The sequence below is a fragment of the Malaclemys terrapin genome, chromosome 12 (genome assembly GCF_027887155.1).
Source record: "Malaclemys terrapin pileata isolate rMalTer1 chromosome 12, rMalTer1.hap1, whole genome shotgun sequence".
NCBI classification, from domain to species: Eukaryota; Metazoa; Chordata; order Testudines; family Emydidae; genus Malaclemys; species Malaclemys terrapin.
The window spans coordinates 6364847-6425794 of NC_071516.1; the positions used below are offsets into that span (position 1 = coordinate 6364847).

The 60948-nt window shown below is 44.1% G+C and overlaps 1 protein-coding gene across 2 annotated transcripts; it reads left to right on the forward strand.

Moving 5' to 3' along the window:
* The first annotated feature begins 22010 nt into the window (after positions 1-22010).
* CHRNA4 (cholinergic receptor nicotinic alpha 4 subunit) lies at positions 22011-59267 on the forward strand. Of its 2 annotated transcripts, XM_054046489.1 has the most exons (6): positions 22011-22517; positions 23966-24117; positions 30970-31014; positions 31112-31221; positions 47736-49116; positions 58684-59267. In XM_054046489.1, exons 1-6 carry the CDS (start codon positions 22457-22459, stop codon positions 58807-58809), a joined length of 1875 nt encoding a protein of 624 aa, XP_053902464.1. In that variant the 5' UTR covers positions 22011-22456; the 3' UTR covers positions 58810-59267. The 2 variants fall into 2 exon arrangements, with proteins under 2 accessions (XP_053902464.1, XP_053902465.1); XM_054046490.1 differs by lacking the exons at positions 22011-22517; positions 23966-24117 and adding an exon at positions 26095-26138.
* Positions 59268-60948: the final 1681 nt, after the last annotated feature.

The following is a 60948-nucleotide window of genomic DNA, read 5'->3' on the forward strand; positions in this document are numbered from 1 at the left end:
GGGGAAGGGTGGGGAAACCTGAGGTTCCACTGTCTTTTAGAAGGAAGAGAGGGAGAGCAAACAAGGGAATGCTTGACTGATTACTAATCCATTATTCAGCTTCCTCCTCCCGCTCAGTTCAGAGAGAGCGAGAGCGAGAGATGGACGTTTTGCATTTCTTAGCTGGAGGGTTGACATGCATGACATCTGACTTACTGGAGAGATGCTAGAGAGAGAAGGCAGGAGAGGTAATATCTTTCATTAGACCAACTTGTTTTCCCAGGCTGTGTGCTTGTTTATTAAGCAATGTAGGCATCCCTAGCTTCTTCTTTTGTCTCCAGGGGAAAAATCTCAGTCAATTTTCTTGTTAAAGTAGAAAATGGGCTACCCTGCTTTTGGAAAAGAAGTGATCTATTCCCTGCTCTTGGAAAAGAAGTGATCTATTCCCTGCTCTGCTGCTAACTCACTGCGTGACCTTGATTAATTATGATTATGACGTATAAATGTCAACATGCAGAAAGGGGTGGATCACTTATTTGACCAGCATCAGATTATTAATGGTCAGGATGAGGTCTATGAGGGGACCGATTATCTCAAATCTGTCAGTTGCAGGGTTCTTCTTCTGCATCCCAGTCTACAAGGACCTCAGCTCTGATCAAGTCTGGCAGTTCTCCTGTCCCTGTGACCACTCACCTCCTAGCTGAGCCAGGAATGATGTGTGAGGGTGGTGGTTGCTCTTAGCTGTTGAATTTCCCTCTCCTCACTACTGAGTTAGTCCTTCAAGACAGCTTTTGAAGTCAATGGCTCTCGTTTCAAAGGCGTTTCAGAGTTCTACAGAGAACACCTGGACTGCGCTGCTCCTCAAGGAGACTTCCTTTGCGAGCAATGTTTTTGAGAACGAAATAAGCCATTTAGGCTGATCTACACAGCAGGTTGCACCAGGTTAACTTCAGGTGTGTTGTTAAAACCAATTTACTGTAAAACACTCTCTGGGCCCACTCATATCAGTTTAAACCTGGTTTATGTTGATTTAAATTGCATGAGTAAATTTCCAAGCACAAACCAAACCAATATAACCTATCTTATGGAGAGATACCTATCTCAGAACTGGAAGGGACCCCAAAAGGTCATTGAGTCCAGCCCCCTGCCTTCACTAGCAGGACTAAGTACTGATTTTGCCCCAGAACCCTAGTTGGCCCCCTCAAGGATTGAACTCACACAATCCTGGGTTTAGCAGGCCAATGCTCAAACCACTGAGCTACCCCTCCCTCCACTTAGTGATACAAGTGTTTCTGCACCATGATTTGTACCAGTTTAACTAAACTGTTTTTTAAACTGATTTTAGTTCAACTGGTGCTACTTCTGTGTGTAGATAGGGCCTTAGATTACTTGGTTAAATTGTCAGAAAATCTACGATGCCTCAGGGTAACGTTCAAAGACAATGGTGTTACAGAAATGTTCATGAGGACTTCCTTAAGGTTGCAGTGCCCGGTTGATGCATGAGAAGGAAAAACCTCTATTTAGCTCTCAGATCCTCCCTGGTGTACATGCATAAACTGTGAACCCCTTTGATCTAGAATGGATGAGACATACTAACTGTATATCTTCATAGTGCTTTTTTTTTCTTTTCTTTACGAGCACCTGCTTTAACCAGTAAGTGGTTTCTCATAGTCGCCAGCTAGATTCCTAGGGTAAAGATGGTTGGATTAGCACAGAAATGTCAAGGTGTTTATATAGACTGAACTGAACACTGGAATGTTTTGGGATTTGCTCATCACTAGTTGTTGCTATGGTTCCAGGATAGATTTTCTTGTTTCCTAGCAATGATTGTCTTTGAGTTGAACCGTGGTTGGGCTCCTGATGGAAATATTCAGTCTGTCAGCCCTTTGCCTGCTCAAATGGTGTCTGTTTCACCAAATGAACTCTCCCCTCCTCCACCCCATAGCTGATAGCTTGCCTCAGGGAACATCATTTCATGCAGCCCATCAATTTACACCTTGGTGAAATGATTGGGATATTAGAATAACATCACTTCTGCATGGGACCTGATTTGATTTTTAATAAACTGCAGCAGTGGTATGGTAGGTATTTGTGAGTCATTGGTTGTAACAGAGCTGAGTAGCTACCTGCCTCCGAACAAGGTTTGCAATGAACCTTCATTCGAATAAAAGATTGAATTCACTGTGGCCATGTTTACACCCCTTTCATGTTTGTGTTCCACGAATAGTGGTAAGTGTTTTGACACACATGCTCACAGAACAACTCATTTAAGGAAAGATTAATGAAATATTATTGAATGTATACTGATACTTTTAAAACCAGGGGAAAAGAATAACTGCTTGAAAAAACACCAGAAAAGTTTTGTGCTTTTGAAAAATTTTGACTAGCTCTAGCAAATAATGTTCTTCTAAATATAGCAATCCAGGCTGGAATGTGGTACATTTTGGGGATTTGCAAACATTTTTACAAATGAGACTGTGACCTTCTGAATACTCATGAATAACAAATACAGCCTCATGAATAACAGCAGAGCAAACACATTCTGTTGATTCATGAATCATTTTTTATTCAGCCAGCATTAGCAGGGGGTCCTGCACTCACTTTGAGTGAAAGATGAACCCAGTGTTGCCAACTCTTATGATTATGTTCTGAGTCGTGCAATATTTGGTGCTATTCTTAAAGTCCCAGCTGCTCAAGTCAAGTGAGTATGTGAAAAGTTCTGTTTAATTTGTTTTTTAAAGTAAGTTTCTAGGTCTCATAGTTGCAGAGAAAAGCTTGAAACAATGAAGAAAATGTATCCTAAAGGCTCAGAAGATGAATAAAAAGAACCTCAAATAAATATTTTTTTTAAAATCCCATGATTTGAGGGGGGTGACCCATGCTGTTTAAAGGCTTAGTGTTGGTAGTACTGTAAACCTTTGACCAAACAAGTTATGCTTTTCCATATACTATACATTCAGTCTGATAGATATAAATCCATTGTACGCCCACATCTTGAATACTGCGTACAGATGTGGTCTCCTCATCTCAAAAAAGATATATTCACATTAGAAAAGGTTTAGAGAAGGGCAACTAAAATGAATAGGGGTTTGGAATGGGTCCCATATGAGGAGAGATTAAAGAGGCTAGGACTTTCCAGCTTAGAAAAGAGGAGATTAAGGGGGGATATGGTAGAGGTATATAAAATCATGAGTGGTGTGGAGAAAGTGAATAAGGAAAAGATATTTACTTGTTCCCATAATATAAGAATTAGGGGCTGTGACATAGTTTCTCCTCTACCTTGCTGGGTCCTGCGCTTATTGGCGGATTTGCTCGCTTCACAGATTCACCCTGTGGGTCAGGAAACACTCCAGAGACCTTCCCCTCTGGTAGAAGCTATAGTCCAGGTCAATTCCTCCTGTGTTTGATCAGGAGTTGGGAGGTATGGGGGGGAACCTGGGCATGCCCTCTACACCGGGTTCCAGCCCAGGGCCTGTGGACTGCAGCTGTTTAGAGTGCCTCCTGGTACAGTTACACGACACCTACAACTCCCTGGGCTACTTCCCCATGGCCTCCTCCCAACACCTTCTTTGTCCTCATCACCAGACCTTCCTCCTGATGTCTGATAATGCTTGTACTTCTCAGTCCTCCAGCAGTACACCTACTCACTCTCAGCTTCTTGCACACCTCTTGCTCCCAGTTCCTCACACACACTTCCTCTCCTCTGGCTCCCCGGCTACCCCTGGCTTGACTGGAGTGAGCCCTTTTATAGCATCAGAGGGGCCTTAATTAGAGTCGGGTGCTTAACTGCCTCACCTGACTCTTAGCAGGTTAATTGGAGTCAGGTGGTCTATTAGCCTGGAGCAGGCCCTGCTCTGGTCACTCAGGGAACAGAAAACTACTTATCCAGTGGCCAGTATATCTCCCTTCTGCTACTCTGCTGTTCCCAACTGGTCTGGGTCTATCATAGAGCCACCAAATGAAATTAATGGACAGCAGGTTTAAAACAAATAAAAGGAAGTTCTTCACACAGTGCACAGTCAACCTTTGGAACTCCTTGCCTGAGGAGGTTGTGAAGGCTAGGACTATAATAGTATTTAAAAGAGAACTAGATAAATTAATGGAGGTTAAGTCCATTAATGGCTATTAGCCAGGATGGGTAAGGAATGGTGTCCCTAGCATCTGTTTGTCAGAGGGTGGAGATGGATGGCAGGAGAGAGATCACTTGATCATTACCTGTTAGGTTCACTCCCTCTGGGGCACCTGGCATTGGCCACTGTCGGTAGACAGGATACTGGGCTGGATGGACCTTTGGTCTGACTCAGTGTGGCCATTCTTATGTTCTTAATTATTTGATTCTGTATTAGGGACAACACAAGAAGAATTAAATAAAAACCCTCTGCCTTAGAGAGAGCATGGGGTGTGTGTGTGTCTCATTTGTAAGAAGCCACAGTAATGCTGAGAGCAAAATGGCATCTATTTCTTTGTGCAGCCAGCATTCATAGCTATTTAAAGAAAAAAAAAAAAGACATCACAGCGTCATATCTAAATGAAACACAGCAGTTACAAATAAAAATAATTAGTAACATTTTTTAAAAGGTTGACTTGGTTTTTCTCTGTCTGCTAGGAAACCCACATGCCAGACACAAATCTGGACAGCAAAAAGATAATAAACGTATAAATCAGTTTGTATATTTTCCAGTCTGATTTTGGCTCAGAGTTGACCCTGAATAAAAATGTGATGATTGCTCTTTTCTAGTGTTGCATGTTTTCAATTCAGTGATCCCTCTGGTGGATATGCTTGTGAAAAGCAATCCGTTCCTAGAGCTGGGTGGGAATCCTGTGAAACTGTTTGAGATTTCAAAATGTTTCCTGTTCCACATTGGGACAAAAACAAAGACCTTTTAAAATAAATAAATAAATTTAAAAAATTTTTTTTTTTTAAAAAAAGACCTTTTGAAATTTTTCACAAAAAAAATGACAGATTCAGACCAGGGACTGAGACCTGGGTCCCTCATGTCTTAGCCAGTGGTTCTGTGCAGGGAAACAGGGAATCCATTTTAAAGTAGCAGGCATTTTTCTGACAGGTGCGCTCCCCTCTCTTGCCATAACACTGTTTCAGGCCACTGGTTTGCTGTGCCACCATTAAATTAACACTTCATTTATGTCTAAATATTTAATCACATGAAAAAAATATCTGAGGGTGATAAAACATCAGTGCTACTGGAGGCCTTGAGCCTCCATGGCCCTGGCATGAAATGTCAGAGGCAAATGTGGCAGGAGGAAAATACCAGGAGAGCTCAGTTCTGTCTCTCTCACATGTAGACAAGTGGCTGCTTCACAACAAATTAGGCCAAAGTTCTGAAATGAGACCAAGAGGCTGTGTGTGTCCAGTAAAATCAGCCTTTTGCTATAGGATGGCTCCCTTAGGAGATGTTTAAGTGCGGCTATGTAGCTTAACAAAGAGCAGGTGAAGGGGTGACTTGATTAGAGGCTAAATATCTATACAAGGAACACATATTTAAGAATAGGTTCTTCAATCTAGCACAGAAAGATCTAACACGATCCAATGGGTGGAAGTTGAAACTGGACAAATTCAGACTGGAAAGAAGGAAGGTGTACATTTGTAACGGTGGGAGTAATGAACCATTGGAGCAATGTACAAAGAGTCACGGTAGATTCTCCATCACTGACAATGTTTAAATCGAGATTGGATGTTTTCTAAAAGCTCTGCCCTAGGAATTATTTTGGGGCAGTTCTATGAGCTGTGCTATACAGGAGGTCAGACTAGATGACCACAAGGGTCCCTTCTGGCATTAGAATCTATGAACACCCGGCTGGTGCAATAGATTGTAAAAATCATTCCCCACCCCCACTGGCTGTGTTGCAGATGGGTTTGATTTGAGGTAGGCTGGAAAGTTAAACAAAGTGTCTTTTGGGGTGGTGCTGGAGAGTTGTATGGGTTGAAGAGCTTCTAGGTGCTGCTGTGTGTCAGCTCTGGCTGCCTCCTGCCTTCAGTTAACCCTCATGTGGCCATACATTGTTGTAACTGTTTATGGGTATGTCTACACTACGGGTAGCGATCGATCTATCGGGGATCGATTTCTCTCGTGTAGTGTAGACGCGATAAATCGATCCCCGATCGCTCTCCCGTCGACTGCTGAACTCCAGCAGTGTGAGAGGTGGAAGCAAAGTTGACGGGGGAGCCGCGGCCGTCGATCCAGCGCTGTGAGGACGCGAAGTAAGTAATTTTAATTCGATCTAAGATACGTCGACTTCAGTTACACTCTTCTCGTAGCTAAAGTTGCGTATCTTAGATCGATCCCCTCCCCCCCCCAGTGTAGACCAGGCCTATTTGTGGTAGCACCCATCATGGGCCGGGTGCTTTCTGAATACTCAGGAAGGAGGATCCTTGCTACACAATCATAGGAAAAATAGACACACAATTAAGCAGATTTTGTGGGGAATGGAACAGGAACACTAGGCTTACCTAGCTTACCCCGGCGAGCCGCGTGCCAAAGGTTGCCAATCATAGATTCATAGATTCTAGGACTGGAAGGGACCTCGAGAGGTCATCGAGTCCAGTCCCCTGCCCACATGGCAGGACCAATCCCTGGTATAGAAGTATGAGCCAAGCATTCTATCTATGCCATGCAGCACAAGTTAGCTTCAAATGTTCAGCTAACCTCCACTGCTGCATCTACAAAATGTGTGGTGGGTTAAGTTTTGCACCCCTGCACCTATTCGACAATGCAAAATGTTCTGTGCGTGAACATTGGATTGTTAGATGAACAATTACCTGACTCTCATGTGCATATGTCCGTTGGTCTGTATAAAAATGTGGTTGTGTATACAAACAGGTGTGCTCAGATATTGCAGGGCCTGTTTGACATACTGATTTAGCAATGCACGTAGACACATGCTGCGGTCCAACCCTAAGCCCAGATCCTGTGAAGACTTATTCATGTGCCAAGTATCAGAGGGGAGCCATATTAGTCTGCATCTGTAAAAAGCGACAAAGAGTCCTGTGGCACCTTACAGACAAACAGATGTATTGGAGCATAAGCTTTCATGGGTGAATACCCACTTCGTCAGACGCTGTGTATGCTCCAATACGTCTGTTAGTCTATAAGGTGCCACAGGACTCTGTCGCTTTATTCATGTGCTTTACTTTACACACTGTGGGTCCATTGAACCAATGGGAGTTTTGCCATTGATTTCAATGGCACCGGGCTGTGACCATTTGAGTAGCTCCATTGAGGTCAGTAGCGTTACTCACAGTGTGTAAAGTTAAGCACGTGCGTTAGTCTTTGCACAATCATGGCTCTATTCGGCAAATCATTTAATCTCTTGTTTCACTTTAATCATGTGCTGAGATCTCCGTGACTTCACAGTCAGTGCTTGAATGTGTTGCTGAATGGGGACTGGAACACAGCCCGCCTTGTTGCTAAGCTCTGTTGTGACTTTTATTGTTGCCTTTTTATCCTGCACAAAATTATAATCGATGTCTCTGCTTTCAGGCAACTCTGTTAATCAACTTTTTATTATATGATGATAGCTTCCGTGTTTTCATTATACGATCATTTATTTATTGAATGACTGCCTTAGCTTGCTACCCCTCCACAGAACTTGCATCCGCATATATGAATTGCGGGAACGGATATAGCTACATCTTCTCTAGCTGGCTGATTCATTATTTTCTTTCCTCCAGTAATACAACCTTGACGAAGAAGATTTTTGACTTGCAAATTCTCGATTGTGAGCAGTTTCCCAATAGACAGCAGGGACTATTGATCTTGCTCAACATAAACTGTACTGTTTGCTGCAGTGCATAAATTAATCAGCTCCCCTACAACTGCGCTGAACTGCTTCCGCTAGGCCTCCATGAAAAATAATTAAAGGTAGCGTAAGCCCTGCTGCTAACAATGGTCTTTTTGTCCAGCTCACTTATCTGCTTGTAATTCTTTGTGGAGACAGCTCGGGGAGTCGCTTTTCCTTTCTCTCCTGATGCATGACACCTGCACTCTGCAGGACGTGAGGAGTTCAGTTGCTGATGCTCATGGTGGTTTTAAAAAAAGAAATAGAGGAGGTATAGGGTACTGTATAGTGCATTTATTGGCCTCCAGCCTTTGGGGACAGTATACGAAATAGAGCATCCAAATGGCATTATGTTCTAAGGGCTTGTCTACACTTGAAACTCTACAGCTGTAGTGCTTCAATGTAGACACTACCTATGCCAATGGGAGGGGTTCATGGTTGTTACTAAAACATGCTGAAAGTTGGGGAATCAGCCAGCTATTAGCTCCCCAGAGACAACAGCAAGGAAAGTAACCAATGCCCAGGTGGTGTGTCAAACAACCCATCAACAGCTATTGTCCAGCAGGGGAGTTACAATTCAATGACTCACCTGCATAAGGCCACACCAGGGGAATTGTTCAACCTTGCCTGGGGACTCAGCAATGCCCCCCAGACATGCCTGGATTTGTGTATAAATGGACTAAGGGTATTAAACAGGATACAGCAAGCACAAAGGACACTGAGAAGACTTAAGACTCCAACAGAGGAGATTGGCCCAGGTTTCAAGGGTGAAATCTGTGCACTATGAACAGAAATATCCAGTGGGGTGAGAAAAACTGCTTAATCTAGATGTTGCCCAGCCTAATAGGGTTGAGAGTTTAGACTGTATGCTTATATTTTCTTTTCTTTTGGCAACTAACTCTGACATTTTGCCTATCATTTATAATCACTTAAAATCTGTCTTTTGTAGTCAATACATTTGTGTAATTGTTTATCTTTACCAGTGAGTTTGCCTGAAGTGTTTGGTAAGGTGCCACCTTCATTTCTTCACCAGCTCTAGGGGCACTGGGTGGCCCGGCCCGTGTCAGGGCCCAAATAGAGCTGTTCTAACTTGCACCTCTGTTGCAATGTCCATCCCCTATGGACCATTTCAACAGTGCAGAATTACAGGGGCACAGAACTACCTGAGCCATTTCTCCTCTCTTTATAGTGGCTTGTGCATGCCCGCGCACACACACACGCACACACACACACGCCTTTGGTTCTGAACTAATGATAACTGAGTGGTACAATTTAGAAGCCAGGTTCTGATGATGCCGACTCACATTGAATAGTACCTTAATCTGTGAGAAACCTCCCTGAAAACAATGCAAGTATACGTACCCGAATCTGGTCCTGAGTCTGGACCTATGTATTCAGAATGTGGAGAAATTTTCCTCTGAAGGCATGAGGAAGGTTGGGATTTTTGGGAGATTTTCAAAGCAGAGAGGGCAGTTTCAGAAGCCAATGGGAATTAGGTACTTAATCATTTGTATTTTTGAAATTCTCCCCTTAATCAATCAAAGACCTTGAGATTCAGAAGGCTGTGGGAGGAACAGATGGGAGATGGTTCCTCCCACGGGGCACTGAAATAACAGAAGCATATGTATGAATCAACAGGAAGCTGATTTAAGACCAAAGGTGTCAATAACACAAGTTATGGATACAGACAAATACACAAAGGGGAACCAGCTGCCAGCCTTCTTTTCTGTCAATAGATTTTCTTCTCCACTGCTTGAAAATTGAGAGTGAGGGGAAATTATCAATAGTGCATTGGAATCAAATAAGAAGGTGATCTTGAGATTTCTGCATTGGGTCTTGTGAAGCAAAGATCATAGCATCTACTAGCTATAAAACCAAGGCAGTAACTGTTTGGTACTGGCAAATGAAAGCCGCAGTTGTCTGCAGAAAAACTCTTGCCCCATTGTGGGCAAGATTTCTGAGGATTCAGACGGTAAGAAGAATTTCTACCTTCCATATATAAACTTGTCAAGTCTATAGAAAAATGAAGCTTTCTATTTATTTTTAGTTCCATTATTAGCAATGGGCACATCAATTCACAATACGAACTGAGCCAAACCCTCACTCAAAACTTTAACCCATGCCTGAAGGGCCAAAATCCATGTGCTGTTTATGTAACAACCTGATAGACTATGTCAGCTCTTTTTACAGGCCCAAAGTCCAGAGTTTGGTCAAGAGGCCAGAGGCCCAGTAAACAGTGACCAATATTAGCTAAGAGAAGCAAAAAGCCAGGTGGAGAGCCATAATTGGTGTCTTTATCTAAAGCTGCAAATGAACCAAAGGAATGAAAGAGGCCTATTATGCCTGTATCCATTCTTTCTGTAGAAAGAGATGTTCTCCCCACACATCAACCTTGAGTTTATGGAAGCATGTCAGTATGAGATATGATATCGTCCCTCCTGCTTCCCACAGATACCAGTGCCTGCCTTAGAAACACAAATGAGCAACTGAAAAACAACCTTTATTGCCATGTACTTTTCATTTGTCTTTTTGTTTCAACCCCTAGGTATGTACCCGTTGGACAATCAGAAGGGCTACTTCATTCCTATGGACCCCAAAACAGAATTCAACATAGATATTTTATACTAATATACATTTTATACATTGTTTGAATGTATTGTATGTTACTTGTATGTTACTTGTTAACCTAAAACCATGTAATCTCTGTAGATTTATGTAATCTTGACTATTGGCTACTGTGCTTATCTTGTCTTGCTGCTAGACCTATCCAGGGGTTTGGGACTACCTACCCAGTCACTTTCTCCTGCCCATGGAAAATCCATATAATCTACTGCAGTGTTTCTCAAACTGGGGTCGCCACTTGTGTAGGGAAAGCCCCTGGCAGGCCAGGCCAGTTTGTTTACCAGCCCTGTTCACAGGTCCAGCCGATCACGGCTTCCACTGGCCGTGGTTCGCTGCTCCGGGCCAATGGGAGCTGCTGGAAGTGGCGCGGGCCGATGGACATACTGGCCGCCGCTTCCAGCAGCTCCCATTGGCTGGCAGCAGCAAACTGCGGCCAGTGGGAGCCGCGATCGGCCAGACCTGCGGATGGGGCAGGTAAACAAACTGACCCAGCCCGCCAGGGGCTTTCCCTACACAAGTGGCGATCTTAGTTTGAGAAACACTGATCTACTGTAATCAATTGATTGGCAGTGTCTGAGCCTAATAAGCAAGGCAACACTTTGCCAGCACTGTGCGTAATAAACCCACGTGCTCGATTCTACACGGTGTCCATTTTGTGTTCCTTCAACACCTAAGTTTGTTTCTGGCTTGAGGCAGTTCAGATAAGTTGATCACATCTTTTTCATGCATGTGAGCCCTTCTAAACTGCTGCCTGGAGCAGGGACCAACATTCTGAAATCCTGTGAGAAAGTCTCTTCCAGTATTTCCTGCTCAGTAGAAGCAAGACTTGTCAGCCATCACCAGGTTGTAGAACTTGTTCTCCTGCCATTTCTGACCCACATTTGTGTCTTGAGAGCTGCAGAAAAGCTTTGAGAAAATCAGACTTTCAGGTGTTTATTTGGACCAAGCCTCTGAATCTGCTCAGACAGAATCCTACATTTTGGAATTGACTCTCGGGGGCAAATGGGCTGCTAAAACGTATCATTGTTTGTTGCACAAGTAATATAGAAGCCCAGTGTCAAAGACTGCAAGCCGGTTGCCACCCTACTGCAGGAAAGGTTTGACAATCAGAAGTTCCTGGCTGTTTAGCCAAGCACATTTTGAGCCATGGCCTCTAATTTTTTTAGTTGATGTTTGCACAGAGTGCACTGATCGCATCCCTCTAAAGTTGATGTGAAACGGAGGTGTTTAGGGTACGTCTACACAGCCTGCAGCAGCAAGTCTCCCAGCTCTGGTCACCAGACTCAGGCTGCAGGGCTCACACTAGTGCTCTCAGAAAAGCTGTGTAGACACTGCTTTGACATTGCAGCTCGAGCTCTGAAGCTTAGGGAGGAGAGTCAAGCCGGGCTGGGACGTTTGCTACCATGGACAGTGTAGACGTACCCTAAGACAGGCCCCAGCCCATTCTGTGAGAGTAGGAAATGAAACCTATTTTTACTAATTCCTATCTTCATCCTCCACGCACGAAACAATTCTCCCCCTCCCCATTAAACAAACCCGTTTAAAGGAGATGCAAAGGAAATAGGGAACCTTGAGCCATAGCATCTGAGAAAGTGGGAGTGCTGGTGTTACCTGGCCAAACAGCCACACCCAGCTCAGGTTTGTATCCGAACACGGGGTCTACACTATATACTTACTTTGGTATAAGTGTGTGACTCCGGGGTGTGAAGTATCCCCACCTTAAACCCCCATGTGGAAAGCACTATGGTGGCAGGAGAGCTTCTCCCATGGACATAGCTACTGCCTCTTGTGGAGGTGGAGTTATTAAGCCAATGGAAGAGCTCTCTCCCGTCAGCTTAGAACATCTTCACCAGATGTGCTACAGTCGTGCAGCTGTACCAATGTACATTTGTAGTGTAGGCCTGCCCAGAGAGGAAAAAGGCCCAAGTGGGGAGGTTTCATCCCAGTTTGTCCCTCTATTGTTATAGTGTAATGCTACTAAATTCAGGGCCGCCTGTGAAGGAGCAAAAGAGGTAGTTTGCCCCCAGCCCCCGTTTGAGAGGGCTCCCAAACTGAGCGGCATTGTCACCTGGTGCACAGGTCCACTCAGGTTTGGCCCGGCCACCCCTCCATCATGGTGAGGAGGTGGCTGGGCTAAACTGGAGTGATGTTGCAACCCTCAGTGCCAGGTCACAACACGTGGAGTGGAGAGCTGGGCTCAGCCTCTTGGGACAGGAGTTACTGCTAAGGGTGAGTGGGGTGAAGAGCTCGCTCTCCAAACCCCCATGCCCCAGCCCTCCCCTCCGTGGTAATTTTTTGGACGGGTTCAAATTTTGCCTTTTGCCCCAGAAACCTTTGCGCAGCCCCCACTAAATTACCTGGAGCACTCGTAACTGCTCTTGGCACTTTTAGACCGGGTTTGATAAGGCAGTAAAACCACATCAGAGAGCTGGTTTGCATCATAATTGTCCCCTAACCTGGTTATAAAGGCCCACATTGTAGCACAAATCACAACTTAACCATGTTTATGGGAGACAGTGAAGTCTAGTAGTTAGGGCATTTGAAATGGGAGTCAGGGGGTCCTAGGTTCTACTCCTGGCTCAGCCATTGATCTGCGATGTGCCCATGGGTAGGCCACTCTTCCTCCAGAGCAGGGACTCTCTCTCACTGTGTGTAAATAGTAGAGCTGGGCAGCGAACTCTCAATGCGTTCCATGGAAGATTTGGAAATTTGGTTTTGTTCTGATTTGGAATGAAAACGACCATGGTGATGGACGGCAAAATGGCCGTGGGAGCTGGGAACCCTGGGAGCTCCAGCTGCTGAGGTGCTGCAGGCTCGGCCACTCTCCCTGCTTTGTTTCCAGTGGAATGTCATTGAAATTGACGTGTCTCTGTGGACCCTTGCAATTTCAACTAAGTGGCAGATTTCAACAATAACAAAATGTTCAGACCCGCTCTAGAAAGTATAGAACCGAGCGTGACCAGACATCCGATATTAGGGGTTTTATCTTCTATGGGACCCTATTATCCCTTATCCCCATCCTGATTTTTCACCCTTGCTATCTTGTCACCCTAATAGCACCCAGCACAATGGCGGTTGGGCCCTTTGGGCTAATGGAATACAAAGAATGTTTCATAAATGTGCTTAAGACTCGGGCTTTAACTTACGCAATATCGTTAAAGAACTGCCTACACTACAATTTGTGGTCAGGCTCCCTGACAAGGTTGTATTTTTAGGGAAGGCGGGGCCTGTAGCTAAGTGATTACCAGGGAGTGAAGAAGATGGACTGTGTCAATCAATCAACTCCAGATTTCATCAGTGAATAAATTGGGCAGCATTTGCCCTTGGGTTGTGAAGGACACGAGCCTAATTTAGATCTACAAAGCCAAGCAATGAAACCAAAGATATCCTTGGAGAACAAACTTGTCTAGAGAGCCATGCTTCTGTTCTCTAATTTAAAATCCGTCGGCTTAGATCCCAAGGGAAGCTAAAGCTGCCTCCCTTGTTCTTCCCCTCCCCCCCTTTTATAATAATATCTGGCATTTACAAATAAGACTTTGAGGTTTGTCTCATTTGTTATATTAAGCTTCTCATAGCCTTAAAGATGGTTTGTGCCATGTTGCGTAAAGTGGCTGTAGTGCAGGGAGGCATTCCATCTCCTCCCCCTTCCCGGTGGCACTTGACCCCTGGAGAGCTGTAAATACAATGTGCCAATCTCAGAACTTTATTACAGGGCCTAATCCTGCAAGGTGCTGTAAGGCAGCACAATAGGCGAATGCACTAGGGCCCCCACACTTAGATTCGAATCCTAATCAGCTCGTGGACAGACGGGACAGTCAGTGATCTTACCCTAGAGTGGCCTGTATATTTATTCTCTCCACACATCTGTCACATATTTCATAATCGTTCACATGCTCCCAGGACTGGAACTGCGGGGGCTGCTGTAGGTCAGGATTGTGGCGGATTGGCAGAGCTGCCTGGAAGAAGCCGTCGAGGACACCATCTTGCATGGCTGAGAACCTTCACTAAGAGGCTGTCAGTTTCACAAGCACTGTTAATAACACGTTCATTGGGATGCAAACTGTACTGATAAGCAATAAAGAGAGGGGCAAATAATTTGGTCTGGTTACAGGCTTGTCACAAGCACTCACACAAACACGAGCACAGAGATTAACCCCTCTACATTTTAAGACCCATGTCAATCCTTAACTATTAGCCATTCCCTTTCTTTCTGCAACATGTGTCAATCTCTTGCTTGACGGCTGAGTGCTGTCCCACTACCCCGGTCACTTAGCTGCAAACATCCTCCCTGATGTTTGTCCCTAAAAAGAGGGCAAGGTACAAAATATTTCAATCGTACTTTAACAAGCAGGAAAGGACAGTGAAAACCAGACCTTTATCTGGAGTGTAAATGATTTTTATCTTGACTCTGTTGCTGCTGCATCAGCTGGAAATTCTCTCGGCATCTTTCAGAGCTGGAACGAACGCAGCTTTGGAAGAAATTCAGTTCACACTCTTTGTGATCTCGAAGGGTACTGGCAGCTTCTTCTGGAAGCCAAGAATGAGATGGGCATAATTACAGCAATTATTAAAGGGAAATAATACGCTGGAGCTCTATGGGCATGATGAGAATATGATGATGACATATATAAAAAGCTTTAGTGCATGTACAGTGGCATCCTATAAATGATATCAGATGGAATTGGTGCCAGGCAGTCATATTGCTGGGTAACTGGCTATTATTCACCAATGAAAACTTGGTTTCTCAAAGCGGACACTGAAATCTGTTGTTTTACAGCTGCGTTGCTGTCTTTGTCCTTAGACACTGATCATTGTGATTAAAATGTTTCAGTATATAATAAGGTATAAAAATGAAATGGACGCAATTCCAGCCACCCAGAAAAAGAAATCACCATTCCTTAAAAAAGACAACACTTGTGAATATTATGGATTCTGATTGGCTTAATCACATGTCATGTGAGTTTTCTAAGCCAGTGGTTTTCAAACTTTTTTCATTTGCAGACCCCTAGCAAGTTTGAATGGAGGTGCAGACCCCTTGGAAATCTTAGACGCAGTCTGTGAACCCCCAGAGGTTTGTGGACCAAAGGCTGAAAACCAATGTTCTAAGCCAGTTATACTACAACAGATTACTGATATAAGGCTACAGGATAAGGAGATCCTTGCTCAAGCCCACATCATCCTCCCCCAATTATTACTATTTGCTTAGGACACAGCCATAATCTCCTCACCCCTCCCACATGAGGCCAGTTCCCATTGGGGGTTAGGTACATCTGCCCCTTTCCTGGGAACCTGTGGACCAACTCTTTTCAGGGTTGTGCTACATGGGTAGTCATGGGTCTCAGGCTGAGTCAGGTCAGGGTAGGCTGGGGGTGGAGCTGGAAGGACCCACATATTCCCTTTCTTCCCCACCCACCCCTGCACATGAACGTGCTCCATGACCTTTGCTGCAGGAAAACACCCCCATCTACGGACAGGCACGGTCAGGGGAGGCACTGATAGCGTGACTCCATTGGCACTGTACTCTCAGGGAGCCCTAGGGTTCCTACCTCCTGGGATTCACAGGGTTTGGGGCTGACCCCCAGCTCATTGGTGGACGCGGGGGCAGCCCTACTCCCCCACCCCTTCCAGAATGATGTGGGGGGTTGTTCCACAAGGGAATCCTCCCAGAGGTCTTCTGCTCCTCCCAGATCCCCTCCCCTGGGTATTTCCACAGGCTAAGGTGACCTGGCTCTTTGATTGTTCTCAGTTCTGGGTCAGGGAGCCCTCTCTGAAGTCAATGGCAGTTCCTCTGGGTAAGGGCTGAGTGAAAATTGAGTAAAACAAATAGGCTCTGGGCTCCACCGTCCACTGGGGACAAATACCCAGTTGTTCTGGGGTAATAGAAATAACGCCGAGTCATTTCAGCACAGCTATTGTTATTTCTATACAAAAGCCTCTTCTGCCTGGGACAATGTTTGATTCTCTTGGGAATATCCTTCAAGATCCCCTCATGCCTTGTGGCCACACTGAGAGAAATCCTGGGCCAGAAACTCCACTGGTGTAAATCAACGACGCTGTAGTGAGGGCAACACTACTCTTCTGATTGACACCAGATGAGGAGTGGCACCCATTCTGCTTAGAAACCTTTCTGTACCCACAGCCCGCTGCAGTTCGCTCCCCTCATCGCTTATGTCTCAGCACATTTGCATTGAACAAGGATCTCCTTCCCTTAAGTGTTGGCTTTGTTTCCCGCTGCTTAGTCCTCACCTGAAGTCAGAATCCTTTGCTGGTGACAAAGCAATCGACTGCTGCGGAAGATAAATCTTCTTTGTCAGGAAAGAATGAACGGAGGAAAAGAAAGAAAACCGGCTCTTTACGGAACAAGGCTTTGAACTCCAGGAGAATGTTTTCCAAACTTCCCTTGTGTGAAGCCCAAGTAAACAGACTTTGCATGGAGGGAATATTATTACTTATGTAACATGAAAGATATGCACAATGCTTTACTAAACAGATACAGATGGAGGCCTTGCCCTGGAGAGCTCACAATGCAGGCTGAGATGAGAGTGGGAAATGACAGCAAAGCAGGGAGCGCAAAAGCAAAGACAATCAGATTGTGCAGTCCCTTGAGGGGAGCGTGCATGTGTCTTGAGGGTTACATTGGGAGCCTGCGTGCATGTGTTTTGTTGCTACATGAGATTACTGGGGTGGGGATAAGCACCTGACTCTCCTAGACTTTCAGTGGGAAGCCTCTGTCCTTGGTGACTTTGAAAATCCACCCCATAGTTATACCTATCTCATAGAGTTGGAAGGGACCTTGAAAAGTCATCCAGTCCAGTCCAGTCCCCTGCCTTCACTAGCAGGACCAATGTTTTTGCCCCAGATCCCTAAATGGCCCCCTCAAGGATTGAACTCACAACACTGGGTTTAGTGGGCCAATGCTCAAACCACTGAACTATCCCTCCCCCCGGTTAAGAAACTGCCTTTAAGAAGGAGGTTTTGAGAAGGGTTTAGAAGAAGGAACCTGAACAGGAGTATTCTGGGTTCTAAGCGCTGGTGGCTCTGGGGCACATGCCTCTGAGAGAAATGGGGAGCAGCTAGCAGCTTGGCCTGAGCAAATTCCCCCCGTCAACTCTATGAAACAGAACTGCAGCTCTTCCTTTTCGTTTGGTGTCTTCTGCCCCTCCAGGCCTGTAGGATCTCTCCCTAAGTAACCGCTACGGTGCTCATTGTTCTCGTAGGTGTTCTTTGTAGAGTGCTCACATGGTGCTTCCCAAGAGGAAAGCTGTGCTAAAGGAGAACAACAATGATTGCAGGGCAACACAATGCAGAAATGGAGTGACAAGTGGTCTTCATAACTAGACTTCATCTTTGTCATAGAACAGGGTGGGCTGAATGGGGCTTTCTGAAGGAGATGCGTGGCGGAGCCTTGCCTATGTTAACATTGCTCCAGGTATGAAGGGCATGGAGCGTGGCACAAAGGCAGGAGAGAGCAAGGGAGACACAGGGACTCTCTCAGTGAGAGGGTGTTTAGTGGAGATGGACGGAAAAGGTCCATAGATCCCAAGGCCAGGTCAATTATAATCCTCTAGTCTGACCTCCCATATAACACAGGCCATAGAACTGCCCCAAAATAATTCCAAGAGCAGAGCTTTTAGAAAAAATATCCAATCTTCATTTAAAAATTGTCAGTGATGGAGATTCCACCAAGTTGTTCCAATGGTTAATTACTCTCACCATTAAAATTGATACCTTATTTCCATCTAGAATTTCAACTGCCAGCCATTGCATCATGTTATTCCTTTCTCTGCTTGGTTGAAGAGTAAATATTTGTTCTCCATATAGATACATACAGACTGTACAGATGTCAGTGCGGGCTGAAGACATGAATGGAGACCAGGTCAAAAATTGACATCAAAACTTAAAAAAAAAAATAATAATGGTATTTTTGACCCAAATGAAAATTTCCATAAACATTTTCTATTTTGATTGATGTTTTCTATGTTTCAATGAAAAGCCAGAAAACAAAACCCAGAAATTTAGGGGGAAATTTTTTCATTTTCTGTAGGAAAAAAAAATTCAGATGAAATTTTCATTTTCCAGTTTCAGTTTCAGTAAATTTCTGAGGCTTTCTAGTTTCTGAAAATGGAACATTTTTTACAGACAACAGTTTTTAAAATCAGAAAGCATTTTAGAGAAACTGGACATTTTTTACTTTTCATTTCTGTTATTTGATGACAACCTGATATTATATTTTTATGGGGAATTTCAAGAAAAATACCTTTTTTTTTTCCAAAATTTCGCTTGAAAAGTAATTGACCTTTTCCTACCAGCTCTGTTCAAATGTGTAATATTGATTTAGAAGATAAATAGTTCAGGAAAGGGGATCCTGGTCGTACTGATGGGAGAAGAAAATTACATTGGCAGTTGCATTTTGGGTGGAGTGAAGAACAGGAGGGCAGGAAGGGTGAGTTTTCAGTAGAAGAGGTAGGAGATAACTAGGGTAATAGTTAGTATTGTGACAGCTGGCTGCTGAAGAAGGGGCACATTTCAGAAACATTGTATAGTGGAAACAGGGCAAGATGAGACCCTGGACATGGAAAGAGAAGGGGAGAGAGGGAGGGAGAAGTTGAAGATGAATGAGCAATCACTCACAGCCAGGAATCCAGCGGCAGTAGGTAATTACCCACATGCCTGAGCCTCAGTGTCAATGTCACAAGGCCAAATGTCAATGTTCTTCAATCTCCCTGAGAAATGTGGGTAGCCAGGATGCTTGTACTTGCTAAGATTTCTCCCCCGCCCCATCATAGATACTTTTTTGAAGGCCAAGCGATGAGAGTAAATCCAATCTCATGCTTCAGAGTGTAAAATGATCAGCTGCAAGGAGCAGGAAATATGTTTTTCTCCCCATGTAGCATTGTACAATTTGCTAAGTGCTAATGTTTGGCCACTATTGAGTAGGGCAGGGTACAAGACTAATTTCGACCAGATCAGTGGTCTAATGAAGTATGGCAAATCCCATGTTCTTATAATAGGATCTGCCCAGGCAAAGAACAGGCATGTTCAGAGTAGATACATTCCGTTTTTTAAATTATTGAGTCCTAAAGATTAAATACATCCTTGTTATTCAATACATTCCAGTAAATCAACAGAAGACATTATGGTTTGGCTACTTGTATATCACTTGTGCCATCCAGCTCACAGCTCAAGTCTGAGACTATTAAAATCTAGGGGGCAAAATGCTGTTTCAATTACATTTGGCAAGGCTCTTAACCCCAAATAGCTTCGGTGTCAGTCCAGCTGGCCATACATTTGTAATGCCCAGATGATCTGTATGATGGTCTAAATTCTTTTCAAACAAAGAAAGATATTAATAATGTCAGTCTCAGTCTCTCATCCTTGGATTAGACTAGAATCAGGCTTTAGGTGGGATCTTTACCATTTTTCAATTGAAATTCATTTAAAACCATTATTTTAAAGGTGCATAGTTTGTCCCAAGCATGCTGAGTTTCTTATACATGTTCCAGCAGAAAACTTTGTCTTCCAAATACATACAGGAGCATATAGAAATTTTGTTATGGCCCAACGATGCAGAAAGGAAGTGGCGGTGAGATTGAACAAGGTCACTTTAAGGTGCAGAAATATTTGTAAAATGTACTCCCTCCCCCGCATCATATAAAAACAGGACGGGAGGGAAGGGGAATAAACCCTTCACTTATAAGGAACAATGAGGTGTGATTGATCTCTGCACGAAGGAAATCCATTTTTAATCAAAATTATTTATAGGGTTAACCCAAAGGCCGTACTTGCTAGCCTGCTCCATAGCTAAGCAGCGTGGACTGTGACATGTGTTGGAGATGGATGGAGTATTTCTACAGTAGTCTGAATCCAGGTAAAATAAAGGAGTTTTGAATTTCTCCAAAGGGATAAATGACTGTGTCTGATTGTCTGGATGAATTTACAAGGAAACAGTGGAGTAATCGGAATCATGAGTACCTGCAGGTGTCACTATTATAGACACTTGTTGACTTTTTCTTATGCAGGCAACTTAGTCCAGAAGGAGACAGTGGGAAATTACAGCTGCTTCATAGACTAATGACTGTATTTCTACTAAGAAGGGCACCAGCTGGCTAAAGGCGCATGTGTCAGAGAGTTCTTGGCCCTATCAGGGCCTGATCCTGATCCACTGCTGCCAATGGGGAAGCCTGATGCTTAGTGCTTCGAAGCACTGGACATTCAGGAGGTATCATGAGTAGCAAGCCAGAACCTTTGGCCAGGTTCTTTGAATATTAACCTGATCCTGGCGCAGTAATAATGTACGATGCAGTGCTGGAACATTCTGTTCTGTAATTTTCTCTCACTTCTTCCTTTGCATATATTATTGCCAGAGGAGACCCATGGAATTAGCCCCCTTCTGAAGAAGCACATACTGTTTGGATGCCACACTGATGGGCAGGGTTGCCCGTGGGGAGGGGGGGGCAAGTGGGGCAATTTTCCCCAGGCTCCGGGCCCCACAGGGGCCCCCACGAGAATATAGTGTTATGGAAGGGGCCCCTGAAATTGCTTTGCCCCAGGCTCCCTCAATCCTCTGGGCAGCCCTGCTGATGGGTGTAGTATGAAAGAGAAAGAGAAGAGAAGATTGGCACTGCACATTGATTTTACTCATGCTTTTAGAATAGATTTAATGTCTTGGGTTGCTTTAAACCTACCTGTTGTCAGTGACATAATCCAATGCTATAAAAGACCTAGGTATTATTTTTGTTATGTATTTCATTAAAAGGCACCTGATATGCTTTGGGAGAAAGGAAACTATATATATATATATATAAAACTATGGATTTATTATTAGAACAGACTTTGATTAACTTTACAGTGTGGAAGTAATTAGCTACATCTGCAAACACAATCCATTTCCTAGCCTTGTGGAAGTAATCATAACATCATAGCAGGGGCAAGCTTTAAAGTGAAACAGAAAGGGCTCAGTTCTGTATTCTGGTGTTCGCCACTGAAATCATTAGAAGTAGTGAGTTGGTGTAGGGCCAGATTGCAACTCCTTTACTCACAGCAAATAATCCATTCCTCCATAAGTAGCACCATCGCCTTCAGCAGGACAGTTTGCAGCATAAAGTTGTATTCAAGCCCCTTAATCACAGTCTTGATTAGGATGTTGTCTGGGATAGGGACTGTCTTTTTTAACTAAATGTTTGTACAGCATCTAGCACTATGGGTCTCTTGCACAATAATAATAATAATAATATAAATAATATGCAAGGAATTAAAGTCCAGGCCTTTCCCTATTGCTTTCAAAATAAATATAGTGTAAAGAACCGCAGATGAAAAGTTGATTTTATGGGGTAATAAATAATAATTAACTGGAGATCTGGGCCTGCTCCATTCAGATATGTATTGGGGTTCAGGCACCATAAAGACTGCAGCTGAACCAAATTCCCTTCCTGTCTGGAGCCCTGGCCTTTGAGAATTACCCCCATTCTAAAAATCTTCCTTTCCTGCAGCCTGTTTGCTGAAGTACACGGATTCTCTCCTCCCCCTTCTTTAGACAGGAGGTGGGCAGGTCCAAGTGGATTAAATATGCAAACATACTGTACTATCTCCCTCTGTTCTGCCAAGGGCTTTCACTGGCTTGCATGGACCATCAGCAGCGACCAATCTGAGCAAAGAAAAACCAAAGGGGGGAAAACTGCGGTAGCTCTGCTATGAAAAACAGACCGCAAACAAACTAAGCAAGCAAACCAGCCCCTGTCCTCTAGAGAAAGCGGGGGGGAGAAAACCAAGGCCGGCTGTGTAGTTAAAAAAAGAGCTTGCAGCTGCACCTGTGAACCCCTTAAAGTATCTGCGTGGATTTGTGCCCTAGGAAAGAGAAAGACTCCCAGGAGGAAGAGCTGGAAATCGCGGTGAGCAGAAGGAGGCAAATAAACCTACCGCCCCCTCCAAGAAACTGGTGTGTGTGTGTGTGTGAGAGAGAGGAGATTGAGGGAATGAAGCTGGAAGATCCAGAGACTCAGAGAAGAAAAGTTGCTGCGAAGAGGGACTTTGCAGTGTAGAAACTGAGCTCGGCTCCGCGATGGGATTTCTAGTTTCTAAAGAAAACCTTCTCCTCTTCCTTTGCGCTAACGTCTTCCCTGGTAAGTGTCAGAGCAGGTTTCCCTGCCACCTTGGTCAATTTCCTCCCCCTGCCCCAGCTGGAGATTGTCCCATTGCAGCAAGGAATCCCCCCCCCCCCTTAAAAGAACCACTTGCTCCTTTCCATCAGATCCCTCGAGGATCCCCCCCCCCTTGGATGATACTGTCTTGCTTTGTGTTGATTTTCTGCTCCTTGGGTGGGAAAGGGTTAAACCCCACTGGGGATTTAAACGCTCGAGTCCTGCTCTCCCTCGCTGTTGGCTGGTCCCCCCGGTGTGTTAATGTGTCTCCCAGCTGCAGCTCCGGCGGACGGGGAGGTGCGGGGGGCGCTCAGCCTCCTTTTTATGTAACCCAGGGCAGACAAAACAATAACTAAGGACCACGGTGCATGAGAGCTGGAGAGGGGCGGCAGAGCCCCGGGGCTGAGTCCCGCATTCTCCCCAGATCCTCCCTCGCCTTTGTGCACATTCAGCAGAGACCAGAGACCTTTCCTGGCGTCTGCCTCCGCGATGCTTGGCTTTAATTTTTAATCACCGACAGTGACTCCCGAGTGAACGGGGAGCCAGTCTCTGCAGCCTCCAACTTTTAAAGTCATCAGTGAGGGGGACTGTGCGCTCTTCCCTTCCACTAATTCCCAAACCAGACCCCGTTCGCCTTTGTCTCTACTACAGACGCACAGATGCTGCAGCCAGGAGTGACCCCTGAGTTACTGGACCAGGACATTCTTGCTTTGCTCAGGGGGTTGAAATTTGGTCTGATAGTGGTCGTTTTTTGATGTGTTTCATCTCCATAATCACAGACTCTCTCTCTCTCTCTCTCTGGCACACACACATGCACCCACACACCCCTGAACTGATGTCCTGGTCCCATTTTCCCCCCTACCCCCAAAAACCTCTTCTTGCCCTGTCCAGAGCAAGTGGCCCTTTCATATGCCCCACTTCATGCTTCAAAGCCTGACCTTGCTAATATTCTCCCAGCTGTTCAAGACTGGGGCTGCTTGGCATCCACAAAGGGGCCGAACCAATTTAACAGGAGAACAGTCCACGCAGTGTATTTCAAATGCTTTTTAACAATCTCCACCTCCCCCAAGACAGTTCCTAGATGCTGTTCCATGCCACATTGTGAACTAACTATGGAATTGTAGATGCTGAAAGGTGCCGGCCAGTCCCACTGGGGTGTCCTGTCACTGCCATGTCATGCCCACCTATACTCTTTCCTCCTCTACCTGTCTGCATTTCTAATGTGCCCATCACCACGGTATCTAGGTGCTGTACATATATAAGTAGGACTTGCATCATAGTCTGTCTGCAAAGGACAGAAGGGCTGGGGCCTATTCAGGGAGAGAGGAAGATGAAGCACTCCCCTCCTCTCCACCACACCAAATGTCTCTGCTCGGGTCTTCCTAACTTACAAACGTTTCACACTTTCATGTCTCGCACTTTCCCTGCAGTGTGCAGCCATGTGGAAACCCGAGCCCACGCAGAGGAAAGACTCCTGAAGAAACTCTTCTCTGGCTATAACAAGTGGTCCCGACCTGTAGCCAACATTTCGGACGTGGTCCTCGTCCATTTCGGATTGTCCATCGCGCAGCTCATTGACGTGGTAAGTGAAACTGACTGTACCTATAAGCAGTGGAGATTTTAGGGGTCATGGGTTAGGAGTGATTCCAGATGCAAGCCAGCGTGTGCGGTTTTTGCTGACTTATTTCACGATCAGAATATGAATATCTTACTGACACTGAAGAACAGTTATCCATAAGAACAAGTTCTATTGAAACTAATGGGAAAACTCAAGCGAATAACTGCTCATCAAGGTGTGCAGTCTGGTGGTCGTGTATTATTTATTTATTAATTATAGTAAAAAATGTGATGCCCTTTCTGAAACCAAGGGAAAGTCCATGGTATAAAATCCATAGATAGATCTATTAAGCTCAAGGGGAGTTTTGAGGGAATGAATTTTGGCTGAGTAAGAAACAAGTAAGGTGTTTAGAATTTGATCTGTAATTAGTATTCATAATACATAGTTTACACATTTATTACTTATCTTATCCAAGGATCCCAAAGTTCTTTCTTCACATGGAACGTCCTTTGGCTGCTTTGAGGCATAGTGGCTGAGAGAAAATGTTCTTGCATGTTTGCTCAAAGGGAATCTACATGTATACAAAATATAGATGACATACAAAATGGATTGATTTTTATTATGAGTCAGGCATATGCATTGGCATGGTATTTAAAGGACATGATTTTATGGCCCTTGGAGCTCAATTTTCAAAGAAGAAAACAGGTGCATGATTCCACACCCACACAAATCTGCATTTTGCTGTTCTAGCATGATTGTATGCACAAGTACCAATTTGCACATGGAACTCAGATAACTAATTTTGCATGCCAGTGTGTGTGTCTGTGCACATGCATCTCTGTTTTGAATATTAATTTTTTGGAAGCTGTCTGAATTATTTCTTAAATAGAAACCTATATGTACACTATGTTCTTATGTATGTAACAGAGAGAGAAGAAAGATCATACAGGATGGTGTAGTATAGTACACAAGAATGATTGGCATGAGTTTGTGCTTATATGCAAACAGTAAAGCTATACATGAATTTTACAGGTCATTCCAGATGAGTGCTTATTAACTCTTTATACCATACTACACCATCATGTATGCTCTATATGCCGCCTATGTAACAGAATCACTATTTTTGAAATGGATTAGAGAAAAAGAAATATTGGTGCTAACTTTCATATTCCTCCCTCTGAGAAGCGAGGCTGCTGCATCCTAGGTTCAGCCATATGTGACTCAGATAAATATTCCAGCTAATACAGTTTACAGACCTCTTAAAACACCTGTACTAGTTTATCCACCCATAATGTTATCATGACCCCTATGGTTCTTCCACTCAGATTGCTGAGTTCTATTGGGAAGAAAAGAAGGTCCCTTTTCCAGTAGTAAGAAGGTCCAATTTCTAGCCTTCATAAGTCATGAGATCTCAGGCCTTAAACATCTCCCTGGTTGAATATTGTCCATATTGGGCCTCATGCCATTGTAATTGAGAGGGGTAAATTCTACTTTTGGGTGGAAATTAGAAAATGGTTCTGTGGTGGGTGGTTTCAAAGAAGAGTCCATTCATGTTTGGGATGTTAGAGGTAGTCGCAGGTAGTCTAGATTAGTGGTCAGAGTACAGGTCAGAGGAGTGTAGATTAGTGATGCACATGGTTCCACAATTTATCACATTTATAACCATGTTATATGTGGCAAAGATATCTGTGCAGTATACAATTTAATACAGGTATTTGAGAAATGAATGGCATATGTGCATGAGGGGCTGTGCATCTTTTTATATATAAGCCTTTGCTCAAACAACTTCAAAAAACAGAGCTTAGCATTGATTATTATTTTATTATTGTGATAGCAGCTAGGAGCCCTAGTGATGGACCGGGACCCCATTGTGCAAGGTGCTGTACACACGCAGAACAAAATGGCTGAGGAGCCCAAATCTGTCATTGATGGTATTTAGGTTGTATGCATTTCGTCTGAATAATTGATGAGATTAAAGATGGTACATCAACGATTGTGGTGGCATAAGAGATGCTTTCTACTATGCAACTACCCAATCATGAACGGTGAGATCAATACTTGTGCTTTGAAGTGCTTTTCTTGTCTTACCTAGGAAGAATATACCCTGTAAAAGTCATATTCTTGTGTTTAAAACTGCAGTCGACAGGCAGGGTTGTAAAACAGCTGAGGTTTAGTTAATTATTCCCCGTCTCCTTCAGTAAGGTTCTCTCTGTTCCTGTATAACCCTTTCCCTGATACAATTCCTGTATCATGTTCCTAGTCCAGCTGAGTGTCTGTCTAACGATCCCCCTTCTTACCACAGCAGCATTCCTTAAGAAAACTTAGCATGATTGTCAGACATGGTGTTAAAAGCGCAGCCTTCCCTTTTCAATGGAGTTTGTTTCTCCTCTAGACACATTTCAATGGCAGAAAGTCAAAAAAAAAAGCAAACCAGGATCAATATTCAAATCCCGACTCGGACTGACAAAAGCCAGAAAACTCAATATCAAATCCACTGTCCTGCTGTATCCTTACTTCACCCTATTGAGCTGAGGAAAGTTTGGTACTGGACTAAGTGACTATGAGACTGAGACACAGGTTTCAGAACAGACTAGATAGAACCCAGTTACCTCCTACGCCCCTCTCTGCTGGGTAGCCTGGAGTGCAGCATATTCACCTTGGGAAAAGAGACTCTGCAGTTAAATTCCACCCTCAACTGTGTTGCTACCACAACCCCTCCGTTCCTCTGTTAATAGTGAGCTGCTTTCGCTCAAAAAAGCACTGACATCTGAGCTGTTTTGAAGCCTTGCCAATGAGGAGACCAAACAAACAAACAAAAATCCATTAGTTTTGCTGCAGCACCTTAAACTGTGAGAACTGAACAGAGTCCAAAGCACTTTTCTTTGGTTATTTACACAGAAGCTGTAATTAGCATGCAAGCAAACTAGCAAACATTAAACAGTTCAATTAAATTGTATTCGTGACAGCTGAGCAATTTGCATGCCTTGCATTGGATTTCATTTATTTATACATAATTATATTTTGTAACTTAACACTCCATTCACGTTTAGCACAGGAAAGAGCCTATCACCCCAAAACACGCAAAGAGTTGTATAGATCATCGGAGCTATCATCAGGTTGTATGTTTGCAGAGTGACTCACATATAGGGTTACCATACGTCCGGATTTTCCCGGACATGTCCGGCTTTTGGGGGCTCAAATCCCCGTCCGGGGGGAAATCCCCAAAAGCCGGGCATGTCCGGGAAAATCAGGAGGGAGGGAGGGCTCGGCCGGGGCCTCTTTGGCCGGGCCAGTGCGGGGCCGGGCCGGGGTCGCGGGGCCGGGCGGGGAGCAGGGGGCGCGGTGCCGGGGGCCGGGCCGCCGGGGGGTGCGCCGGGCCGCGGAGCTGGTCCGGGGTCGCGCCGGGCCGCGGAGCCGGGCCGCTGGGGGGTGCGCCGGGCCGGGCCGCGGGGGTGCGCCGGGCCGCGGAGCCGGTCCAGGGTCGCGCCGGGCCGCGGAGCCGGGCCGCTGGGGGGTGCGCCGGGCCGGGCCGCTGGGGGGTGCGCCGGGCCGGGGGGGTGCGCCGAGCCGGGAGCCGCGGGGTGCGCTGAGCCGGGGGGCCGGTCCGGGGCCGCGGGGGTGCGCCGAGCCGCGGGGTGCGCTGAGCCGGGGGGCCGGTCCGGGAGCCGGTCCGGGGTCGCCGGGCTGCGGGGGTGTGCCGAGCCGCGGAGCTGCGGGGGTGCGCCGAGCCGCGGGGGTGCGCTGAGCCTGGGGGCCGGTTCGGGAGCCGGTCCGGGGTTGCGGGGCCGGGGGGTGCGCCGGGCTGCGGGGGTGCGCCGAGCCGCGGAGCCGCGGGGGTGCGCCGAGCCGGGGGGCCGGTTCGGGAGCCGGTCCGGGGTCGCGGGGCCGGGGGGTGCGCCGGGCCGCCAGGGGCCGGCCGGCAGTGCTGGGCGGGCCGGGTGTGGTCGGCCGGGGCCGGCCGGCACCCCAGGGCCCGAGCCGACCCAGGCTGGAGCCGCGGGGGGGCCAGCCTAGGCCGCACCTCCTCCCCCCCCCCTTTACCTGCTTCAGGCTTCCCGCGAATTAAATGTTCGCGGGAAGCAGGGGAGGGGGCGGAGACTTTGGGGAGGGGGCGGAGTTGGGGCGGGGGCATGGCCGGGGCTGGGGGCGGGGCCGGGGTCCCCTGGAGTGTCCTCCATTTGGAGGCACAAAATATGGTAACCCTACTCACATAGTTTTGGTCACTAAAGCGAATTTGTAGTGTTTTAAGTTAACATATTTTGTAGAAATGTAAATACTGCAGGTGCCCAAGTTTTCATAACTCACATACAAAATGCACATGAACGCTGCTTGATTGCACACTAAGACATGGTCAATGTGCAGACAAAGGACTAATTGCACATGCAGCTGGCCATGTACACATGCTTACTGCATTTGTGTGTGCAAATGTGGTAAATGCACACAGAAATGATCGAATATACATCTAACCAGCTATGTGCTTATGCGTTTACTGCAACCGAGTATCTGTCATGTTTATACGAGGAAATATTTCCCAAAGTGCCTAAGGTGGCGATTCTCAAAGGCAGAAATGACAGTTAAGTGCCTAACTCCTGTTGACATTTCTGAGGCATTTTTGAAAATCTCAACCCCAGTGACTTAGGAGCGTAAATCCCTTTCAGTGGGAGTTAGGCTCTTAAGTAGAGCTGGGTGAATAATGGATTTTTCAGTTCACTGGCAGTTCTGAAAAATTAAAATAATAATTTCAGGTCAAACCCAAAATGAAATGTTTATAAATTTTTGGCAAATTGAAAATTTGAAAAAAATTGTTTTGGGTCAAATGAAATGTTTCATTGTAGTTTAGAGGATTTTTAAACATATTTTACCTTTTAAAAAAATAAAACTAAAGAAAATTATCTAAATGAAAATCTGTTTTAAATTGAAAAATCAAAACATTTCATTAAAAAATGTCAAAATGAAACGTAGATATTTTTTCTGAAATTGGGGTTGATTTTTTCGGCATGAACAATTCAGCGAAATGGACATGAATTTGTGAAACATTTTGGCATCACTGAATCTACTTTTTCTGCCAAAAAATGTTTTGGTTGAAAAGTTTTGGCCAGCTCTGCTCCTGAGTCCCTCAGACACTTTTGAAATTTTTACCGATGGTCCTGATTATACTGGAATCTAAGCAACGACCAACCTACTACTTACATGTCCAACGTAGATGCACAAAATGTACATTTTTTTTTCCTGAGAATTTGAGCCTTAATTCACTCTAGGTATAAAAAATGCAAGACAGATTTTTTAAAAAAAGAATGAAGCTGTGTTGCACTCAGAAACAGGTCTTGGGAGGAGTGAATTACTCAAGAGATTAGAGGATATAAAGCCTTTAATTTCTTCTTGACCAGTTCAAATCCAGCCCAAGTTGGTAACAATCAAAAGTTGTCACCTCCTGATGGCTTTTCAGTGACCTATATGAAAGATCCCCATGGACAGATGTCCCATTTGCAAATGCTATTCTCACCGGTAGCACCAGCTGGCACCTTTATTGGCAGTTCTACAAGAAAAGCCAAGGACTGAACAAGCCTAGAGACTGAGCCACCATCTCTTTAGATGGTCCTTGCAGGTTAGATCTGGCAGGACACTGAGGGGAAGATTTCACTGGCATTGCATCTCTTGTGGATAAAAAGAGGGTTTCAGTCTCCAACAGCTGCCAATTTAGCTGTCACTTTTTATCAGTGCTAAATTCATTTTTTATAAATGAGAGAAAGAGACAAGCAGGGGTTAGGAAAATATGAATTGTTTTCCAAAGAAGAACATTTTAAATGAAATGGCAATGCTTGTGTGAGCAATCGTTGCAGCTGAGAGAGATCTCCTAACTCAGGAAAAGCATATAGTTTAGAAGTGAACAAATAGCTAATAGAAGAGCTTTAGACTCTACACTTTCAGGGCAAAGTGTCAAGGTCTGAATACAGGTAAACCAACCCACCAATTCTCACTACAAGTCTATCTGAAAGCTACCAATTTGCTATAGGAATTTCCTTATGTTCTGTGATAGGTCTATGTGAAAAACTCTGTGCTCTGGAGGAATGAGGCAAGGGCTAGGATCACAGGGGGGTCTTGGTTCTAATCTTAACCACCGGAGCTTCCTTCCTAGCACAGTACTATAGTGTGTTCTCTGTAGAACACACTTGGGAGAGGAGAGATGCATGTTAGAGCTAAAGGCAGAGAGCCATCGATACTGGCCTTAAACTCAAGAAGGGCAAGTGCATGTCCGCCACAAAGCATCACTTCCAAGCAGTCAGAACAATGCAGGAAAGGAAGTGCTGGGGAACTGTCTGTGGACAAGTTTGAAGGTAAATCGTGCAGGGGACATATCCACAGACCCCCACATCTGCAGCCAGATTGGTACTGCCCTGCCAAGGGAGAAGTTGCAAGGGGCATGTGGTTGGTTCTCAATAGGACAGCTTCCCTGGAAGTCTCCGTGAAGCTGTGCTCAGCAGGCAACTGGGGGAGGAGTGATGGACTAATGTAACAATCCTACCCCCATTGTGGTGGGGGCTGTGGATTCTTCTTTCTCCCCCCCCCAATGGTGCTGTGCTGAGCTCATCTTGGCTATGCCTTCTAATGTCCTTCAAAACAAAAGTCTCCTTAGTACACACATTTCTAGGAAAATCTGTTAAACAAATCCAAGTTGGTCATCTGCCAAGACTGCCTCGTCTTAGCCTCAGCTGTTTGGTGGTATCAGACAGGTGCGTTCTGCCCCATGCTAAACCCCAGCAACATCTGCCTTTTTTAGCTGAAAAATATGTTTATTGCTGAGATTATTTCTGATTACAAAAACGGACTCCAGTAAACATGCCTCTGCTTTCTGAGCTTGTGACTTTTCTGTTTCAGGATGAGAAGAATCAAATGATGACCACGAACATGTGGGTGAAGCAGGTGGGTGAGCCCAAAAGGTGTTTTCTTGTATTTGTTTTCCATGTATATTTCAATTCTAACTCCTCTCAGTCCCTGGTAATGGATCTGTTTTTCCCAGGAGTGGTATGACTACAAGTTGCGCTGGGATCCTCTGGAATACGAGAACGTTACATCCATCCGCATCCCTTCAGAACTCATTTGGAGGCCGGATATTGTTCTCTACAACAAGTGAGTCTGAGCTCCAGGAAGGCGACCGTGTTCCTTTAAAAATCTGCTCCGCTCTCTGCACTGGGGAGATGGTTGTATTTTTCTCTCCCTATTCTATTTGATACTATTCTAGTCTATCCAGGTGCTTATGCTACCATAATTGCTGTAGTATCTGAGCACCTTCAAGTCATATGCTAAGCAACATCATTGACATCTGTCACATTTGGTTTGTTCTCCCTCTCTTTCTCTCCCTTCCTCTCCCTAGGGGAAGAACTATGCATGCAGTGGAATGTTTTGTTTGGGAAGGTTTTTGTTTTTGTTTTAAAGGCACATCCTTTAAATATACTCGGATAATATTTGGGGAGAATGTTATACGTACCTTCAGTCCAAAATTGGCTAAAAAAGGACCCTAACGCTGTCGGTTCCAACTGCTAACGGGTTATGGTCTTGGTTTCACTTGAGAACCTCTCCTTCCTGGGCAACAGTGCGATGTCCTCTAACTTATACCCGAGCGGTTCTCTGTAGAAAGTGATAGGAGGAAGGGAGGAGTGTTTCTGAGAAATTATTTGCAAACTTACCTCCAGCTTCTTGGGCTGGGTACTGTTTCGGTATCATTATGCAGGTTCTGGGATTGGTCCAAGGAACCTCTAGTGTTGTTTCTAAATAAACTCTTGCAGCTGGATCTGCGTGTGTGAAATCTGGGTGTCATGGACACATACGGCAGAAGAAGGTGGTTGCTTTCTTTACTTGAGACCTTTGGACAGTAGTAGCCAAATTCAGTTCTCAGTGAGCCCTATGCAAGCTCAGTGTCAGGCTTTCCAGGGCTAGACTCCAAAGGAGGAGTAGAGAGGGCATTTTAGTTGAGAGAAGAGATATCAGCACAGTTCAAAAGTATGTTACATGGGTGATGGGAACATCAGAGTTTGACTTTCGCACATTCCCGATTGCAAGGGAAGGTTGGTCAACTCTACCAAAATAATTTACAAATATTTTTGTGAATAAAAACATTGAGTTTGTTCGACCGTGAATTGTGAGATCCTTTATGCATTGTTGGTGCCGATTCAGATGGCTGCCTGGTACTGATGACAATCCTCATGATTCCTAAAAGCATCACAAGTTTTAACATGAGTTTTTATTTCTCCAAAATAGTCCCACAGGAAGGTGTGTCATCTAGGGTTGGATGTTCACTATTAATCATTCTCCTCTTCTAAAAGTTTCAGTTGCCCAATCAGGGATTAGAAACAATGCCATGTGACTTGGCATAACATAGGGCATAAAGGCTGTGGTAAATTATACCAGCTGGAGCACCTGGCCCTAGCTCCTCACATCCTCAGCATGCTCCCTATATATTTGAGGCAGGGGCACATCAGGGGTGGAATGAGACAGGGTGACCTATGCAGTGCTCTGTCCAGTTCTTTGCTGGTGGAGCAGTCCCTAGGGGATAATAGCATTGAGTGGATACACAGATTAAGCATGTAATCACACATCTAACTTCTTAGACAACCTGTACATGTTAGTGCTAACGAAAGCACAGAAGAAGCCGCTGTGTTACAAGCTGCAAAAAAATGCTTTATTTGAAGCACAGAATCTTCTGTTCTTCCCAAGCTGGTTTAAACTGGACTGCTTCTCCCTGGGTTCTTCCATTTGTGTCTTGGCTGCTTTCATTGTAATGAAGTCATTTGTCATTGGCTGAGGTCTTAAAGGCTTAGCAAGGTCTCTGAGCGTCTTCACCTATTGTACTTGCAATATCCAAGCTCTGGTTGTTGGAGGACATGTAGCCTTGCTTGGCCACCCTGGCAGAATGTGCGTTGAGTGCCCTTGGAACGGCGAACAGAAATGGCTTTTTAAACAGGCAACACTTTGCGACTGCGTTTTGACAATGGAACGGTCTTCATTTTTAATTAATAATTGCATGGTTCCAGTTTGGTACGTTCTCTAAGAAAAGGTTGAGGTAAATATATATCTAGAGGGTGTGCCGCTTTAGAGACTATTGAAACGATCTTTTCCATTCTCCAGGGGCCTGATCCTCACCAGTGCTGAGCTCGCAGCTCTGGCTGAAATCATCGTGTGTGTGTGTGTGTGTGTGTGTGCGCTCAGGACCTCTGAATATTAGCCCTATGTAATTATTAATTCATGGGCACTCAGCCCTTCTTATCCTAAAAGCAGGCACAAGCTAAACACTAATATATGATCAGTGGCTTAGACTGCAGCCAAGGAAAGGTGCGCATCATTTCCTGCAACCTTCACATGCACATGGGAGTCCCTGTTTCTACACCAACCAGACACAGAAAAATACAATATCCACATTCAAATCTTTTTCAGGTAGCCCCTGAAAAAGCAGCAAATCCACCTACCAATGGAATGGGATTAGAGCCTGAAAATGTTAGCAATGGAATAAGAAATAATGAACCTGCTTCTCCTTTACACTAAAGACCAATTTATGATTAATACGAATTAATCATTGGATTTGCAGTCACAGCAGTCATGGACCCCATTGTGGTAGGCACTGTACAGACACAGAGCAAATAAACAGACTCTGCCCCAAAGCGTTCACAATCGACGTGTAAGGCAAGAGACTACAGGAGGATAGAACAAACGAACAGGCGGGATACAAAGAGATGCCAGTGTGTTGTAATGGCAGTGATCACTGCACATCAGCTGCCTGACCATGTAGGTTTTTTAAGGCACCTTGGCTGAGAAGTTTCAAGAAGGGATTTGCAAGACCATGAGCTGGCCTGGAGGATGATTATAGGGATTTCTTCCCATGCTTTATATCTTTCTGACAGTGTAAAGGGACCTTAAAGTAGGTGTCAGTACTTCATGGCTACTATAAGGTCCCTTTATACTGCCAGAGTGGTATAAAGGGGGTTTAGTGGAACTTTTAGCGGAAAAGGCCCAATGGTCTTATTTCAGGGTTTCACCATTTTAATGCGAATCATTTTGGAAGGCCCCACTGTGCTTACAAAAAGAGTTCTGATATTTGTCTTTGGGATGAGATGCTTGGGGGGGGGGGAAAGCTTCTGGCTCTGAATCCACACAGAAGCCTGCCTTGTTTTTAACTTATGGGAATAGATAAAAACAATGCGATTGCAATTGATTTGAGATTTTCATCTTCAAGGAAGCCATACCCCTTGTTGTCAGTGATTCTCCTATCTGAGCTCATTATTGTCAAAAGCTTCCATTGATGCACTCTGGGGCCCCAAATTAAATCAGTAAATTTGGCCAGTTTGGCCTACAGAGTATATGTGGTTGTCAACATTCATAAGGAATCTAAAACCAAACTAATATCCTAGGGGGAAATTAATATGCTGTTGGATTTTGCAGGCTTGATAAGATAAGCTCTAAGACTCTGTAAATTGTCTCTACTGGGTCTGACAAAGCATATGTAAAACACAGGAATATGATTTCATAGTGAAAAGACAAAACCTCTTTTCCTTTATTTTCCTTCACAAGAAGGCTGGATGTTCCATAATTGAGGTTTTAATGGTTGTGAAGGTAGCTTACCCAAGGCTCAATAAAGATGAGGAAATCATTTGTAGTGAATACATTTATTTGACATGTTTATTGTCCATGAACATTTTGCAGTTTCCCTAAATTTATTTGCTATTCAAAATATTTCTCAAACAGTTTCAGGGAATAATGCGTGGGTTCCGATTTTCCACTGCTTTGCCGCCATGTGTAGCTATTTGACCTATCTGAGGCATGCAACATGCTATCAGCAGCGACGGTGAGTGGAGAATTCTGAACACTAGCCTTACAGAGATCTGTCAGATCAATGGAGGACTGTGCCCTTGGATCTGCATTGAGAATATTCAAATATTCAAACTTTTCTAGATAGTTTTAATTGGACACACGTGATGGCATTTCTATTCTCTAATTAGATGAGCTTAACACTTGGAAAGGACGTTTCTGGTATGAATGTTTGCACTTAGGAGTTCAAAATTCACTCTCTGAATACTAATATTCACCTAAAGTTAGTTGTTCCTATAAAAATTCACTGTCAGTTAAAAGCACTTGGTAAAATAGTCAGAGAAAATGAACACAAGGGATATGATCGCATGTGAAATGAGTTCAAATACACCTCTACCCCGATTTAATGCGACCCGATAGAACCCGAATTCGGATATAATGCGGTAAAGCCCAGCGCTCCCGGGGGGCGGGGCTGTGCACTCCAGCGGATCAAAGCAAGTTCGATATAACACAGTTTCACCTATAACACAATCAGATTTTTTTGGCTTCTGAGGACAGCGTTATATCGGGATAGAGGTGTATTTATTACAATGAATATTATCAGGAAATGTTTTGAAGAATTCGCCCAGTTGTAATATAGGCACAAAGGACTTCTGTACATAGGTATAAGATGATCTGGTAGATGGCTTAATATAAATCAAGAGAAAGTTGATAGTTTCTTTTGAAAACTTTGGTGTTTATGTTTTTATTTAACTGATGAGGCTCATTCAATAAGACAGAGGTCCTGACTGACCTGAAGGACATTTGGAACAGAAATTATCTTCCCTAAAATTATTGGAAACACTGACTACTGGGGCAATATGGTATTTTTCCCCATATCATGGGCAGTTGAAGAATATCTCTGAATGACATAGTCTATGTCTACCAGTCTCTTAAAGAAGCAGGTAGAAGATGCAACCAGTTCATTATTTATTGGTCCTCAAATTGCTGAAATTGAGATAACAGGTAGAACAAAGAATAAAAAAGACTAAATCTTCACACAAATTAGACATGCAAATACATACATATGTATGTATCATCAGTGATTTAGATAATGGCATAGAGAGTACACTTATAAAGTTTGTGGGTGATATCAAGCTGGGAGGGGTCGCAAGTGCTTTGGAGGATAGGATTAAAATTCAAAATGATCTGGACAAATGGGAGAAATGGTCTGAAGTAAATAGGATGAAATTCAATAAGGACAAATGCAAAGTACTCCACTTAGGAAGGAACAATCAGTAGCACACATACAAAATGGGAAATGACTGCCTAGGAAGGAGTACTGCGGAAAGGGATCTGGGGGTCAGAGTGGATCACAAGCTGAATATGAGTCAACAGTGTAACACATTTGCAAAAAAAAGCAAACATAATTCTGGGATGTATTCGCAGGAGTGTTGTAAGCAAGACACAAGAAGTAATTCTTCCGCTCTACTCTGTGCTGATTAGGCCTCAACTGGAGTATTGTGTCCAGTTCTGGGTGCCACATTTCAGGAAAGATGTGGAGAAATTGGAGGAAGTCCAGAGAAGAGCAACAAAAATGATTAAAGGTCTAGAAAACATGACCTATGAGGCAAGATTGAAAATTTTGGGTTTGTTTAGTCTGGAAAAGAGAGGACTGAGAGAGGACAAGATAACAGTTTTCAAGTACATAAAAGGTTGTTACAAGGAGGAGGGAGAAAAATTATTCTCCTTAACCTCTGAGGATAGGACAAGAAGCAATGGGCTTAAATTGCAGCAAGGGAGGTTTAGGTTGGACATTAGGAAAAACTTCCTAACTGTCAGGATGGTTAAGCACGGGAATAAATTGCTTAAGGAAGTTATGGAATCTCCCTTACTGGAGATTTTTAAGAGCAGATTTGACAAACACCTGTCAGGGACAGTCTAGATCAATGGTTCTCAAAGCCGGTCTGCCACTTGTTCAAGGAAAACTCCTGGTGGACCGGGCCGGTTTGTTTACCTGCCGCATCCGCAGGTTCAGCTGATCGCAGCTCCCACTGGCCGCAGTTCGCCGCTCCAGGCCAATGGGGGCTGCGGGAAGGGCGGCCAGCACATCCCTCGGCCCTCGCTGCGTCCCACAGCCTCCGTTGGCCTGGAGCGGCGAACCGGGCCAGTGGGAGCTGTGATCAGTCGAACCTGCGGACGTGGCAGGTAAACAAACCGGCCCGGCCCGCCAGGGGCTTTCCCTACACAAGCGGCGGACCGGCTTTGAGAACTACTGGTCTAGATAATACTTAGTCCTGCCATGAGTGCAGGGGACTGGACTAGATGACCTCTCGAGGTCCCTTCCAGTCCTGTGATTTTGTGATTCTATGTATAATAAATTATAATATATTACACATGTAGCTGAATGGTTTTTTATCTGTACTGCTATATAATATATAGCTATCACTGCTGCTTGGTTGGACTTCCTGGTTTTGAGGTGTGTGTGTGTGTGTAATAACTCTTCCAAAGAGAACAGAACTCGTCATTCTTCGGTTTGTATTCCAAAAACTCTTTCGGGAAGGGTAGAAAATGTTAGGAGGGGTCTATAAAGGAAGCACCTTTAATGAATTTTTGCTAAATTTACACCCAAGGCACCTATCAATCCCATGTGCTCAAAACATACACATTTTTGCAGTGCTTGTCTGAATGCTTTGCAACCTAAATACCTCAACCTGCAAGGTGCTGAGACAATCCTGCAAGGGGAAGAGCACCTTCAACGCCCACTAAAGCCAAAGGGAAATGAGCAGGTTCAGCATTGCAAAGAGCCTTACAGGATCTAGCCCCACATGCTTACTACATTACTAAAGCCCAGCCACTTCTGGGGTGGATGATGGCAGTCAACCACTGCACAATAAACCACACAAAACAGCGGGGAAAGGGCCAATTTTGCTCCAGGTCAATTTGGCAAACCATGGCTCTTACAAAGAAACTGTCGTAAGATTTTTTGAAGGTCCAAACCTATCAGGCAAAACCTAAGATTTCCCATCTAGGGAGCCAAGCTATTGCATTTATAAGCTAGTACACATATAGATAGTCTGTAACTACTCAGAATTAAGTGGAAACCTCTTCTTCCACCTATCATTTGTTTGTAGCTATTATTTCCTTTGTACAAAATATTTGTTGAACAAAGCTTTCTCTGATTTGCCATTGGAGAGTATTTTAATTGGAATGTTACTGTTGAATCTCTTTAATGTTTAGCTAGGGGGTGGGGAAGAGAACTTGAAAACCCCAGTTTGGTTTAGGTTTGTGCTTGTGGAAGAAAAATGCTTTAAGTCCAGGAATATCTAAGTATATCTATATATGTAAGGAAGTAATTTTCAGATTTCTATAGCGCTGTTTAAATTAAAATAGTATAGTCAAATTAAAATAAATTTGTGCCTCATTTATATGCATTCTGAAAACATTTAATCTGATGAGCTGATGTATATCTGAACTATAAGGAAAACAGAAGCTGGCAAAAGGATCTTCATTGGCAGAGCTTTTAAATGAAGCACAGTTGATATTTATCAGCAGAACAACACAGTTCTTGAATTTCAATTCAACTCTCCGTATGATAAAGATGAAGTGAAAAGTTTAGATGAGACTGAAGTGAAGTTAAATCTAGAAATTAAATCTTGAAGGAGTATAGAACAGTGAGAAGGTGTTTACAGAGGACAACTGCTGTAACAAGCCACAATTCTCTTCTGCCAATATTGATATAGAATTTGATAGAAGAAAATAAGACTTCGGGGAGTTATTACTGGCAGATATTTAGGCCTTTCTGGCCTGAGCAATTAAGAGATCTCGACTACATTATTTGTCTTGAAAATGCTCTTGTTTTGATACTAGCCAGTATTTCTGGATGATTGTCACCTGTCCGGCTATAAAACTATTATATTGCAGCTTAATTGTCTTCATTGAACGAGACAATAATATGGTTCTAATCTGAGAAATGACTATATAAAAATGGCACCTTCTTACTGAACACGTTTGTCCCCGAACGTGTAGTCAGAGTCAGACCTGCTAACTTGACTGACTATGAGTCGAATCTAAAATCCACTGAAGCCAATGCAATAGCTTCAGACCCCAATTAGCCTCCCACAGCCAAGACAGCTGTAGGGAAAAGGAGCTGGATTCAGTTCCAGTTAGTGACTCTTCAGCCGAATTGTTAACTAAATTCCAACTGCAGGAACAAAGTCCGCTCTTCCTTGCACACATGAAATCCCACTGAGAGCAGAATTAGGCCTTGCAGCCCTTTTGTTCCTGGTGATAATGAGTGAGCCAGAACAGACCCTGCCTGACTTTTGGCTCCAAGGCTCAGTTTGAAAGGTAGGCCGTTAAAAAAGATCTTTCTTTCTCTGTGTCGAAAAAAACAGAAACAGTGTAGAAATCATTGAGAGACGATATCTATAGAACCAAACAGTGCTACTCTTACAGAGACAAGGTGGGGGACTATCAAACTTCCAGAGCCCTGTCCAAGTTCAAAAACTTGTCTCTCATCAACAGAAATTGGTCCAGTAAAAGATCTCTCACCCACCTTGTTTCTCCAATATCCTGGGACCAACATGGCAGCAACAACATTGCAAACTACTTCTCTGAAGTCACTGCTCAAGATGGAATTGAACTCTAGTAACAAAAAGGTCTGAAAATAAATTAGTCTATAATATGTAGACTGGTAAACTGCCCCTAAACTGTCTGAATGAAACTCCCTGGCTTTACGTAACCCCTAGGAGGGGAGTGTCGATGAGCAAATATTATTATTCTCAGATGTATGTTTAATAAAGACTGTGGCCTGGAACTTCACCTGGGGTAAGTCAGCGTTGCTCCATTGAAGTTGATTTCCCGTGGCAGAGTATCTGGCCAATTTTTTTCTGTTCAGTGTCCTCCCCTCTGCATTCACCAACATAATGCTCAGCCTAATGTCCAGTGAGAGAATTTGGTGCTTTTACTCTGTTATGAAGAAATTAAGGCAGGGATCAGAGGAACAGAGAGATAAAGCGACGTCCTCTTGTCTCTTCCCCTCTCTGTCTTTCCTCCCCAGCTTCTGGCTTCTAAATTCATATAAACCTAGTGATGGGTGAATCCCGGAAGGTTTGGAGGCTTGGGTCAGTTAGGGTGACCAGATAGAAAATGAAAAATCAGGACGGGGGTGAGGGGTAATAGGAGCCTATATAAGAAAAATACCCCAAAATTGGGACTTTCCCTTTAAAACTGGGACATCTGGTCACCCTAGTGTCAGTTAGGAGAAGCATGTTAGAGTCTTGGGACCTGCTATATCTTCTTTGGTAGCAGTGAGGTGTCCAGAGGAGTCAAGCTGCTCTCTCCTCCCCTTTGCCAGCAGCAAGGACTCCAGAGGAGCGTGTCTTCTCCATCACAGGCGTATCTGTGGGCTATGCTGCTCCTCCCCCTCAGAGGCAAGGGAGGTAGGCTGGAGAACCTCCTGGTAGAGGCAGCCGTCTTGGTGTTAGGGCTCTAGCCGCCTACTCCGCTCCATCGCTATGGGCTCTTAAATGTGGCGCTGCTCTTGGGCTCCCTCTTGAACGGCACCCCAGTGTGCAAGCGGCAGATATATTCAGGATGCCTCCCTCCTTCCCCTGGGACCCATAATCTTCATTAGGGTGAAAGGATTTGCATGCTCTTCTCTCCAATGTTTCAGGGTCTAAATTTACACCCAATCCTCACTAAAATGCAGTGAGGCGTAACATTCCTCATTGCACAAACTCACCTGTGAGCTGCCCGAGGCTTTGGACCCTAATGGAGCATAAGGTTTGCCTTTCCAGGTCAGGCCATCTAGCCTGGTAACCTGGATCTGGTATGATCTAATACCTGATACTTCAATAGTGCACCTAGCCATTTGAACGATGCTGTACATGGAAGGAACCATTATTAGCATAATCAGTCGCCTGTGATGTGAGTCCAATTATAAACGTACTGTTCTATTAATGAAGGATTTACTCATGCCTCAGAGATCTCATTAAATGTTGAATGAGATTCCAGTTTCTTATCAAAGTTTAAAGGACAACAACAACAGTAGTGTGTCTTGAAGAGTCACACACGGTGAATGTTTCATTGCTCAGTCTGGTTTTACAGGAAGGTAAAATCAGGCAGAATGATTTGTTCTAGTCAGGAAACTGGAAGGAAAATGCCCAGGCAAAGAGCAGCGTTCCTGTCATTGAATATCAGCATTGTATTTTTCAATCAGACTAGACTAAAATGCAATAGTGGCTTTGCCTGATTTCATTAATCTTTTGGGAGGTATTGAACTGAAGGTAGAATGACATGGAAAATTTTTTTTGTCAAAAACATACAAACAAACAAACAAACAAAAAAACAGCAAACTCTGAACATTTTCAAACAAAGCCCAAAAAACGTAGTTTTGGGCCAAATACTGAACATTTTAGGGTTATGGCCAAAAAATTCAGTGGTCAGGTATTTATATTTTCAATAGGGCTATCAAGCAATGAAAAAATTAACCACACGATTAATCGCACTGTTAAACAATAATAGAATGCCATTTATTTAAATATTTTTGGATGTTTTCTACATTTTCAAATATATTGATTTCAATTACAATACAGAATACAAAGTGTAGAGTGCTCACTTTATATTTATTTTTAATTACAAGTATTTGCACTGTAAAAAATAAAAGAAATAGTATTTTTTAATTCACTTAATACAAGTACTGTAGTGCAATCTCTTTATCACGAAAGTTGAACTTACAAATGTAGAATTATGTACAAAAAACTGCATTCAAAAATAAAAATGTGAAATTTTAGACCCTGCAAGTCCACTCAGTCCTGCTTCCTGTTCAGGCAATTGTTCAGACAAACAAGTTTGTTTACATTTACAGGAGATAATGTTGCCCACTTCTTGTTTGCAATGTCACCTGAAAGTGAGAACAGGCATTCTTATGGCACTGTTGTAGCGGACGTCCCAAATTATTTACATGCTAGATGCGCTAAAGATTCATACGTCCCTTCATGCTTCAATGACCATTCCATGTTGATGACAGGTTCTGCTTGATAACAATCCAAAGCAGTGCGGACAGACACATGTTCATTTTCATTATCTGAGTCAGCTGCCACCAGCAGAAGGTCGGTTTTCTTTTTTGGTGGTTCGGGTTCTGTAGTTTACGCATCAGAGTGTTGCTCTTTTAAGACTTCTAAAAGCATACTCCACACCTCGATTCAGATTCTTAAATCTCACATTTGTACCTTCTTTGCATTTTGTCAAATCTGCAGTGAAAGTGTTCTTAAAATGAACAACATGTGCTGGGACATCACCAGAGACTGCTATAACATGAAATATATGGCAGAAGGCAGGTAAAACAGAGCAGGAGACATACAATTCTCCCCCAAGGAGTTCAGTCACAAATTTAATTAACGCATTATTTTTTTTAACGAGCATCGTCAGCATGGAAGCATGTCCTCGGGAATGGTGGCTGAAGCATGAAGGGGCATATGAATGTTTAGCATATCTGGCACATAAATACCTTGTTATGCCAGCTACAAAAGTGCCATGCAAATGCCTGTTCTCACTTTCTGGTGACATTGTAAGTAAGAAGCAGGCAGCATTATGTCCCATAAATATAAACAACCTTGTTTGTCTTAGCAATTGGCTGAACAAGAAACAGGACTGAGTGGACTTGTAGGCTATGAAGTTTTACATTGTTTTGTTTTTGAGTGCAGTTACGTAACAACAAAAAAATCTACATTTGTAAATTGCACTTTCACCACAAAGAGATTGCACTATAGTACTTGTATGAGGTGAATTGAAAAGTACAGTTTGCTTTCAGTTACAACACAGAATAGAATATATATGAAAATGTAGAAAAACATCCAAAATATTTAATAAATGTCAATTGGTATTCTATTGTTTAACAGTGTGATTAAAACTGCGATTAATCTGGATTAATTTTTTAAATCATGATTAATTTTTGGGGGTTAATCGCTTGAGTTAACTGCGATTAATCGACAGCCCTAATTTTCGATGAAAGTCAAAATATTTTGTGGAACTCAGACACCTGTTGCAAAAAACTTTGTTGAGTCAACCCCCCGTTTTTCCATCCAAAGCCAGTTTTGACAGAACATTTTTGACTAACCCTATTTGGGGGAAAGCGATGACATGGCCCAGGGCTGGGATTTAGGAGGTCAGAGTTCTATCCCAGCTGTGCCATAGACTTCCTCGGTGACCAAGGCAAGATTCTGCCACCATGAGTTGGCTCTACTTCATGAGCAGTCCCGCTAATGTCAGGAGGGTCACCTGTGGACTAAGATGTTACTCGGTGTCAGGGTATCAGAAACCTTTCTAGGCTTCTAATTCTGTTGGTAATATAGGAACAATGCTTCCCCTCCTTACAGTCATGTTGTGCTGCTTGATAAGTTAAAGTGCAAGGAGATCCTTTCAGGCCAGCCATCCTCAGACTGAGCCTCTGGGTAGATAAAAATAAGGTAAATAAGTACCTTTGGTGACTCTGCTGCTGCTGCTAATTAACTGCTTTGAGTCTGCTGAATGTAACTCCTTCATGAGGCAAGAGGCATCTTCAGTGAAGCAGCCATGACTTTTTTTGAGTTAATGGGGGGCTCTGACATGAGTGCGGGAGATGAAAGATGAGGAGGAGAGGGGCGATTTGCGTTAGAGATAGGGCCACTAGGGACTGGGTTGAGGAGAGGATGGCCTGGGTTATACTAGACATGTTGGGTGAGAGGTGGAAGGGAAAGGGGTGCACAGTGGAGCATTCAAGAACTTGTGTTTGGTGACCCACCTGAATACTGTCATACCCTCGTTGCTGTTTGTCTGCGGGCAACATTAGCAGAAACAATGACAATCGATTTCTTTATTAAATCCATGACTCGACAAACATGAATTAAACATTTAGGTTGCCACTCCCTCCAGTTTGTGGACACATCAGAAAGGAACGTGCTCATTAATAGCACCAATTAGCATAGCAGGCACTTAATGCCATGCATTACTCTGACATCCAAAAGCTCTCCTTACTCATTCTATTTGACTGGAGGGGGAGGAGAGGGACACTGCGTAGGATTATGTTTAGCAGCATTCAATTAAATGTGCAGGGCCAAATTGGCAAAATCACTCTCTAAAATTGACCTTGTTATTTTGCAGGTGTCCTTATTTACAGGCTCAAAAACCCTGCATAAGCTTGAACAAATAGAGGGTTCTAAGGGGGCCAGAATTTCACAGGGGAAAAATGTGTACAGATTTGTGCAACTAACTTGTATGTACAGTTACGATGAGTGTGCATCCTAAGAGCGTGATTGTGCACTCGAATCCCATTATGATTGCACTTGAAAATTGCAATTATACACCAAACACTTTAAAGGAATATTTCCCCTAGTTCCTGTGTGTGTGTGTGTGTGTGTGTGTGTGTGTGTGTGTGTATATAACAGAGGGATTGCTGAGGCAATATTATGTATAAACCTAACATTCCCCTTCTTTCTGCACCTCAGCTTAACTCTGTTTCAGCACAGTCCAGAGTTCTGTCTTTTCAGACAGCATGACAGTTAAACCTCAGGTCTCTTGTATTTGTACCCTGATATGTAGGTGTTAATAGTAGATTCCGGCCAACTTCAAAGCTAGTGCTCTACACTTTCTTAGGCCTGGTCTACACTGCAGAGTGAGGTCGATGCGAGGCAGCTTACGTCGCACTAACTCTGTAAGCGTCTACACTAAAACGTCACTCCCACAGATGTAACTTGCTCACTACGCCGGCTTAATAACTCCACCTCCAATACAGGCGTAGTGCTTAGGTCGACACAGTGTCAGTCTAGAAACAGTGTTGCTTCCATTGACTGTTGCTGACTTTCAGAAGCCGCCCCACACTGCCAGTGAAATCAGTGCAAGCGCTCCTGATGAGGACACACAGAAGGAGTGCACAGCAGACCCGCAAAAGCGATTTAATTACTGCGTTGGCTGTACGCCGACATAACTTAGGTCGATATAATTTTGTAGTGTAGACATTAGGAAAACAAATGTTTAATGCACACAGAAAACATTGTAAATAGTATTTTGAATCACTTTTAAACAAGACTGGCCGATTTTTTTTTAATGCCCTCTGAAAATAGCAGGTGGAAATTCAGAAGTCCAACTGTTTGAAATGTGACCTTGCTATTTACTGTTCTGGATTAGATAGTAGTAAAAAAAGGCGGCAGTGAAACCAATGAGGGAAACAGTGACACTGTGACAGCGATCAGGCTTAGGCATTGGTATATCTTCTTGTGGCTGGATACCAAGGAAGAAACTTCATGTGATGCAAACCAGTGGCAAGCAACAGAACTTTTTCTTTGGAAAATGACCTTTCCAAATAAAATATTATCCTTATTATGTGTGGTGCTAAAGTCTACAGGCCCCATTGTGCTAGGCCCTGTACAAACTTATAGTAAGAGACAGTCACTGCCTAAAGATCTGACAGTGTAAATAGGCAAGACAGAACAAAGGTGGGAGGAAAAGAAAGATTTGCCCTATTTTTACAGAGGGAGAACAGAGTCCCTTTGGGTATGTCTACACTGCAATAGAACACCTGCAGCTGGGCCATGGCAGTTCACTCGGGTTCACATGGCTCAGGCCTTGGGACCCTGTAAAGGAAGAGGGTCCCAGAACCTGGGCTCCAGTCTGAACATCTACACTGCAATTTTATAGCCCGGCAGCCCAAGCCGAGTCCACTGACATGGGCCGGTCATAGGTGGTTTAGTGAAGTGTAGACACACCCAGATGTTAAGTGTCTTCCCCCACAATAAATCTGTGTCTGAGATGGGCATAGAACATATACTGTGGGCTTAAGATGTGATAGAAATAGTTACATTAGAGAGCGTGTCCAGAGGAGAGCAACAAAAATGATAAGAGGTTTAGAAAACATGATCTATGAGGAAAGATAAAAAGAATTGTGTCTGTTTCATCAACAGAAGAGAAGGCTCAGAGGGAACCTGTTAAGTCTTTAGACATGTGAAGAGGACAGTGTTCAATTGTTCTCCATATCCACTGAGGGTAGGACAAGAAGTAATTGGCTTACTTTGCAACAAGGGAGATTTTTGTTGGATATTAGGAAAAACTTGTTAAAACCAAGAATAGTGAAGTACTAGAATAGGCTCCAACGGAGGCTTTGGAATCCCCCTCATTGGAGATTTTTAAGAACAGGTTAGACAAACACCTGTCAGGGATGGTTTAGATATACTTAATCCTGCCTCAGTTCAGGGGGCTGGACTAGATGACCTCTTATGGTCATGTCCAGCCCTATGTGTCTATGATTCTACGATTAAAATATCATTGATTAGTTCAGTGGTTCCCAAACTTGTTCCGCTGCTTGTGCAGGGAAAGCCCCTGGTGGGCCGGGCCAGTTTGTGTACCTGCCGCGCCCGCAGGTTCGGCCGATCGTGGCTCCCAGTGGCCGTGGTTCGCTGCTCCAGGCCAATGGGGGCTGCGGGAAGCGGTGCGGGCTGAGGGACATACTGGCCGCCGCTTCCAGCAGCTCCCATTGGCCTGGAGCAGAGAACCGCGGCCACTGGGAGCCGTGATCGGTCGAACCTGCGGACGCGGCAGATAGACAAACTGGCCCGGCCCGCTAGGGGCTTTCCCTGCACAAGCGGCGGAACAAATTTGGGATCCACTGGATTAGTTCATCACAAACTTTGTTGTGTTGTTAGTAGAGATGGTCCCAGACCAACTTCTCAGGTTCAAACAATCACAGACATGGTGGAAGCCTGTTCTGAATTGCTCAACTCTGGCCTGTTTCCAGTAGTTATTTTGTAGGGGCAACTGTGCTCGAAAGAAAATTCAAGACTGACCAAAACACACTAAACCAGAAATACAACAATATTGCAAATTATGCAAAGTCTAAATGGGGACATTTCCCCAGTTACCTTGACATGATAAGCATTTATATGTTATAGCAACTTACATACGTTAACTTCATTCCATAGTAATTATGGATTTCCCATTGTCACCTGGAGACACTCACTGGTTGCTTTTAAGCTTGCTGTATAAGGGAATTGGAGTCCTGCAAAAACCCAACTATTGCCACATAACAATAGCGTACTGAACAACGGTTCTTTATTGCAGCTGCCTGAAGTTGAAGCCTACAGGTGTCAGTGTTAGCTGAGCAAAGGAAGCTGCAGCCTGTGTGTAGAACTCAGTGACTGGGGAATCAAGAGTTTGGTTTCTATTATTATTAATAGGATATTCTCCCTAGGTTTCCATATAGCAACCGTCACAATTAATCCCATTCTGCGTAGTGTGCAGCCATGCCACCTGATGGCATGATGCTACCAGCACTGTAGGATGTACAAGCAACCTACAAGATCAAGCCTGGTCAGGAGTTAGATGGAAGAGCATCAAGGAAAATCTAGGTACAGCAGGAGGTGTTGTTACTGACTAAAAAGTGAGTACAGTTCCCTGTGTCTGGTTTGAAGCAATGCCACAGCTGTGCTAGTGGGCACTTGGCTGCTGGAAGGATTCTTTCTTGGAGGAGCTGTAAAGCATAAGCCCTGATAAGTTCTGAATTTAAGTGCTTGATTTGTATAAGGTGAAGCCTGATGTTTGCCTACCTAAGCTAGCACCTGCAAATCAAATGTTTGTGTATGCAAATAGGTTTCATAATCCACTTGCTATGCTACACATCCCCAATTTTCATGCACCATTATAGCTCTCGTATGTGCCAATGCAAAAAAAAAAAAGTGCCTTGGAACTCACTAATATCCCTTTGCACATTTGGCAAGAGTTGGGGAGTTAACAGCATCCCAGAAATTTTGAAAGCATGAGCCATATTTTGCAAGGTATGAACTAATTTTAAAGCAATGGATTCTAATTTCCTTTTTATCTTATTTTCCCCTTAGTGCAGATGGGGACTTTGCAGTCACCCACCTGACCAAAGCCCACCTTTTTTATGATGGAAGAATCAAGTGGATGCCCCCTGCTATCTACAAAAGCTCCTGTAGCATTGATGTCACCTTCTTCCCCTTTGACCAGCAAAACTGCACCATGAAGTTTGGCTCCTGGACCTATGACAAAGCCAAGATAGACTTAGTGAGCATGCACAGCCATGTGGACCAATTGGACTACTGGGAGAGTGGAGAATGGGTCATCATTGATGCCGTGGGAAATTACAATATCAAGAAATATGAGTGCTGTGCAGAGATCTACCCTGATATCACCTACTTCTTTATTATCAGGAGGCTGCCCTTGTTCTACACAATTAATCTGATCATCCCCTGCCTCCTTATCTCCTTCTTGACTGTCTTAGTCTTCTACCTGCCTTCGGAGTGTGGTGAGAAGATCACCCTTTGTATCTCAGTGCTGCTATCACTGACCGTGTTCCTGCTGCTCATTACGGAGATCATCCCTTCCACCTCCTTGGTCATCCCCTTGATTGGAGAGTATCTGCTTTTCACCATGATATTTGTCACCTTGTCCATCATCATCACTGTCTTTGTGCTCAACGTGCACCACCGCTCCCCCCGGACCCACACCATGCCCGACTGGGTGAAGCGGATCTTTCTCGATGTTGTCCCACGCCTCCTCTTCATGCAACGGCCCTCGGTGGTGAAGGACAATTGCAAGAAGCTGATTGAGTCCATGCACAAAATAGCCTCCTCTCCACAGCTTTGGTCCGAGACCGAAGTGGAGCCTAAGTTTACTACCTCCTCTTCAAACAGCCCTCAGAGCAAAGAACCATCACCCACCTCTTCCTTCTGTGCCCATCTTGAGGAGCAAGTCAAACCCCAGACCGTCGGCAAGTCACCTTCTCTCCAGTACTCTGTGCTACACCAAGAGCCAGCACAGGCTAGCTGCTCCTCCCTGCAGCCCCCCTGCCATCCGCTGAGTGACAACCAGTCCACGTCCATCTCCAAGAGCAGATCATTAAGTGTCCAGCAGATGTACAGCCCAAATAAAGTAGAGGATGGGAACATCCGCTGCAGATCCAGGAGCATCCAGTACTGCTACCTGCAAGAGGAGTCCTCCCAGACCAACGGCCAGACCAGTGGCTCTCCGGCAGCTCAGCGGTACCGTCTAAACGAAAAGCAGCCCCAAAGCAAAGCCTCCCAGTGTAAATGCAAGTGTAAAAAGAATGTGGCAACCAGCTCTTCGGAGCAAGGAACCAAAACTCTCAGCACCAAAGAGCCACACGTTTTGCTGATGTCCCCTGCATTGAAGCTGGCAGTGGAGGGGGTCCATTACATTGCAGACCACTTGAGAGCCGAGGATGCGGATTTCTCAGTAAGTACAATTGGCTGCCTGTCACCCATTGTGATTGTCAAACAAAACAAGTCATGTAACTAGGACTGGCTGAAAAGCAGGTCAAACAATCCCTTCCACTCCTTTGTAATGTCCACATTTTTATGGAAAACTTTTCAAATTTTGAAGCATCTCAATCAGCTTGAGTTATACCCTTGGCTAGGATCCAGTCAATGAGCATTGAGGGCCTGCAGTGTCTTGCAGGGTTGGGGCTCAGGTTAGCAGTGCTTCCCTGTTGCTGCTGCCTATTTCATGATCTACCCATGTAGCTTATTGTTGAGAACCACATCTGTCATTCCTCTTTTAACCTTGGCAGCCACTACGTAGCTTTCAACAGATTGGCTTTGTTTAGGAATGCACTGTGCTATTCCTCTGGCACTGGGTCTTGTTAAAATAGCCATTGTTTCTAAGCTTAGCATACTGCAGCTCAGAATTGTAGCTTCACTTGCCTATAAATAAGAGATCTGGACACCATTTTATAACGAGACAGCAAAGAACCAGAATACTTAGTGAAAGCAAATCATACCGGATAGAACTCAGCTGAGCTCTACACACCTGACCTATGGTCCTGCAAGTTGTTAAACACCTCCCATGAGCGGATGAGCACCGTAAGTGGAGGTTTGATAGGAGAGTTATAAAATCATGACTAGTGGAGAAAGTGAAAGTGTTATTTACCCCCTCACATAACACAAGTTCTAGGACAGGGTTTCTCAAACAGGGGTCGCCGCTTGTGTAGGGAAAGCCCCTGGTGGGCCGGGCCGGTTTGTTTACCTGCCCTGTCCGCTGGTCCGGCCGATCGCGGCTCCCACTGACTGCGGATCGCTGCTCTGGGCCAATGGGAGCTGCTGGAAGTGGCGGCCAGTAAGTCCCTCGGCCCGCGTAGCTTCCAGCAGCTCCCATTGGCCCGGAGCAGCGATCCGCGGCCAGTGGGAGCTGCGATTGGCTGGACCTGCGGACGGGGCAGGTAAACACACCGGCCTGGCCCGCCATGCGCTTTCCCTACCCAAGCGGCGACTCCTGTTTGAGAAACCCTGATCTAGGAGGTCACCTGATTAAATAAATAGGTGGCAGTTTAAGAACATACATAAGATAGTACTTCTTCATACAAAACACAGTCACTTATGGAATTCATTGCCAGAGGATGTTGTAAGGGTCAAAAGTATAACTGGATTGAGAAGAGAATTAGATAAGTTCACGGAGGATAGGTCCATCAATGACTATTAGCCAAGATGGTCAGGGACGCAACCCCATGCTCTGGTGTCCCTAAACCTCAGAGTGCCAGAAACTGGGACGGAACAACAGGGGATGGATCACTTGAAATGGACCTGTTCTGTTCATGCCCTCTGAAACATCTGGCACCGGCCACTGTCAGAAGGCAAACTACTGGGTTAGATGGACCATTGTTCTGAACCGCTATGGCCGTATGTTCAGATGTAAATCCCATTAACTTCAGTGGGAGCTGAAGGTGCTCAGCACGTCACAGGAACAGGCCCCAACTGTTGCAGAACATAATAACCCATCCCTAAAGCTATGATCTGGGAAGGGAAAGCTTATACCACTGCAAGCATCAGCTAAAAAGCAAAAAGGAGAACCCAAAGCCAGTTTCTGCTGCTCATTTGTTGGGAACTTGATCACATTTTACTTTACAGATAAGCCTCTGGACCATCCCTCTTCTCTTCTGGACCACAGTTGTGTCACAATGAGTTAAAACGTTATGAGTCAAATCCTGCTTTTATGTATTCCAATGTGAATCAGAAGTATTTCCACTGACATCAAATAGAATTTACCCCATATATTTCCCATGATTGAATAAAAGAGACATCATTTCCCCACCCTTTACCAAAACAATGGTACCTTCCATTTCATGTTAATCTCTTTATAAGCTTGTCCATATAAATATAGTATTGAATAAATGATTATATTGGATTCTTTGTAATCCATCCTTTTCATTTGCATTATAGACAGTGTGTGATGAAAAGCACTAGTGCGTGCCTTCTCCTCTGATGCCATGTGACACTTTCCCCTTGTGAAATGGTCCGATATCTTCAGGGGAGAGCTGCCCTCATCATGACTGTCAATGTACTAGAGAAAAGAACAGCTTTGTCTTCTGTAACTGAACATTCCACCACACCAGTCTAATGGGTTAGTGGTTAGAAAATATCCAGCGTGAGAACTCAAACAAATTGGAAAACTACGACCCTAGGGATCACTGATTCTAGAGCTTTCCCTGGGAATAGGTGCCAAATCTACTATGTTAAGTTGCTTTATTTTTTTCTCTATTCCCTGCTACATAAATGAGCGTGTTTCACCGGAGTTTAGCCCCATAGCGACTCTTGCAATTCCCTCAGAAAATAGAAGAGAAAGGACTAGTGGAGAAAACCTGTACCCCAGTGTTTTTTGCAGGGTGGAGCAGCTGGGCTATCACCACTGACTTTCTGCACTTCCCCCAATAGATGTTGTGGTTTGCTCTTGTTCTGAATCCAGAAAGGAAATAGCAGAAAGAGATATTACAAATGTGAACTGAAGATTAATTCTTAGGAACAGAGCTGACGAGAAAATGAGGATTCTATCGGAGCTGCCAATATTTCAACGTTTACTTTCATCCTGACTTGGGATGAAAAATCAAAAGCATTGAAATTTGTCATGAAATGACCATTTCCAAAACATTGCACCAGCTGCCCCAAGCCTATCTACAACTTCAGAGACAGTGCACCTATGCTTGAGTATTTGTAGAGACCTACACAGGCATTGCAATGGAGAAAGAGTTTCTCTTGAAGCTCCCGACTGTTATTTGTTTAGTATCATTACCACCAGGGACATATTTCTAAATTAAAAGTAAATAGTTCATTTAATTAAGTGTTGGAATCCAAAGAAGAATGGGAAAGCAGGAAGCAGCAGTCTGTTACAAAACGTGTCTGCATGCAAATCTAGGCACATAGTCACACTTAGGGAAATGACTGAAAATTGAATACCTCCAGTATATAATAGAAATGCCGTCAGATTTCTTACAGACTGTGATGAGCAAGACAAGCTGGTATGTCAAACCTGAGCTAGAATGACCAGGTTGCCTTTTCATTACCACCTATGCATTAACAGCATGGTCTGGAAACACAGACACTCATGTTATCACAGTGATATCCATTTATGCTTGAGAAATACACAATTTCCTCTGAACAAATGAAGGTTTTACCAGTAATTAGTATCCCAAAATGGTGCGCTGCTGGTAGCCTGCATTTACTTGCTCTTTGCCTACTATTTAGGGTACTTGTTTCAGGAACAAATGTTTGAAGTGTCTTGGAAGGTAGCATTATATTGTGACAGGAAAATCATCCTCTGCATTATAGTAAAACAAAAACGGTCAGACAAAGAACCTTCATGTTCAAACCACTAGATTTTTCCATTGGCTGAAGATTCTAATACTGTTCCTCTTCTTTGGAAATGATAGGTTGGTTTGTGCAACATGGAATAGTTAATGGTCCAGTCCATTTAAATATTCAGAACCCCCCAACCCAAATACATGTATACGATTGCTTTAAAGAGCATAAAGGGTAGGGAGGTGAATTTTCAGTTGGAAATGAGTGAATAATTTGTAACCAAAACTGTATTCAACACATTTTGCACCATCTTCTGTTCATGAAGGCCATGATCCACCAAGGTAATTAAACTTATCATGACTAACTTTACACATGAGTATTCCCACTGAAGTCAATAGGAACACTCACATGCTTTTAATCGGGTGCCTAGCTGAATCAGGGCTACATTGTCTGCAGAAACCCTTCTTTTTCTCAAAATGTATTCACATGTAGAATCCTTTGCCCATTAAAGTCTCCAGTAGTTCTTGCCCTACAGGTTTTTTATGGCTCTCCATGATAAGGATTCAATACACTAAATTTGAGCTGTTCTGAGTGACTTGTACGTCCCAGGGCATTGTTTGTGTTCTCCCTTCCTAACTGGGTGATCCTGACTCTTAGAATCCGCGTTCCTGCACAAATACTCCCACTTCTGCATTGGATATTTGCTTCCTGCGTATGTTGTGCAATATTTGCTTAAAAGTCACTATTTTGGCACCATTGCCAGGCAACTCATTTCTAGGTTAATGGTGGAAAGCAAATTCAAGGGAGGTGTGATATGAAGTGATTTAAAAATAAAATTGGAATGATTATTTGGTGCGGAAGAGGGTTGCAGAATTTCCCCCCAGCTTTATTTCTAACAGTGTATTGCAGACACTCTTGGGACTGCTCTAACTTATGCCACAGTCAATGGCCCATCTGCCAGCTAGAGATCCCTGTAGCACATCAACATTCCAGCCATCCCTCCTCCCCACACCAATCCCATATGCCAGGGGATGAATGGAGCTGGGATAGGAACTGGCTAGGTAGGTTCACCTGCGAACTCCCTCTTACCTGGAGGGAGTCTTAGATGGGAGATCTGGCTACTTTATATCCCCTTATCCTTTCCCTCAAACAACCTTGTGTGAGCCTCTTAAATCTAGGTAAAATCCAGATCAGTGGTTCTGTGCCAGGTATTGACATCTGTAAGCAAGTTGCGGGTGATGTCTCTATAGATTGCAGTGCATGGGAATTGCTGTATAGAGGGCAATCTGAAGGGGAATGTCAGTCAGAGGGAAAGACTATAGCACGGTTAGAAACATCTAATTTCCCTTTCTTCCTATTCTTTTTTCATGTCCTCTCATCCTCTCTCTCGTGTGCTGTCTGTGGTGCTGAATGCCAATTAACCAACATTTGATGCAAATCCATTTTTGAGAAGAGCTGAGTATTCAGTGAAAATACAATCAAATTTAGAAGCAAATTTCAATTAGACTTCTTACAACCCCCTCATGTTTCCTTTCCTGGAACAATTCAAGCACCTAACATTTTACTAGCACAAATACATTAAGCTCATTTTTACCTTGGATCCTGGAATATTTGCTAAAAGTAATTTTCCAATTGTGCATTGGATGGTGAAGTTCAAAATCTGTGCTTTGTTGGTTACATACCTAAGACACCAAATTGTGAAACTGAAACAATCCCCCAGAACGTATCTAGCTCTCCCACATCGGACAAATGTTAAATATCAAACTATGAGAGTCACAATCCAATTCACAGTCCAACATTGGCTCTCATCAAATGATGAATAAATCAGAGAATCTCATGAGTGGCTCGTGGACAACTGATGAATGGTGGGAAGGAAATGAAATTCATAGTCTAAATTATCCTCTCTGAATTGTCATCCTGATCCCAAACTCAGTGGGAATTTTGCCCTGGCTTCCAATAGTTGCAGGATCAAGACTTATTCACTCAATTTTGTATTTGAAAGTGATTCTGAGCATTAAACAGCCATCATACTGCCAGTAAGAGCTCAATTGTGCAAGGTGCTGAGCAGTTTGGCCCCAGTCCAACAAAGCATTTAAGCACGTTTAGCTTAAATCATATGACTACTGCCATTGAAGGGAATAGGACAGCTCCCATACTTAAGAGGTTTTGCTGAATCAGAGCCAGAGCGTTCAATACCTGGCAGGATTGAGCCAAATGGGCCGGTTTAATGGCAGGGATGAGGCCGGGGGTGGGGTGGGGGGCTAGCTACTGCTATGTTGACAACCACTCACCCATTGACGAGTAGGAAGGGTATAATTAGTTGCAACCATTCCTCTGATCAATAATTTGTACCAAATTCAGTTGGGGTGCTTCGCCCCTTTACTGCTGCATCCTTCTCCCTTACATATCACTGGCATGTCATTTTAAACACACCTCCCACCGCAGTGCGTAGAGCACACTAGTCAATCTTGTTCATTTGTCAGCATAGTGTAGGAGGTACTTGTCTGGTGGATGCACAGTAGGAGAGTTATATAGCTTTAGAGGCCCCGTCTCCTCTCAGTAATCATTGCTTCTTGAGGTTACATTCTGTAATCTGCCTCTAGTCAGGTTAGGAGCGTAGCAACGGGTGGGCCTGGGTGGGCCATGACCCATCCACCTAGCCTCCAGGCCCACCCAAATCTGAGAGGGGTTTAGTGCTGCTCCAGCAGCCTGGAGCGTCACTTGGGCACCTGAAATCCAGGACGGAGCTATGCGCCAGTCCTTCAGAAAGCTACGCTCCAGCAGCTCTGTCTTGCCATTTTCTGAGCCGCTCATGCCCATGCCCATGCCCAGCTCGGCAGGTGAAGCCCTGTGGCTGGGGACATCAGGGCGAGGAAGACTGTGTGGTGTCGCAGGGGTAGCTGAACACACACAGTCTGTCATTGCCCGTCCACCCGAAAGTTGGAGCCCACCCAAATTTCCACTCCTAGCTACGCCACTGAGTCAGACGGTCATTAGTCTGGGCTGGGGTTAAAACCGGCCTATATAATGTCTGGATTGGGTTCAGATCGCGCCGCCTCATGAAATGTAAATATTCTGTTTTCTCCCCTTGGAACTGATTTCAGTAGTGAGTACGAGCAAGGATTTTAATTGCCCAATGGAATTTATTCGCAGACTGCTTGATATCAATTTAATCGGACTCCTGGGGAATTAATATATATATAGTCACTGAAATATATCTTAGATTCCATGCACAGTATTTTACTCCTTTTAAGGGATCTGAGATCTAGGAAAGTGTAGGCAGTGGTGATACAAGTTATTTTTGTGTGTTTTGTTGTAGTGGCTGGATCATCAGTAACATGCACTCAACTGTGCACCTCTAGCACTCAGATTTTGACCTGTATTTTGGTTAATTTTAAAGGGGGCCACTCAAAGTTGTTTGAGGGAGATCATCCATCACAAGGAAACAAAAGAGCTCCTCTCAAATGACTCAAGTTGGAGAATTACATGCCATGATCTCATTGCAGAGTTGTACCATCTGATGTCACAAAATATTGGAACTGGGCAAAGAGGACACAAAGTGATTTATGAACATGTTTGTGAATAAATGTGATGAGTTCTATCTGGTGTTAACAATGGGATGAAATTAACCATTGTTTGGAAATATTCCAGTGACCATTTGTGAGAACGTTTATGAATCCCTGAAGTTTCATGAATCTTAGTACAAAGAACAATGTAAGAAATGTGTGTTATTTCGTATTCGCTTCTCATCATTTGTTATTCTCCTATGTAAAAAGCTGGTTGTCCATTCAGATAGCAGAAGTAATACTGGATGATTTGGGCAACAAAAGCAAGTAATAGGAATAGCAAATAATCAAAGATGTGAATAGCTTACGAGTGTGCCATAGGCTGAAATTTGTTTGCAGAAGCCATTCAGTGAACATTTATTAATTACAAACACACCTGAAGATTCGCGATTAGTTTGCAAAGGATTTGTGAGCCAAAACAAGAGCTAAATGCAGGTAACTTATTTTAAATGAATAATTCTACCAACTCTACAAACATCGCAATGTATTCCACACCGAACTTAAACTTTCATTCAGTCTATGACATGTCATGATTTCTCTGCAAACTTCGTGGCTTATGACAAGCTAAAACTCGGTTATGAAACCATGGCTAATGTAGAAAGAAAAGGTGAGAGAGATGATTTAACATAGTGACTCCATTGCGTTCACGGGAGCTGTTTTGTTTGACTGTATGTCAGATCATAACATTGTGTTGGATGGTAACTAGAATGATATTCATGATGCCACTAAATCTGTGAAACCATGATCTTTGCTCAGCTGAAATGACAGATTCGTTGATACTTGAATAGCTTCTTTTACCTTAAACTTGCTTAAGAGCATTTCCAGCAAATTTAGGAATCCCTTAACTTTGAGCAACCTCGTTTAAGGTCTCCTACCAATCACTTTTTGTTTCAATTGTACTAAGAATTGCTGACAGCAACTTGCAAAAGCATTTATTTTAAAACAGTGTCATGTACATAGGATTGTTACTGATTTACCTTGGGTTAAAACCACAGCTATTTTCCCCATAGTTTAGTTCCATGAAGTAGTAAATACAGAAGTTAATCAAAGCAAGATCTCCTGTCCCCTTTACAGGATCATGAAGGTATCTGTTACACCAGTGGTTCTCAAACTCGGGCTGCCGTTTGTTCAGGGAAAGCCCCTGGCGAGCTGGGCCGGTTTGTTTACCTGCCGCGTCCGCAGGTTTGGCCGATCGCAGCTTCCAGTGGCCACGGTTCGCCGCTCCAGGCCAATGGGAGCTGCAGGAAACAGCACAGACTGAGGAACGTATTGGCTGCTGCTTCCCGCAGTCCCCATTGGCCTGGAGCAGTGAACCGCGGCCACTGGGAGCTCCGATCGGCTGAACCTGCGGATGCAGCAGGTAAACAAACCGGCCCGGCCCGGCAGGGGCTTTCCCTGAACAAGCGGCGGCCCTAGTTTGAGAACCACTGTGTTACACCTCTTGCCTGACATGAGGCTCTGACTAGCTGGATAAAGCACTGGTAATCCAAGGGAGGAATTTTCCAAAGCACTCAACTCAGCATTTCAACTCAAAAACCAATGTTAAATGTTTTCCTTTTTGAAAATATATTACTTCTGATGGGGGCTTATGGAAAGGGCTCCCAGAGAGTATTTTAGTATCAAAAATATACTCTGTTCCCCCTTTTAAATAACGCTACAGTATCATTTTAACTCTTCAAAGATTTGGAACAGTGGAGGGGGCGAGGGTTGGGACTTAGGACACTGCTGCATTCCCTTCAGCAGATCACTTAACCTCAATAGGCCTCAGTTCCTATATCCATGAAAGGGGCATATCTACACTTAATGCACTTTGCATTGAGATCGATGGATGAGAAGCAGCGCAGTGTTAATGTCTTATTCACGGTTGAGCCTGTCACCAGCACTACAATTGACAGCAAATAATAAGCCAAATGGCCAAATTTCAGCCCTGAGTCCTGCGATGTGGTGAGACTATCAAACAGCAAGCAGAACATTATAGAAATGTTATGGACACATCCATATAAATCAAGACTTTACGGTCTGTTCAGACCTCTCTTTTGGGGCGGGGGGGATCATGGCTGCAGTATAGTAGACAAGGTTGTGATGTGCATGTGGGTCTTTATTCCAAGAAATGTTCAGCTAGGAACATTAACTCCTCCTCTGCTGTACAGAAATCTATTCGGCCTCCCCAGAGAGAAGATGTTGGGTAAACCCTTCCACAGCAACATGAGAGTGGGGCGAAAGGGAACAGGCATGATCATTTCTCTTACCTGTTGGCTCATTTTCACTTGTGACTCAGCAAAGGCTTCCTGGAGTGGGTTAGGGTGTGTTAACTCCTCAGTGAAGATGTTTAAGCAGGGGGAGAAATACCCCCCCCCCCATTTGAACCTCTGCCTAATTTGAGCCTACAGTTGTGGCCCATGGAAAATGGGTTATTGCATGTGCAAATAAGCCTAATGAGCTATTTGCATATGCAGTGTGTGCACAATTGTTGTAATTACATGTGCAAATTAGGCATATCAGAACTGTCTGAAAATCCATCCCTTGGTCATATTTAATAGAATTAATTCCTGCCATTGTACAAGGTGCTTGAATGGAAAACAGATGCTCTTTCAGGCTAGGTAAAAGAGAGACATTGTCCTTTCACCATAAGAGCCGTAGTAACATCCCTTGCCTCTCTGTGTTCCCAGGTGAAGGAAGACTGGAAGTACGTTGCAATGGTGATCGACAGAATCTTCCTTTGGATGTTCATCATAGTCTGCTTACTGGGCACCGTTGGTCTCTTCCTTCCCCCTTGGCTGGCAGGGATGATCTAAGAATAGCTGTGGAAAGAACAAAGTGCATCCCATTCTATGGATTTTAGTCCACCTGGAAGGAGACAAGACGATAAAGCTGGAGACAGTCTCTATGAATAATTTACTATGTATCTGCGCATGAATTGTTCAGAGCGCACTGGGGACACCTTCCAAGTTTACATTATTTGCCAAGCCATCCTCATCTTCTATATCTATTTTAAGGGGGAAATTATTATTAAAATTTATACATAGCATGATGGCATTCGTTGACATACGCTACAATGTAAGAATGCAGGCGTGGTCCCTAAAGCAGTACTAACTGAAGCATTATTTACAGACCTGCCCCTGGCAAGTTAGGCCCATTAGTCTTGAGGGGTTTCAGTGTGTCCCATGTAGTAGGGTCACGCCGTCAGGATGGAACGGTCCAGGACTGTGTGTCCCTGTAAGAGCCATTTAATAAATAAAGTTTCAAATTTGGATTCCTGGGCAAGAGACTGTCTGTGCGTGTGGGGGGGTCCACCTGGAGTCACAGACCACAAAGGTTCTGCATCAACCCAGCCCCTTCTGAGTCTCTGGAGACGGTTTACTCCGACCAAAGTCCCAGCAGCATCCTTCTCAAAGTGTACGGGCCAAGTGTTGAAGTCTTCACTCATGCAAAACTGCAGGAGTAAGATTTTGGCTTGAGCAAGGACTGCATAAAACCTAAGCAAGGACCTCACGATTTGGCTCAAAGTATGTTTTGATCCATCCACATTCGCCTTTGGCTTGATTTGCTTTTCTGAATGGAAATCTGCTCGACCACAGACTTCGGCTGCTGCCTAAGGCCTATAAGCCGGACTCTGTCTCTGTCAGCAAAGCATGAAATGCTTGGCGCGTGTACAGTAATGCTTTTAGTATTAAATGAGAGAAGGGGATGCAGTCAATACATAGTGGCCAGTTGTTAAACGCAGACACTTGAATAGGATACCTAGATCCCACATTTGGATTGGCATTTAGCCAGCTAACGAAGGCATTATGGACTAAATTCTCAAAAGCCATTCTGGATGCCCCAATTGAGACGTCGGATACCCATAAACATTAGTCACCTCTGACAAGTTTGGCCTGTGTGCAGAAGTAAATGTCCATCTGGACGGAGTCAATGTTATTGAAGGCCTGTGTTATACAGGAGGGTGACTTTCCTCTGTGTATTAAGGTTATCTTTCTACATGCACTTCACTTTAACAACCTTCAAGACTTGAGAAAATCTGACATGATGGTGTCTTGGATGGTTATGGGTGTCACCAGGATGCCTGCAAAGTTTCAAGTTGAAGGTAGTTTAAAAAATATACCTTTATAGTGCATGCTGGCAATATCAGCAGTTTCAAGTCCTAGTGGGTTATCAGCACTTAAATACAGCATTTATTTGAATAGCCGCCATAGAGGTAGGGAGGGAGCATGCATTTTATTGCATCTGGCACAAACATCAACATTTGATAAGGCTCAAAACCCACCATTTTTGAATGTCAATTTCAGCAGAAGCATCTTCTGAAGATGGGTCTATTTACAGAAGTATCAGGCACAGAGACTGGTCAGTGCTATGATCAAACTGTCAGAAGGCCCAGGTCAATCTTCAAAGGCAACATTATCGAGGAGTCATGTTGACTTTCATTGGTGTAAACAGAGGCAATGGCCTCATTTTGACCTGATCGTTTCTACATTTTGATTGCGTAGGAGGATCAGTGAAGACTGGATGGATCAGTAATTTGACAGTGAAGCCAGTTAATGAAGTGGATGAGTTGCCACAGTGGTTACCTTTTCACCACTGGAGACCTGGGGCTTATGTCACATTTGAAATGAATGTTGTGGTCTAACACAAGTCCCCATTTGTCCACATGATCAGATCACTACTGTTGGGAGCCCCACTTCATCAGTGGCGAGATGGGGATGTTATAATTCAGGCTGGGTATCCATTGGCAGAGATTGGTTCTGCACAGTATCTGCCTGAACCTCACCTGGTCCAAGACAGATCTCTAATCCCCTTGCTTTCAATGTACCCCAATACTTTCTATATGAAAGAGGGGGATGGAAGGATGAAGTGGAGGGTGCATCTAGAGGCTACATTCCAATAGTGACTTCTCCACAGGGTTCCCAATATTCCCTAGGACTCTTAGCCAATATTCC

Coding starts and splice junctions, on each gene's coding strand:
- CHRNA4 (XM_054046489.1), top strand. CDS start 22,457: ATGGGATTTCTAGTTTCTAAAGAAAACCTTCTCCTCTTCCTTTGCGCT. Junction 31,015..31,111: donor CGAACATGTGGGTGAAGCAG/GTGGGTGAGCCC, acceptor TGTTTTTCCCAG/GAGTGGTATGACTACAAGTT. Junction 49,117..58,683: donor CCGAGGATGCGGATTTCTCA/GTAAGTACAATT, acceptor CTGTGTTCCCAG/GTGAAGGAAGACTGGAAGTA.